The sequence below is a fragment of the Pleurodeles waltl genome, chromosome 12 (genome assembly GCF_031143425.1).
Source record: "Pleurodeles waltl isolate 20211129_DDA chromosome 12, aPleWal1.hap1.20221129, whole genome shotgun sequence".
NCBI lineage: Eukaryota > Metazoa > Chordata > Amphibia > Caudata > Salamandridae > Pleurodeles > Pleurodeles waltl.
The window spans coordinates 675,708,873-675,780,961 of NC_090451.1; the positions used below are offsets into that span (position 1 = coordinate 675,708,873).

A 72,089-nucleotide genomic window follows, 5' to 3' on the forward strand; every position below is an offset into this window, starting at 1 on the left:
CCACTCAGTGTTTTCATCGTTGCTCATATTGCCTGAATTCACAGACCTTGGCATACAAAGGCTTTTCTGGTGCTGGAGTAGGAGCTGACTGCTGCACTCAGTCACCTGGCCCTTGAAGCAGCAGGTGTACATAACATGACTGAAATGTAGAAATCTCATCTTATAGAGCCCATTAATCTATTGCCTGGGTGCAGCAAAATGCCTCTTTTCGCATGATCACCTCCATGTCAATTTGGACTGATGCTGTTGGATTTTTTACTCTGTGCACCAGGATTCTTCTAACCAGGGCCAGTGCATGAACTCTGACCCCTGAAGACATGTTACATTACCTACACTTCTAATCGAATTAGGCCTTACATGCCCTAAGGCGTGGTGTATGCTATTTAAATGTAGGACTTTTTCATTTTAATTGTAATTTAATTTTATTGTTAAACATGTCCTTACAGTGACAATGCACTAAAAGCTATTAACACTGTGGCAGGCTTAGCTGTACCACAGGAAAGCAGTGAAGTACTTTTTTTTAAAGTTAATAAGTTATCTCCACTTGGGAGCCAGATAAAAAGTTCATTTTAGGACTTTTTAAAATATTTATTGAACATCCAAATCATTGTAAGGGAGAGTGAAGAACTCCGCTCCGCCGGCGGAGTTCACAGAGTTTTGCCACTCCACCTGGAGCGTAGGGTTCGGCAAAAACTCTGGCAACCCCAGACGTAGCAGAGTTTGCTGGTGCGCTCTGAATCAGGAATCCCCCGGCCTGTAGAATGAGCACCTAACTTGACTTATTTGACCATTTGTATACTTCTTTGTTTGCTCCAGCCCCCAAGGCAAAGTGTCTCCTAAACTATAGTCTTTTGCCAACTGAAACTCCTTAAAAGAAAAGTCCTCACTGAATACCCGATTACTGAGGGCAAAGGGGAAAGGGTTTGCCAAGAGTTGCAAGAAGATCGGGCCCCACTGGAGTCATTGATGAAGCCACATAAGTTTGACGTTCTGGCCTTGGTGATCCTTTGCGATGATCCAGAACTCATTGATGGCGCTGTCAAGGGTGCTGTGGGATGAAGATGAAGCGGTCTCATCATCAATGGAACTTAGAGTTGTGCGCAGAACATAGAGGGAGCTACAGCGAACTCTGGCCCACTGGAAAGGGCACCCTTGGCGGATCAGCTGGCAGATTGGGCCTGGTTCCACAATACTCTATGTGAAATTTAAGCAAAACGTTTTTAAGTCCCAGTGTTTAGAGCTAGGCAGGAGGATACTCTGACACTAGCCAAGGGTCTTAGGAGCAGTACTCGGGTGATCAGGACTTGCACTGCCACATGTGTACATTGTATTGTATTGTATTAGGCACTTACAGTGCGCATAGCTACCCTAGGGCATCCCATCGCTATAGTGTACTACACATTACACAGAGGTGACAATGTTAAACATCTGTGATCAGAGCCAGGTGATCAACAGGATTGTGCGAACGGCCAAGTCTTTAGCTGTTTGCGGAATGGCAATTCCAGTTCAGCAGTCCGCAAGGTAGTAGGCATAGAAGCCCATAGCTTGGATACATTGTAACAAAATTGTAACATCTAACAAGTTATGTTTAACATCTAACAAATTTGTAACATTTAACATGTTACAAATTTGTAAAATTGTAACATGTAACATTTGTAACAAATTCAACATAACCAATGAATTAGGCCTGGGTGGAGCTCGCTGAGTTTCATTCCGTGGAATTCAGCGAAGTTACCCAAAAACTCCGCCCAATTCCCTGGAGTACCACGAGCGGGTTGAGTATTGCTCAGTCACCCGCGGGTTTGCGCTAATGCCTGATTCCGAGTTCCATGGTAAACCATCTTTGCCTGTGTTTTGTTCTTGATCTTGCCCTGCATGGTAATGACCACAGAGGGGCAGCATTGACTTGTATATGGAGTGACTGCGCTTTCCACATCAAGCATCCTTTTCGACCAGCGTAACCCCTGCGTACATGGACGGAAACAATGTGACATTTGCAATTAGGAATGATTACGAGATTTTGATAAGGTTTTATACAAATTTGCAGTTAGAAAACCGGGAAGTGGTTAAAATGTCAGCCCTAATAAAACCTAGATGGAATGCCTGTGTTTAGCACCAGAAGCAACTCCAGTAAAAGCTTGGTGATTTGTATAGTTCAGAATATCAGCATTTATTCTGTAACAGACTTTCTCAGACTCTGTGCGCAATTGTCTCCACTGTTAACGCTCATCGGACTGTCTTGGGCTCTGTACCTCAGTACGGACTTCTTTCCCTGCCCCCTTGCTCTTCCAGAATGTGGATCAGTGATGCGCTCCTGAGGTCTGTTCTAGGGTCCCTTCTCTCTAGTGGAGGTTGATGCCTGGGCTTTGTACCAAGATTATGTACTTGTGCACTATCGTAGACAGTGCACCTGTGTTCTCTCTACCTCCTCCTACATCTTCCACATCTATGTACCTTGTGATCCACTTGGGCGCAGAATTTGGGCCCAGATGTATCAAGACATTTTGCATTCACAGACGGTGTGAATCGCAAGAATCCACCGTTTGCGAATGCAAAATCGCCTTTCACGATGTATGAAAGACATCGCAGTGCAATTTTAGGGAATCACAATTTTTGTGAGTCCGTAAAATTGCGACTCTGGATAGGGAATCGCAATTTGAGATTCCCTAAATAGGAAATTGTAAAGAGGGAATACCTATTTGCGATTGTCTATGCACATGTATCATGCATTTCTTAAATGTGAAGTGGACATTTAGGAAATGCAATTACCACCAACTCCAAATTGGTGGTCACCATGTGAAATTTTAAAAAATGCATTGAAAATGCATTTTTTAAAGTGCCATGTAGCGTACACATGCCCCTAGGGCATGTGTGAGCTTTAAATGTGCACATTTTTTTGGGGGGGGCGCATCAAAGGGGGCCTTAGGCCCCCAGCACCCTTGGATTTGCATTACTTAAGTTGCACTACCTAAAAGGAATTCTCAAATAAGGAAATGCAAAAACATTGTCACCTATGGGCCTGAAGGCCCATAGGAACGAATGGAGTTGCATTTCTTAATAGCGATTCCCTAATAGCGATTGCAACGCTGTGGGAATCCTTATTAGGGAATTGCTATTTTCTTACATACCATTTTGCATTTCTTAAATAGCGCTTTCTTGAAATTCGCTATTGAAGAAATGCAAAAACGTACATTGACACATCTGACCCTTAGACTCTAGACAGTGTATTCCAATATTGAGCTGAAAAAATATCAGAAAAGCATCACACCAATGGCCCTGTTTATGAGCAGCTCAGTAATGTTCCTGGTAATTTCAGCCCCTGGACATGCCAAGACTGGGATAGTGTATCTGGCAGTCAGAGAAACCAGCCTATCAGCAGCTGGAAGTTTGGAGGTCGTGCTAGAATGTGGACTAACCAGAGGGTCCACTTTACCACGTCCAGTGGCCCTGTGTTTTTTTCTAATTTGTGGTGGACTTTCGCCTGGAAACTCCAGCTTCTTCCGGAATCTCTTGTAATGGGGCTCTCTATGGTGTACAGAGGCTTTTCTGAAAACCATTTCCTGCATTTCGGAAGAAGACGGTGAAAGATGCATGTGCTCGTTGTAGAGTTGTCCTCTCTTTATTTTGTTGAATCATGGTCCCTGTGACCGTGGCCTTGGGTCACAGGTTCACAGTAGTTCTGACAGCACCGGTAATAGGAGATACGACCCCATTAGGGTGAATGAATGAATGATCCTGTTTCTAGAGCACAGGTCAATTCCTAGGAGCGTCTCACCTCTGAAAGTCACCAAATTCTCATGGTGAAACAGCATCATCAACATGTGAGAGTGGGCACTCAGACATGGATTCTGCATGATATGCCCCTAAATGTTATTGCGGGGAGCATTTCCAGCGCCCCTGAGTACTGGTACCCACAGTATGGGTAACTCTGCCTCGGAGGGAGACATAACAGGCTGAATTTCACGTGCCTCGGGTGGTGACTCTCTTGGGGTTCAGAAAGCTTTTCTGTTGGAAACTGTGAAAGGCCATAATTATGGAACAGATGCTGTACTCCCGCATGCCCTCCCCAATAAACCCCCCTAGGCAAGACTGGTGTTTATATAAGGGCAAAGCACCTTCATATGCTACGGAAACGCCAATGCCACTGGCAGGAAACTGGCATAGTGCCATGCCTCACGGTGTGTACACTCGCAAGCACAAACAAAGGGCACACCCAAGAAAGCCTTTGGCATCTGAAAGGCCTGATATTTTCTTTTACCCAATCCAGCCCCGACTTTGCCTTTAAAGGGCCATGATCAATTGATGAAGTGATGATGTCTGGATCAGTTTCTTGAGCAAACGAAAAAGGATACGGGTCCTGGCATTTCCATCTTGGTTTATACTAGCAACAAGGCCGCCTAAAAGACCCACAGGTCACACAGCCCTCGCTGATGTGCAAAGCCACAACAGCACGAGTCATTCAGAATAGAAAACGAATTTAATGTCGTCATAAGAACAGAGTAAAAGCCTTTTTCCCTTGGAAACCGACCCATCTGTGCAGGATGTGCAGTTTCCACCCGATCACCACGGATGACCTTTTCGCACGAAGCCACCGTGTGTGTTTTATTTCTCAGAAGATCTCGCTCTGCGTGCTCATCCACTGCCTGATGCCAGCATCCGTGGCCCAGGAGATGGGTCCTTTCTGCCAGATTCCCACCCCAGAGGTCAACGGGGTCACGAGAGAGGGGGACGTTCTGCTGGGCGGCATATTCCCACTCCATGATGATGCAGAGTTCCGCGCGGCCACGTTCGATGTTAAACCTGCTCCCGTGACCTGCCAGAGGTACAGATTATGTGACAGCAATCTCTGCTCTTCTAATTCAAACCGGAGAGCTTTCCCTGCTCTCATTAGACTATTTAATCCCTTTAGATAATTTTCAGATGTGTTTTTCATCATTTCAGAGGTTGTGGAAGAATTATCTTATTTCTAAGTTAGGGGTCAAAGGGGCGATTTGAACCTGTGCACTTAGATACTTGGGAAAAGGTGAAATGAAAGATATGAGGAGGATGTACAACCAGGCGGCGCCCTGTGCGACAATGATGGTTGGCACCCCCCCCCCCTCCCCCCATGACCACCTCCGTCACAGATTCCCTCACCATCACCCTTTAACAGTGCCCCTCAAGTCTCCGTAAACACTCTTTCTCAGATGGTTTTAATTTGCTTTGTAGCGCCACTCATTCCAGTGTAGGGTGTCAGAGCACTTTACATCACACACACTACACAGTCAGCCAATCATAATTGTGTAAATCAGTGTGTAAGAAATGATACATAAGACAGAGCACTACAAGATGTACAAGTCACGTGTCATCCATACTGGAAGGCTGTATGGTTTAGGAGTGCCTGGTCTGGAGAAGCACAAACTCAGAATGTAAAGTATAACACCATGGTTGGGGGTCTCATTAACACAAATAATTGATTTCTACCCAAATGAATCCTTTTTGCAACATTAGGATAATGAAAAATAGGAAAAAATGATAGTTCTAATGTATACCTTGAGGAAAGCACGCAGATTTTTGATGACACTTGATAGCTAACTGTTCTATATCAGGACTTTAACTTATAAACTGTAAGTAACAAAAGCTCCTCTCTGACAAAAGCAGTGACCCGCAGATCCATTTGTTATATGCTCTTTGTGATCTGCATGGTACATGTTCTTTGCAGGAGACATATTAAAACTTCCACTAGAGAAAAGTCCAAACTCTCTCCAGGCAGAACATTAATCACCAAAGTTATCTTGACATTTTAGTTGCTGCCCGAAAATTACTGAAAGCAAGGCACGAAGCAGGGACTTTTAAAACCATAATATACTTGCAAACAGGGCTCCGCCTCCCAGAGTCAGCATCCGGTGCAGTGTCACCGGTCGCCCCGCTGAAGAGCTGACCCGGTGAACAACATTATTTTACCGTTGTAAAGACCTGCAGTTAGATAAATCACAAGCTTTTTAACCACTAAACAATGCCTCCCAATGTCCACAGTGAACCGTGTGGTTCAGAAATGTCTGTTCAACTCCCAGAGTACAGTGCGCAATCCGTTCTGACTTCCAGTTATGGACTTTGCCTCTCCTTTGTACAAAGTATGATTGATTTGTGACTTCAAAAACCATTTCTGTATCACTGATACCCAAAATGGGGTGGCAGCATCTTTGAAACCTGCAATAAAGTGTTTAAATTGAGCCGGTGGTTGCTGGTGGGGGGCACCAGCGTTTATTTTTGAGGGCCGACACTTATTTTTCTGTATCAGTAATTTACTGCGAGCAAAAGATGCATATGGGAAATCGGATAAAGAGAAGGACAGAAAAGCATCTCAAAGGGAGAAGGCTGCAAGAGTGAGCTGAAGGGGCAGGGAGTGGCTGTAAAAGGATGAAAGAGGCCCAAGATGGTTTAAGGATTACGCTGCCTCGGTATTCCGTGTTCACACATTTAAATCTAGCAGCTGCATGTTTCAGAGGAGAGCCTTGGGCATCAGCACATTTTTATTTATAAATTAAGCACTGGTGTAAGTGGTCTGCCAGGTAGTTTCCATCTCGAGAATGGTGACTTCCGGCCGTGGGAGAGTAGACAGTGGTCCAGATCTCCCTAATGTCACTCACTGGAAGACATGGTTAAAAAAATAAAATAAAAATAACACTCGGGGTTTTATAAGCAGGCTCTGATTTAACCAGGAGGGCAGCATGCAGTGAATATGAATGCAATGACGTGTAAAAGCATGACACTCTTCAAGATAGGATTGGGGTACACTAGCAAAGCTTTTTGCGGGTTGAGGGTAGGAACCACAATAGCAAAGGGGGATGCAAGCCACGAATGAGTTGAAAGCAGTACTAGACAGGCAGGGGGAGTTGTTCCCGAAGATCAGTATCTCGGTTTTGTCCCTGTTGAGCTCCAGGCTATTGTTCCTCATCTAGTTGGTGACACTGGTCATGCACTTGTGGAAGCTGGTCCTAGTGGTGGTGAGTACTTGGAGAGAGAGAGGCAATCACAGAGTAAAGCATATCTCCACCAAGAAACGGTAGAAGCAAAGAATGTGTCCGTTCTTTGGTCACAGTATGTCACAGAATGTGCACTGATGTCTGGTGATATCCTGTTAATATAGTACCAAAAAAGGTGAGTTTGAAGTTTATTAACCATATGTCATGGTCTGATTGTAGTTCCACCATTGGTTTATGAACCAAACACACACTTCAACAACTTACCGTAACCAGGCCTAGGTGAAATGTTGTTTACCCCGTCACAATCTTGTGTAATCTGTGGCATTTTGCGTTATGGTTGTTACATAAAGTGCCTCAGATTATGTCATTATGCCACATAGTATAAGTGAGATTCAGGGTGGGAATAAACCTATAACAGGTGCAATCGAACACAGCCAATGGACTGAATATGAGCAACATCCTTTTGTGTCACGTAATTTCATTTTTTTTTTTTTTTTTTTTTTTTGCGAGGCTGCATTTTGCATTAAAAATAGCACAAAATGCACTTTATGTACTTTTTGCAAAGGAAATTATAAAAATGTCATCCAGTCTTAAATATAAAATTGACAGGCTGGTGAACCTAGAGAGCAGAATTAATAGCAGGAGAGCCCAGATGTGGCTATTTTGAAATCTGTCTAGTGCATTTGTATGTATTAGGGATTCATTTAATGGTAAAATATTGTGGGCAATGCAATGCTCATGGGATGTTCCAAGACGTGTGTCGTATTCATTGTGTTTAGTTAATTTGTAGAATGGCTGTTATTGAAGTTTTCTTAGTGAGGGGTTGTGCTGAAGTACTTGTATAATTTTATTTTCTAAGGAATTAAGGATACACAATTTGATGGTTGATAACCACCCTAAACATGGGGGTTTGCTGTCTCAAGTAAAACTGAATGTTTCTTACTAAAGTTGTAGGACACGTCATTTGCGACCCTTTTTGGACATGTTGACCTCTTGAGATCAAATAGTGCTCTACCTTTTCATGGAGATGGTCTTACAGCCCCCAATGATAGAATCTCATGTTCAGAGCAAAACACATTCTGGCTCTGGGCAATCCTGTACCTGGCGCTTTATCTTAGTAAAAATGACTGCAATTTGGTGGTCTACCTTCAGAGCAAAGACGGATGACATCTCCGGCAGTACAAGGTGAAACACTTAAAAGGACCTACGTATGGGAGAGTTATTAGAAAGATGGAAGAAATAGTGCCTTATGTTATACATATGGCAGAGACCGCAATATAGTATAGGGGTGATATATTGTATTGGTGTATATGCACTGTGTAGGGGGTATAAATGGGTGTAGTATAGAGTGTGTGTGTACTATATCGGGGCTATACTGTACACCACTAGCGCGTAACATGGGGCATTTATTTGTTAAATGTATTTAAAGTTTTTACATAGTACCTTGTCGCCAGACAAGTATTAAGGTGCTTTACATGAAGCCAAAAGTTTTACATGAGTAAGTCAGAGAACACCAAGAGACAAGAATAGGTGAGAGAGGCTGGCAGGGAAGGGGCAGTATAGTGGAACACGGTGAGGACAACAATATTAAACTTCCGGCTATGTCTTATAGTCTCTTCAGGTGTGAAAGTAGCAAAAATATGATGGCGATGTTGAAGGTGGTGTTCGATGGTGGCCGCCAAGAAGGTTGTTTAATCATTGCAAAGTTAGGCTTTACATCTGATGCCTTCTTGAAAGAAAGGGTAAGAGGGTTGCATCTTGGAGATAAAGAGGCAGAGACTTGCTTCAGTGCTAAAACACACTTGAATTTAGGTGTTTATAAGTGTAAGGAAGTCTTGCTTCTAGATAGCCTTAGCCCTCTAAACCAGGGTTCTGCAAAGTCGGTCCTGGAGAGCCAGGTCCATGGCAGATTTTTAGCATATCCACATTTAGAATAATGTAGATTTCTGAAACATCTTTTTTCTAAATGTGGATATGCTAAAAATCTGGCATGGACCCGGCTCTCCAGGACCGACTTTGCAGAACCCTGCTCCAGACAGAATGAGGAGGTTGGCTAAGTATGCAGGTATGTTGCAGTGCGAGATTTTGAAGGTGATGCAGTCTAACCTGAACTTGAGTCAGCCATTGGTGGTCTCTCAGAATCGGGAATATATGGATGAATCATTTTCTATCTGAGATGAGTCTGACAGTTGAATAAAAGATGGCTTTGAGGGCACCAATATTGATGTAGGAATTCCTGCTAGGATACAGTGGCCTGCTTGAGATTATGAAGGCAAGAGTTGCTAATTTTACCTGGTCACAGGAGACATGATGTTGCATTTTTTGAAGCTGGTGGTGGTGGAAGCTGGCTTATTGTGCTGTTTTGCTCACGTGTGCTGACAAAAGCAACATGGAAGCCAGCGTAAAGCTAAGATATTTGGCTGTATTGCTCTGAACTGGCTGAACTCCCATAAGTATATTTTAGTGAGTACAGCAAGATTGATTTTGGAGGAGGAGCTGCAGGAGATTGGGAGAAATTCCATTTTCACTGGTTCAGTTTCCCTTCTGGAGGAGTCACAAAACAGTGACTAAGTGTGATCAAATAAATCTTTACTATGCGAAGGCACCAAAAGTGTCTGGCCAGGAAGGGACTTTCTCTGACTGCGAAATATAAACGTCTCTCTCTTCGAATTTTCCCCTAAGAAACCAACAACTTCACTAGGACATTTATCTGATTGCTATCAGACTACCCCATTTCTAACAACTATTGTAACATAATGTTCAGAGAGCTGGAGATAAGAGGAACAAGAAACCGCGTGGAACCCTTTCACAAGCATACAAACAATGGCACACCTAGAGGCTGTGAACTAGGTACCAAGGAGGTGATTAAACCAAGGACCCACCAGCTCAGACAAATATTGCTCAGAAAACTGAATCTAGAGGTATTGGAAGACTAGCAGGAATAAGAGACTACTTTTTCAGCTATGGCAAAAAAATTGTTTTAGACATCCACAGGGAGCTTATAAGACACTATAATGGAAACCAGTCGCAGGTGGGATAGGAAAGTTCATCATTAATGTAAAACATTCTTTAGTCATTTTTAGAACATCAGGCATAATGTAGATGGTGGCCTATTTGCCCGGGGCTGCAACGTTTGGACACATGTCCCCAAAGATTACTGTGAGTTGTAAGGTGGAACAGGCCCCCTCATATTGCATTGTTGATGGTGGGGAATTGTGCCAAAAAGGTCATCAATATCTTTCTTTGCCTCTAAATGGTTCACTTGCAAGAATTAACTCTTGGTTTGCACTGGCATAATCCAGCACCAGGATGTCCTTGGGGAATAGGCATGATATAAAGATCTGTACTTCAATATAGCTTGGCTCACAATTTTCTTGACAAGTCAGTCCTGCTAAAAAGTACTACTTAAACAAATTAGCTTTTTTAATTGTGAGTTCTTTTTCTGTACTTTCGTAAAGGTGCCATCAGCTACAGATCATTAGTCTTGCAATGTGTGCTCTACAAAGGTTTTGAAACATGTTTGCTAAATATTGGGATATATTAACGGAACCGGTAGCTTCAGAGGTGGTTTGTCTCACTTTCAAATAATTGGGGACAGAGAGCAATTGACCTTTGGAGGCTGCATACTGGTTAATTAGTTTGAATAAATTCACAGGTAAAGCAATAGATGTTATGAACTTTATATATGTACGGCCTAAAGCTATCCAAGAAGTAGTGGATCACTAAACAGAATAGTGAAGGGGAAAGGGTACCTAGTGAGGATGAAGAAAGTGTTAAATGAAGAGATGTTTCTTCAATTTCTTTCTGAGTTGCAAAAAGAATGGGGTCATTTCTGCGGCTGGTGGTACCGGTACTTGGTGTGTAGAGCAAGAAGGCCTATCTCCTGTTATCTTTTCTCCCTGGGTTTCCTCGTTTCCAGTCTGGTGATGTCTTGGCTTCTAGTGATTTATTCTTCACCTGAGATTGTTTGCTTCTCAGCCAATTATGTCTGTTTTATGGGCAAGAATTCCTCATGAGGAAGTGAGCTGCAGCATGTAAATAATTTTCTCCTGTCCCAATGGAAGGATCGGGGCCTTTGCCAAGTTGGAGAGAAGACTAATGAGTGGATTGTTGCTCTGGTATTTAATTTGGGTAGGAAGAGTCTTAACTTCTACTGGAGGAAGAACTGATCCCATACTGCATTGGTTTTCTTTGTTGTGTGTTCCTTGAAAGTGAGCTATTTGTTGAGTTGGGTATAAGCTGGGAGGCGGTAACATCATAAAAGTTCATGTCTGCTCAGTTTTACTTTGCACTCTTGGAGAACAGGAGATATTTTGCCCTAGCTGGGTTGAGAGTTGGGTAATTGCTGAGTTCTGAATTATTTTCTGTGGGCCAGGTGCGTGTTAACCTTTTTGTTTTAGAGCAGTGGTGTGAAGCGAGGCCGGTTCTTGATCAGCTGAGCATTGAGGAATGCCACGTCTCTGCCCACGCTGCACTCTGAGTGCACCTGCAGGCTGGGGCATTGGCTGCCTCTGTTATCTCAGCAGAGTGCTATCAGGGGAGGCTGTTTCCTGGTTGGCTTGATGAGACAGGATTGTCACTGCTCAGGACTACTTGTCTATGGGGAGTTCTGAGAGACTGGTGTACATTGGTTGGCCCTTTTGTCTCCGTAGAGTGGTGGAAGGGAAGCCAGGACTGATTGGCTCAGGAGTGAAGAGCATTGGTGTTCTGACCATGCAGTGATCTATGGGGAACTTTTGTTTTCTTGCCCAAAGCAGTAATCAGTGCTTTGATCTCATCATGGACAGAATCGATTATCTAATATTTTACACTAAGTAGAAGATGCATGCTGCAATCACCTGCTACACAAGCCACTAAGAAACTGTAATGTCTGTAAACAAGTGATCTCTCTATTAATATTTCAGGTTTCGTCTCCAGAATTACAAATCACTACAAGCCATGGTTTTTGCTATTGAGGAGATCAACAAGAACCCACATTTCCTACCAAACACCACTCTGGGCTTCCGTATCTACGACTCCTGTCGGGTGATGCAGCGGTCTCTTGAAGGCACCCTTTGGATCCTCGCAGGGCGAGCCCAGCCTATTCCAAACTTTAGCTGCCAGTTTATGCTCCCACTAATGGGTATCATTGGTGACGCTGGATCCTCTTGCTCTATTGTCATGGCCCGAGTACTGGGCTTGTACAGGTTTCCTCAGGTAATTTTCAGAATAAAAATGTATATCGTAAATAAACAGTGCTGTTGGTAGTTGTTGCACCATGTGGTAAATATAGGACAGAGAAAATACTCTATTTAGAGTAGGGAAGTGAAGGGCATAAATTGAAAATTGGATTGATGAAAGTCCTATTCACCTTGTACAAATTGTGCAGCATGTGGGATATCATTATTGTCGAATATAGATTCCGTCTATGAGGGTATGTTACATGAATTAATAAAAAAGGTAAGAGATCCAGCACCTCTGCTACACCAGATATACGATAGATGGCACCCCAGAGTTTAAATGAGGTCCAACGTTAATGTTGAAATTCACTTCTGCTAACTTCAGGAGCTTTTCTTTTTCAGCTTCAGCATCTTCACAGTGTTGTACCATAAGATGTCAAAGAATTTTTTTTAAAATGGAAAGCTTATATTTTGAAGGGGATGCCACTTGCAAAATATATTTTTGCTCAGGGAAAACCTCTAAAAAGTTGACAGATTTTGCAGTTATGCAAAATCATGAGAAGATTTTAACCTTATACACATCTATATAGCATTTTAGTTCACATACCCCTTATTTAAGGCAACTGGAATACCTGAAATACATTTTGAATATGTTGTACTGTTTCAGGATTACAAGCTAATGCTGTGATGTCTTGCTTCCCTTTATAATGCCAATAGATTACATTTCAGAGTTATAATCCACTGTTGTCCGAAAAACACTAGCCATTAAAAATTGGTTTCCAATGGGAAATCCGTCTGGCAAAATTATCTTTAACTTGCTATCCTTGGGGCAGAGTTAATTTAATTCCACTGATGGATATTACTCATAACATAGGAGTTAGAACTTCCTACATAAGGATTTTCAATCGCTACCAAATGTCCAAATGAAAGAGATTAGTTCACACAATCAAAGTAGGGTCAAATTGGAACATATTTCAATCAGTAACGGGAATTCTAGGATGTAACCGCAACTACATGTATTCAATTTAAGTTGGATAAGATGTTTTTTTCTTGAATCTGTTGTTTAGGCATTTCAAGTATATTCATCTTGTTAACAGTAATCAATTGTTTGGTGCTCCATTATGCTCTTTTACAGATCAGTTTTGTTTCAACAAGTCCACTCCTGAGTGACCGGAAACAGTTTCCTTCATTTTTCCGCACCATCCCCAATGATGACTATCAGTCCAGAGGATTGGCCAAGTTGTTAATACACTTTGGCTGGACGTGGATCGGTCTGCTGGTAGAAGATAATGACTATGGCCAACAAGGTGCACATATTTTGAAAGAGGAACTGGACAAGGCAGGTGTTTGTATTGCCTTCTCTGAGAATATCATTCTGAGCCAAGCCAACAGGAATGCTTTCCATATTATACAGGTGATGAAAAGCTCAACAGCCAATGTCATTGTCATCTTCTCCAGTGATGCTGGTCTTGGTCCTTTAGTAGATGAGATGATGAGGCAGAAAGTGACTGGGAAGGTATGGATTGCCACAGAAGGCTGGTCTATATCTGCCCCATTAGCTATGGGGATCTACTCCGATGTTCTTGTAGGCACCATTGGGTTAGCAAGCCGCAATGGTGAGATGCCAGGGTTTGAGGAGCATCTCAACAGTGTCCATCAGTCAAGGTCAACAGAGAATGGGTTTCTCCCAATTTTCTGGGAAGAAGCTTTTGGATGCCAGTGGATAGATCAAAAACACATAAGTGCAGTGGATAATGCAGCAATTTGGTGCACAGGAGACGAGAGACTGGAGAGCGTTCAGAATGACTACAACGATGTGGCTAATTTACGAGTAGCTTATAATGTCTACAATGCAGTTTATGCCACCGCTTGGGCTTTACATGATTTAAATTCTGAACGGGCAGTACAGCTACAGATCCTTAATGGAACCTGGAAAGATATTGCTGGTTTCAAGCCATGGCAGGTAATATAAGATGTTTTAGTTGAAATAGTTTTAGACTTTAAATGTAATCAATAATGAAATATATCACTTGGTGATGTGAATGTAAAATGAATGCAAAGTGAAAGAATGGGCAATTTACATAAATTGTTAATGTGCACTTATGTGAGAATGTATACAGTATAACACTTCTCCCTGGAATGTTTTTGTGGAAGACCATTATCAGACAATTATTCACCTCCCTTAAGGACCGTGTGGAAATATGAATGTGTAGGAAAATAATGAATGATGCACAAATGGAAATATGACTTCCAAACACACATATACCACTATCATTATTGAATATCACTCACTGTGAGATAGGCAAGGAAACTTGGGTTTGAAATGGGTATATTTAAAAACGTTGACACCTATTAGTACATTTCTCTGCATGCCCATTTTAATTCACATGGGCCCTCCTGCTGTCTTCAGGTGGCCCGGACTTTTCAAGATTTGGTGATCCAGGACAGTCTGAAGTGCAAATCTTTCCAAGACTTCCAGCTCTTGCAAGATGTGCATGAGATTTGGTGGCACTATTCGATGAAGTTCTATTTAAATAACACCAAGGACCCTGTGCACGGCTTCTAACCTATGGAAAAGAGAGCCTTGTTGCTTCAAAGCCTGGTGCTCCTAAAAGACTCCTGTGCAGTCTCAATACCAAAGGCAGTTGTATGAAATTGTGTTATTGGTTGAGGGGATTAAAACCCTTCTCAAGTTACTGCCACAATCCTTGTCGAGGTGAACCACAAAAGTCACTAAATTAACTTGTGCTTAACTTTTAGGTAGCATGCCATAAAAACAGTCAGGCTTAACTTAGATTTACTGTGTTAAGTATTTATGCAGCACACAAACATTAATAAAGTGAAAACACAACACCACAAAAAGTCCAAACCAATTTAGAAAAATAGAGAAACTTTTAGTAAATAAAATGACACAGAATAACAAAATGTTTTTGATGATAGTGTTCCACTTTCATTGTTCTACCCTGATTCTCCTCTGTGTGGAAGTACACATTTGAGGTTTCTCCAGCCTAGTGCATGTACTGTGAGAGTGCACCGAGATCCAGTGGGAAGAAAACTTGAAAAAATGAAGGCACTTCAGAAGACACCACCATCTCCTGCCCCGTCACCATCAATGCCCACAATGAGCAGTGTGCAGTGGTGGCAGCAGGAAAAATGTATGGTGGAATACACTTCACTTCCGTAACATCTTACAAGCAGCTTTAGTGGGACTGGGCGTGACATTAAGGGGGTCATTATAAGTTTGGCGGACTGAAAAGGCCATCTGCCAAAGTCCCTCGATCAGGTTGCGCCTGAGCGCCCCCTTCCCGCTAGCTCTATTACAAGTTCCCTGCTGCGTCAGGGGGCGGAAATAGTGCATGGGCAGTGCAGGGCCCCCCTCCGAGTTCCCCCCGCACCCCGTCTCTGCCAGCCTATACATGGAGGTGCTACCACCATGTAAAAGCCTGCGGAGAGGGGGGTTGTAATCCCCAGGGCAACGCTGCTCGCAGCGCTGCCCTGGAGGATTAGGACCACCTGCACTGCCAGCCCGCTCCTGTAGAGGTAAATTGACGGTGCTGGCATTCTAGCTATGGCCCAACCACCCCAGTCATAAAGTGGTGAGACCACCCCTCTGGCAATAGTCAGACCACTACTGTGACCCTGGAGGTCTAAAGACCACCAGGGTCTTAATGAAGCCCTAAATGTCAAGAAATTGAAAAAATATGTTAACAGAATAAGGTAATCAGTTGACCATTATTTCTATATGTATACATTGCAGAATTAATTTTGGAAGCAACAGAACCTATAAGATGATAAATCACATAGCACATGTCAGCTCGCTATCAACCACTGGAGATATCTTTTGTGTCTTATTTGAAACTTTTTGGAATTAACAACTTCTGAAGTATTATGAAGAAAGAAAAAAAATGAAAGCAGCTGAGGGTCAGTAGAGCATAATCTATTGTTTATTTCTTCCACTAATGTAAAATAAACATAGCACATTCCACCAACAAAGCATTCTAATGCGACAATGTTGCATAAAGGCTGAATGAACCAACGCACACTAAGTGACAACTATTTAGTTTGAACAAAGTTTTCACCACCCATTTCAGTCTCATGCTTCCAATGATTTAAAAGATTCTTCACCTGATGGTAGAAATGCATGTTAATGTAAGTTCTAGAAAGGCAATGTGACCCAAGTCCCCGATAACCAAAAAAAACCACATTCTTAAATATATCTTTGACGCACAAAAACTTATATAGAATTCAGTGTCCCACATCTTTATTTTATAATATGTTTCAGTGATAGCTGGGGACTTTGATGCAAAAGCATACAACAAAACAAATCAAGCACTTTGCATTACCATCAAAAGCAAATAACAATATTAAAGACATTATAAACCAAAAAAACATATTCACAGAGTGAAATACACATTGGCCATGCCAATAGATGACTTGCATTTTTATGGGTATGTAACAATGATTGGTGCTACTTGAAACAAATAAAAAGAAAGTTCTGGTGTTATATATTTATTTAATTGTACAATATATTTTCATTTAATAGGTAGTTATCTGTATTTCATAAATGATAAAATTGAATTTTAATGCTTTCAAAGGGAATAGAACACAAATTAAGGGCCTCATAAGGAGTTTGGAGGTCCAACTTGGCCCCCAATCCACGTCTTGTATTAGTCCCATTCCTCATCGCAGTCGACCATATTTTTCGAATTTGACACGTTCTTGTGTGACTAGATGTCCACAGTTGGCGCTTTATTCTTTTCGGTGCTAGTTTTTAACTTAAACTATAAAAAATCATAATTGAAGTTGTGCAGATTGGAATTTTGTTGTTTAGATGTCAAATAATTTATTAAAATGTAATCCATCTTTCTAAATTGCTGTGGATTATCCTTATGTTGTATTTTCACATTATTTCTGTTTGTGTGCTGGACTGGAGGCCTTCAGTGCTGCTTATCTGGATGATATAGCTGTCTTCAGTAGTAGCTGGGAGGGCCACCTCTTTCACCTGCAGGAGGTTCTTCAGGCCCTGCAACAAGAAGGCCTGACTATCAAGGCCATTAAGTGACAGATATGTCATGGTTCCGTGGTGTACTTGGGATACCTTGTTGGCAGGGTCAGGTGCAGCCCCTCCCGGCAAAATAGCGACTACCCTGGCTTTGGAGCCCCACAAAACACAGATTAGAGTGAGGGCCTTTCTGGCCCCGTTTGTTATTATGGGAGGTTTGTCAAGGGATATGGCAACATTGTGCCCCCTTGACTGAGGTGACTTCCAAGAAGCAGCCCAAAAAGGTGATCTGGACAGAAGACTGACAGCAAGCTTTTGACACTCTCAGACAGGCAATATGCACAGCCCCTGTGCTCAAGGCCCCTGAATTTTCACAGGAATTCATTGTATAAGCAGATGCCCCAGAGGATGGCATAGGGGCATTCCTATCACAGCTCTATGAGGAGTACCTAGACCAATCTGAAGCTTTAATCTCTAGGAGGCTGCTTCCCAGGGAACGGAGGTGTAGTGTTATTGAAAGGGAAGTCTTTGCTGTAGTTTGGGCACTGAAGAAGCTAAGACCACACTTGTTTGTGACTCACTTCTGGGTTCAGACAGACCAAAGGCCACTCAGATGGCTCATGCAGATGAAGCATGAGAATCCAAACCTGTTGAGGTGGTCCATCTCCCTACAGGGAAAGGACTTCATGGTGGATCATTGTCCTGGGTCAGACCATGCTGATGGTCTGTCCAGCTTATTCTGCCTTTAACAATGAGAACTCCCATTAGGGTGGTAGTGCTCCATACTTTCAATGGGGGCTGGGGGAGGGGGCAGTAGCATATTAAACATGTCAACCTTAGAGGGGGTCTTCCCCTAAACATTTTTCCTTTGTCCTTCCATGTTATGGCACATGTGACCCTCAGTTCCCATTAATGTAGTTAGCCTTGACTCTGCTCTCCTGAGTTTTAACTCATGATTGCCTACACTCTCTATATATGTTTTTAATTACAAAGTAACTTAATTCTTTTTGGTTACTTCTATGCTTCTCCCAGAAATGCTTTGCTATACATGTGCCCAATGCTCCGGGATGCACCAGATTGTTAAATAGGGCTAATCGGCGCTGATGGTAACAGGCTCCCCCCTCCTTCAACTGCACAGGGTACACTTGGGCCTTGAAGTGCTGGCCCACACTGCTCACTCCACTCTGCAAGAGATACTCCCACACTGGGGGGAGCACCAGATGGTTAACTAGCGCTCCCTGGCACTGATGTTAACAGGTTCCCCCCCCACCTTGGACTGCACAGGGTACACTTGGGCACTGTACTCCTGGCCTGCACCGCTCACTCCACTTTGCAAAAGAGACTCCCGTGCTGTGGGGAGCACCAGGTAGTTAAATAAGTCACCCAAATAATCTACGTTCCTGTAGGTAATTTGAGGGTGGCAGTAAGAACTTCTTTGAGATGTTCATCCATTTGTTGAATTTTCCAATTCTTCCTTGTGATTTTGTTCAGTTTAGCGTGCTTGATATTGTTGTTCATGATGAACCGGACAATATTTTCCTCTTTCGAAACCTTATTTCCAGTTACAAATAATTCCTCCTGTGTCTTAGAACAAGCTCTTTGTAAATTATTCTGAAGAGCATCAAATGGATAACCTCTTTGTGCAAAGCGTGCTATTGTTTCCTTGGCCTGAATTTCAAAGTCTTTCATTTCTGAGCAGTAGTAGTTCGCCAAATGGCAGACTCCACTTCAAGCTTTAGGGTGCCTCTGTTGGCATGCAAGTAAGTTGCTGCTACAGGATGTGGCATTGTGATGATTTTTACTACAGATGTTGTTGTGTTTCATACACACTTCACTATCCATAAAGTAAATTTTGTCAGCACTGATAGTGTGGGTACATTTAAACTTGTATTCATTATCATTTGGGTAGGAAATAACCAACTCTAGGCTCTCTGTCCCAAATATTGAATAGGTCATCAATTAAAAGAGTCTACAGTTTCACATATTACAGAAAAGTTAGAGTTTTCTCTGTCCACATGTCTCCTGCTTCCCACCAACCCATCATTAAGTTTGAATGTGTTGGGGCAAAATAAATGCCCAACCCTGTACATGGCTACTGGGTACTGGGTGCCATTGAAGATAAAAAAACAATATGATTTTAAGCAACTTCAAGCATCTCTAACAGCATATTTGAGGGTACCATATGGCTCACAGATCTGGCTCTTAGAAAATACCTGCAGGAATTTAGGCCATCAGTGTTGGATGGAACTGATACCACATTGATGGTTGCCAATAGGTAATTATCCTTCCAGGGTATGTCATGGATTTTGTTTAAATAGTCAGTTGAACCTCTTGAATAAGAAAGGAGTACCGTCACATATTGAAAGAGAAAAATGTCAACAAATCTCAAAATATTTTCCAGTAAGGAACCTACAGGGTTGACGATTGGGCACCCTGGTGGATTTTTGATATTTCTATGCTCCATAGGAAGAAAATAAAAGGTCGGTGTCATTGGATAATCTATCTCAAATATCTATATTCTTCCTCATCAAACAAATCCAGTTCTGCCCATCTTATAGGTTTATGACAATATTCAGTAGCAACACCATTAGTTGAATTATTTTTCAGCTTGGTTTAATGCTGTTGAATCTTGAGTTGTTTTTCAGCTTCTAATATATACCTGATTCCATCTTGGATCACTATATTGCCCCCTTTATCAGAGGACTTAATAATTATTTGCTTACCTTCTTGAAGGTTCCTTATTGTGTGCAATACTTTAATACTCATTTCACTTTTCCTTCTAGTTGGCATTTTATTGGGCAGTCTATTAATTTATTCCACCGTGATTTCCTGAATTAGATCAATTTTATTGCCAGTAGGAATTTGAGGAGAGAGAAGCGAGCACGGTTTACATCCACTTTTGCCAGATTGTTAAGTGGTTAGACCCATCTCTTTGAAAAAGTGCATATTTGATGTCATGGAAAAGGGTTCCACAGCACAATTCTCATAGCATTCCGCATCCAAGGTTGTCAGGGCCTTTAGGTATGATATGTCCTTTGTTGTCAAAATGGATGCTGATGTTTCATCTTTCTCATTGACTTCTCTTGTGTGAATGGCAAAATATTTGTTTCTTTTTAAATTACTTGAAAATGTTTTCAGGTTTATTCAAATTTTTACAAGATCCAAATTTGCCTCTGGACAAAATCATAAACCTTTGTTCAGAACACTGTATTGATCTTCTGTGAGAATTTTAGATGAAAAAGTAATGACTAAATACCCATTATTGTTGTTGTTTATTAATTCATTTTTAATTTGTGCCATAGCTACCCAGGGTTGAGAGAACTGTGAACTGGTCTAAGCAGATTATTATTAATTTAGCAGGAGTTACTCTGCCCTAAATTAGTAATCCAATTTCTGACAAGCAGCATTTGGTGACACCTCTAAAGTAAACAATTATCACATAAGAACACAACACAAGGTATCACAAAGCAGAATAATAACATAACAAGGTGCAAAACAATAAAACAGTAAAACTAGAATGCAGCGTAGCAACTTCAGTACAAGAAAACAACACTGTGCAATAATGCAAAGCAAAACACATCAGCACCACAAACAATTGCAAGAGTATATGTGTAGATACATTCATGTCACACATTATCACCTCCTGAATTCTGCTTTAATAATATGATGGTAAAAGCAGGTTTGCTCCAAGCACAGCCTTACTTACCAAACGCATGTAAAAGCTGAAGTAAACATGTTTTGTGGCCCAACCTCCGATGGTGATAGACAACGTTGAAGCTATTGGCTTTCTGTGGCACTTTATCAGTCTGCGAGGTTAGCTACAGTGTGTGCTTGCTCATGCACAAAATGTATATGGCATTGCATAATAAGGATGTATTTTCCAAATCACTAGTGGAACAATATGAGCTGAAGTTCCAAATAAAGGTACATGGGCAAAGTTGTATAATATAGCATGCCTGATTATTGAGTAACTGATGCTAGAATAATTGTATGTTCATCTGTATGAGCTTGTATTACGCTTTGAAATGTCACCTCATACAAGTTACTTAGTCAATCCAAATATGTTTTTATTCTTGATGTAGCTCATTCATTATATTAAGAAAGTGCGATTTGAAAATAAAGGCGGTGAAGAAGTATTTTTTAATCTGAATGGTGAAGTTCCTGCTCAGTATGACATCATAAACTGGCAGAGCGGCCCTGCTGGCAGCATCAGCCAGGTAACAGTTGGAAGGTATGATCATAGTGCCCCTCGGGGTAGGAATCTCATCATCAACATCAGTGCCGTTATTTGGCCTTCACAGGACTCTCAGGTAAGTTTTAAAATTAATTGTGAATATTTTATGGTGTGGATTGCTTTTTCCAGTTAGACGAGATGTCACACGATCACAGGAAGATCAGCGGGAAATGTGTTCCTTTACCATTACTTATTGTCAATTATTACTCATTGAGTGACAGCTCAGTATTGTGGTTCAATCAGTGTGTCTCCTTTTTTTTTTTTTTTTTTACCAAGAAAAGGGGTGTTTGGTAATAGCCTTAATGTCATTTTCGTTGGGCAATAAAGGGTGCCAATTACAAGCCCCATATTATCAGCCTTGGCTAGCAGCAAAGATCTTTCCTTACACGTTAGCTTTCACCCTTTCTTCCTTTTATAATGTTTCCTTTTAATCTTCCCTTCTTATAAGTCTCTTTCTTTTTCTCTCCTCTTTGTGTTTTCTTTCTGATCTTTCGCTTCATCATACAGTATTTGACTCACTCTGTCTGACCTTTCTAGTTTTAGTCCCTTTGCATGAACAGGATAGGACATAGGACAAAAGAAAAAGAAGGGTACATGATGCCATGGCACCCTGTTTTTTTTTTTGCAACAGATGTGCTAGTGTATGGTTTAATTAAAATGGATGAAAGCAGTTGAAAATGGTCTTGGCTGAGTGGGAAGGAAAAACATTGACACTACTTCCAATTGAGAAAAAACTCATATGGATTTGGAAATGGTTTAATCATCCAGGAATGATAAGCATGCCGATCCTGAAGATGCAATTGAGAACTGATAATATTGTGCCCTTTGTGAGGGCATAGGATGTTGATATCAGGCCCCTCTGGTGGGACTCCAAACTGGCAATCCTGCAAATAGAATCTGTATAACGTCTGGAGTGAAAGATTTACTGTTTGTTTCTCTGAATGAGCCTTATTTTCTTCACCTGACCTTGACTGGTCCGGGACTCTAAGGGACTGAGGAAAGTGCTGATGAAAACCTCATGCTGTTTCTTTTCTTCGTACCACTTGTAGTTTCTTTAACAACCTGTTTAGACTTTTTTCCTCTGATTCTTTTCTCTTTTTCAAGTCACATGAATTAGATCTGTATCCTCAAGCTAGTGAGGAAAAATAATCCCAGCAATAGTGTTTTCTATAACTCCTCTGAAAACAACAATGTGGTCTACTGTCAATAATAGCTGGTATACACTTTTGGACAATGCTTTTAAATGTTTCTCATCTGTCAAGGTAAAATGTGTCCCCAGAGAACCTAAAATACTGCTACTGAATACAGAGCAGCCATGATTATTATTGGAGGCTCAAGCCCAGCTTGAGCTTCAGTATTCATCCTAGAGTCTTGAGCCCCACTTACGACATTGGTGTCGGACCATGGGACGACCAAAGCCGCTGGGGTGATGCCCCCGCCATGCCGGTGACACCTCCCGCCCTATTACAAAATTGCCACCAGGTTGACCGGCAAGAACGTTGTAATAGAGCATTCCCGCCGGTCTGGCCGGCAGGAACAGTGCTACGGTACGGGTCTCTGCTCCCTTAAGGGAACCTGGTCCTAAAATGTAGCACAGAGGGGGCTTACGAGCACCCTCGGAATGCACGCTGTCTGCAAGGTAGACAGTGCACATGTTGAGGGTGCTGGGCAGGGGGCGCACTACACACCCTTACTGCCAGACTGGGTCAGACCGCCATGGAAAGTCTGGTGGTAAGGGGAGTTGTAATCAGCCAGGTGGTGCCAAGTTCAACGCCGCTCTGCCTGGTTACAAGCCCGACTGCCGTCATGCTGTGGGGAACCATGTTCCCGGCTGGACAGCGATCCCGTGGCAGGTCCACCAACCAGGGTTTTAATTGGGTGGTCGGACCACCAAAGTTGCGGCAGTCTGACCATCAATGCAAGTGTGGGGGTCCTCAGACCGCCACACTTATAATGAGGCCCTTAGTCCAGAAATCTAGGTGTCTATGACATATAACTGAAGCCCGCAACCAATGCAATTAAATGCTTGCACATTAAAAACCAAGGCTGGTAGTCTTAAATACACCTCATGCTTCTCTAATCCACTACCAGACAATCACTGCCCATTTATCTCACTCTTATAGGCTTCTGCTTTCTACCTTTGTAATGGTTTTGCTATATTTCTCTTTCCCTTTGTTTCCAATCTGTGTTTTTTTCTCCATATTTTGAGCTCGGTAAATATCTCATTAAAAAATGTTGACAGTCCCCAAACATCGGGTCAAATTAAGTACTTGTTGTAGTACACATGGACAGAGTAATGCTGTAGTCACTGTTGTTTGAGTTACCTGACTCTTAAAGTTGCATTTTTCTTTAAATCCATTGTAGAAAGCCCTGCATTATCACCTGCATTTCTGCTACAAATATTAATACAAGGCAGGGGATATTTTTTCCAAAATATTAATATATAATTTTTGGTGCTAAAGTTCACTTTCTAATCCCATGAGCACTGGAAACATCTATTAAGGGCTGGTGTGCTCTCCCTGATAGGAGCCTCCTGCAGGTTAGGGCACGTTGGAGTGATGAAAAACACAATAACCAACCAAAGCTCAGAACAGAAGCACCACAGTCCTAATAGGGATTCCGCCCATTCAATGAGAATGTTATAGATTGAGTGAAACCAAACAGAAAAAGAAGCCCTACAATGTTTTAACAGAAGGACTGTCAGAACCACAACTGACTTTCTGTCACTTGTCTGTTTCAAGTGGAGCTTTCAATATTCCAATGATTTGTTTTAGTGCTCACATTTGTGGACAATAACAGTTGTTAATTAATCTTCCTTGCAATTATGTACCCATGCAGCAGGTGACTCTCCATAATTAGGGGGGGAAGGAGGGGGAATAACTAAATCCTGTAATTTCTCTACATGTAAGGGCAATGTCACCATTAGAACATCTGTTGAGAATTGAATTGAGCTCATAGTGGACAAAGGACAAATGAGTATTTCTCCCTGATGAGAGTGCAAGTGTCATTAACAAAGGATGAAGTGACTCCCTCTTCACGGTGAGCATTGAAACTGGGCAGATCGTACTTTGAAAACAAAACTACAGATTGCACAGTAAAAGTCTTCCCTTGTGTGTGCGTGCTGATCACGACTCCTGTTTCCGCCAGCCTTTCCATGGCAGGGACCCCACCAGGGAAACGCTCGTGGAAACACGGTGCATGGGCCACAGGGCAGCTCCTGCACTGCTCATGCCCTTGGAATAGACACAGCTAAACTCAAGACACTCGCACCTTTCACCAACTTTCACACTTCAAAAATCTTTCAGGCATTTCATTGACCAGGACCTACTCAATGCACAAGACCTCTCCTCAAGCACAATTATCAAAATCTGGAATTCCATCTCCATCTGCTCTTCAGACATTCCTCTGAAAGACAACTATCTTCTACCATTAGTGTAAAGAAATGGCTCCCTGTTGCAGTTACCCTCCACTTTTTGCCTGATACTGATGCTGACTTGACTGAGAAGTGTGCTGGGACCCTGCTAACTAGGCCCCAGCACCAGTGTTCTTTCACCTAAAAATGTACCATTGTTTCCACAATTGGCACACCCTGGCATCCAGGTAAGTCCCTTGTAACTGGTACCCCTGGTACCAAGGGCCCTGATGCCAGGGAAGGTCTCTAAGGGCTGCAGCATATCTTATGCCACCCTGGGGACCCCTCACTCAGCACAGACACACTGCTTGCCAGCTTGTGTGTGCTAGTGGGGATAAAATGACTAAGTCGACATGGCACTCCCCTCAGGGTGCCATGCCAACCTCACACTGCCTGTGGCATAGGTAAGTCACCCCTCTAGTAGGCCTTACAGCCCTAAGGCAGGGTGCACTATGCCACAGGTGAGGGCATAGGTGCATGAGCACTATACCCCTACAGTGTCTAAGCAAAACCTTAGACATTGTAAGTGCAGGGTAGCCATAAGAGTATATGGTCTGGGAGTCTGTCAAAAACGAACTCCACAGCTCCATAATGGCTACACTGAATACTGGGACGTTTAGTATCAAACTTCTCAGAATAATAAACCCACACTGATGCCAGTGTTGGATTTATTAAAAAAATGCACACAGAGTACATCTTAGAGATGCCTCCCTGTATTTTACCCAATTGTTCAGTGCAGGACTGACTGGTCTGTGCCAGCCTGCTGCTGAGAGACGAGTTTCTGACCCCATGTGGTGAGGGTCTTTGTGCTCTCTGAGGACAGAAACAAAAGCCTGCTCCGGGTGGAGATGCTTCACACATCCCCCCTGCAGGAACTGTAACACCTAGCAGTGAGCTTCAAAGGCTCAGGCTTCGTGTTACAATGCCCCAGGGCACTCCAGCTAGTGGAGATGCCCACCCCCTGGACACAGCCCCCACTTTTGGCGGCAAGTCCAGGAGAGATAATGAGAAAAACAAGGAGGAGTCACTGGCCAGTCAGGACAGCCCCTAAGGTGTCCTGAGCTGAAGTGACTCTGACTTTTAGAAATCCTCCATCTTGCAGATGGAGGATTCCCCCAATAGGATTAGGGATGTGCCCCCCTCCCCTCAGGGAGGAGGCACAAAGAGGGTGTAGCCACCCTCAAGGACAATAGCCATTGGCTACTGCCCTCCCAGACCTAAACACACCCCTAAATTCAGTATTTAGGGGCTCCCCAGAACCTAGGAAATCAGATTCCTGCAACCTAAGAAGAAGAGGACTGCTAAGCTGAAAAACCCTGCAGAGAAGACGGAGACACCAACTGCTTTGGCCCCAGCTCTACCGGCCTGTCTCCCCACTTCTAAAGACACTGCTCCAGCAACGCTTTCCCCAGGGACCAGCGACCTCTGAATCCTCAGAGGACTGCCCTGCTCTAGAAGGACCAAGAACTCCAGAGGACAGCGGCCCTGTTCACCAAAGACTGCAACTTTGTTTCCAAAGAAGCAACTTAAAGACAACAGCATTTCCCGCCAGAAGCGTGAGACTTGCAACCCTGCACCCGACGACCCCGACTCGACTGGTGGAGAAACAACGCTTCAGGGAGGACTCCCCGGCGACTCCGAGACTGTGAGTAACCAAAGTTGTCCCCCCTGAGCCCCCACAGCGACGCCTGCTGAGGGAATCCCGAGGCTCCCCCTGACCGCAACTGCCTGACTCTAAGATCCAGACGCCTGGAATAGACCCTGCACCCGCAGCCCCCAGGACCTGAAGGATCGGAACTCCAGTGCAGGAGTGACCCCCAGGAGGCCCTCTCCCTTGCCCAGGTGGTGGCTACCCCGAGGAGCCCCCCCCTTGCCTGCCTGCATCGCTGAAGAGACCCCTTGGTCTCCCATTGATTCCTATTACAAACCCGACGCTTGTTTGCACACTGCACCCGGCCGCCCCCGCGCTGCTGAGGGTGTACTTTCTGTGTGGACTTGTGTACCCCCCGGTCCCCTTCAAAACCCCCCTGGTCTGCCCTCCGAAGACGCGGGTACTTACCTGCTGGCAGACTGGAACCGGGGCACCCCCTTCTCCATTGAAGCCTATGTGTTTTGGGCGCCACTTTGAACTCTGCACCTGACCGGCCCTGAGCTCCTGGTGTGGTAACTTTGGGGTTGCTCTGAACCCCCAATGGTGGGCTACCTTGGACCCCAATTTTAACCCCGTTGGTGGTTTACTTACCTGCAAGAACTAACAATAACTTACCTCCCCTAGGAACTGTGAAAATTGCACTGTCTAGTTTTAAAATAGCTATATGTGTTTTTTTTTTAAAGTATATATGCTATTGTGATTATTCAAAGTTCCTAAAGTACTTACCTGCAATACCTTTCATGCAAAGTATTGCATGTAGAATTTGAACCTGTGGTTCTTAAAATAAACTAAGAAAATATATTTTTCTATACAAAAACCTATTGGCCTGGAATTGTCTCTGAGTGTGTGTTCCTCATGTATTGCCTGTGTGTATGTACAACAAATGCTTAACACTACTCCTTTGATAAGCCTACTGCTCGACCACACTACCACAAAAATAGAGCATTAGTATTATCTCTTTTTGCCACTATCTTACCTCTAAGGGGAACCCTTGGACTCTGTGCATACTATTCCTTACTTTGAAATAGTACATACAGAGCCAACTTCCTACATTGGTTGCAGCGGTGGGATACAAGACTTTGCATTTGCTGGACTACTCAGCCAATACCTGATCACACGACAAATTCCAAAAATTGTCATTAGAAATTGATTTTTGCAATTTGAACTATTTTTCTAAATTCTTAAAAGTCCTGCTAGGGCCTTGTGTTAGTCCCTGTTAGCATTTCTTTTAGATTTTAAAAGTTTTGTGAACGTTTGAATTAGAACCTAGAACTAGTCTTAGATTCTTAAAAAGTATTCCAACTTTTAGAAACATAGGGGGTGATTCTGATTCTGGCGGGCGGCGGAGGCCGCCCGCCAGAATTCCGCCCCCATTATACCGCTCCGCGGTCAGAAGACCGCGGAGGGTATTATGAGTTTTTCCCTGGGCTGGCGGGCGGTCTCCAAAAGACCGCCCGCCAGCCCAGGGAAAAACTCCCTTCCCACGAGGATGCCGGCTCGTAATCGAGCCGGCGGAGTGGGAAGGTGCGACGGGTGCAGTGGCACCCGTCGCGTATTTCAGTGTCTGCAAGGCAGACACTGAAATACTTTGCGGGGCCCTCTTACGGGGGCCCCTGCCGTGCCCATGCCATTGGCATGGGCACGGCAGGGGCCCCCAGGGGCCCCGCGACCCCCCCTACCGCCATCCTGTTCATGGCGGCTTTCCCGCCATGAACAGGATGGCGGTAGGGGGGGTCAGATGAAGGATTCCCCCGAGCAGCGGTAAGTCGGCGGGAGCCCGCCGACTTGCCGCTTCTGACCGCGGCTGAACCGCCGCGGTCAGAATGCTCGTGGGAGCACCGCCAGCCTGTTGGCGGTGCTCCCGTGGTCGGTGGCCCTGGCGGCCACCGGCCGCCAGGGTCAGAATGACCCCCATAATGTCTTGTGCAGAGATGAATGTGGAGGAACTCGACCTCACACCTTACCTCCATCTTAAGATGAGGGAGCTAAGGTCACTCTGCAAAATAAAGAAAATCAAAATGGGCTCAAGACCTTCCAAACAACAGCTCCAGGAGCTTTTGGCAGAGTTTGAGAAAGCCAACCCCTCTGAAGATGGCAACACAGAGGATGAAGATAGTGACTTGGAGGATAATTCCCCCCCTCCAGTCCTACTTAGGGAGAACAGGGCTACTCAAGCCCTGACTCCAAATATACTAGTCAGAGATGCTGTTTCCTTCACAGGAGGGACCAGCACCTCTGAAATCACTGAGGATAACTCCAGTGAAGAGGACATCCAGTTAGCCAGGATGGCCAAAAGATTGGCTTTGGAAAGACAGATCCTAGCCAAAGAAAAGAAAAGACAAGAGATGGGCCTAGGACCCATCAATGGTGGCAGCAACATAACTAGGGTCAGAGATTCTCCTGACATGTTAAAAATCCCTAAAGGGATTGTGACTAAATATGAGGATGGTGATGACATCACCAAATGGTTCACAGCTTTTGAGAGGGCTTGTGTAACCAGAAAAGTAAGCAGATCTCACTGGGGTGCTCTCCTTTGGGAAATGTTCACTGGAAAGTATAGGGATAGACTCCTCACACTCTCTGGAAAAGATGCAGAATCTTATGACCTCATGAAGGGTACCCTGATTGAGGGCTTTGGATTCTCCACTGAGGAGTATAGAATTAGGTTCAGGGGGGCTCAAAAATTCTCGAGCCAGACCTGGGTTCATTTTGTTGACTACTCAGTGAAAACACTGGATGGTTGGGTAACTGGAAAGGAAGTGCATGACTATGTTGGGCTTTATAGTTTGTTTATGAAAGAACACATTGTAAGTAACTGCTTCAATGAAAAGTTGCATCAGTATCTGGTAGACCTAGGTCCAATTTCTCCCCAAGAATTGGGAAAGAAGGCAGACCACTGGGTCAAGACTAGGGTAACCAAAACTTCCACTGGGGGTGACCAAAAGAAAGGGGTTACAAAGCCTCCCCAGGAGAAGGTGGGTGACACTAGAAACAAAGATAAAGAGTCCTCTGTAGGCCCCAAAAAACCAGACCAGGTGGGTGGGCCCCGAGACACAACCCAAAACAACGGTGGGTACCAGGGTAAGAACTGGGATGCCACTAAGGCATGGTGCCATAACTGTAGACAGACAGGGCACCACACCAAGGACACTTCTTGTCCCAAAAACAAACCCCCTAGCAAAATCCCAGGGGTGACCAGTGTAGCCATTGGGAATGACGCCTCAGATGAGGAGGTCTTCATAGCCTTCAACTGGAAAAAGGGCCCAACAGGTGAGTTGGAGATTCCAGAGGGAAGTAGACACTTCCACCACCTACTGGTGAATGGAATCCCAGCCACTGCCCTGAGAGACACTTGTGCCAGTCACACTATTGTGCATGACAGGCTGGTGTTCTCAAACCAGTACATCCCAGGTGAGATGCCCAGAGTAAGAGTTAGCCCAGACAGGGTCACTGATAGGCCTGTGGCTTTTGTGCCCATAGAAGTGGGTGGGACTTTTAGCTGGAGAAGGGTGGTAGTCAGTACAGACCTCCCCCTTGATTGTCTCCTTGGAAATGACTACCCAGAGGTTAGTCAGAGCCCAAGAGAGGAACTGGTCCAGTGCCAGTCCTCTCCCAAGGATTCTGAAGGTGCTACCCCTGCAGTAACTGCAAGTAGGCCCCAGAAGAAAAAGAAAAGAAAACAGTGTAGGAAGGGTGGACAACCTTTAGCCAAGGTTTCAGCAAGCCAAGGAGATTCTGCTCCAGTAGGGGAGGACTCCAAAACTGGCACTGGTAGCGTCCAACCTGACCCACAAGAAGTCCTGGCTAGTCAGGCAACTGTTAAGGCTGAGTGGGTGGCTCCTCAGCTAACAGAAGAAAGAGTGGAAGAAGGGTGTTTACTACAAGATGTGGTAACCCCCCACTCTAATACAGCAGACAGGCACCCTGAACCTAAAGAAGCCTGTAACTTAGCCACTTCTCTTGTAGGTGAAGAGCTAAAGGTGTGGTTCTGGGCACTGACAGCTGTCAGTGGCCTCTGCTGGGTGTTAACCTTTATGGCTGCACTATCCTTGGCATGGTGGTCTGACCCCATGCCAAATAGCAAGTTAGGCCCCCTGACCCTGTTGGTCATGGTGGGGTTACTCCAGCTCTGGGTAACCTCTTTGGGAAAGCTAGGGGTGACCCTGGCTAAGATAAGACTAGCAGAGGTGGATACCTCTAACCCCAAAATAGAGAGAATGGGTGAAGACAATAAAAGCACAGACAAGAGGCAATTCAGACTAGGTCCTATCACTGTGGAAGTGGGTCAGTTCCCCAGAGGGAATGACCTGAACAGGAGGATGTAAGGCAGAGTAGGCCCTGCAACAAACCAGCCTATTTCCTCTACTCTTCCTCGCCTGACAGACTAGGAAGACTCTCCCAGCTTTGGCTGAGTCTCCTGGCCTTTGGGCTGGGGGGGGCTTGTGTAAAGAAATGGCTGCCTGTTGCAGTTACCCCCCACTTTTTGCCTGATACTGATGCTGACTTGACTGGGAAGTGTGCTGGGACCCTGCTAACCAGGCCCCAGCACCAGTGTTCTTTCACCTAATATGTACTATTGTTTCCACAATTGGCACACCCTGGCATCCAGGTAAGTCCCTTGTAACTGGTACCAAGGGCCCTGATGCCAGGGAAGGTCTCTAAGGGCTGCAGCATATCTTATGCCACCCTGGGGACCCCTCACTCAGCACAGACACACTGCTTGCCAGGTTGTGTGTGCTAGTGGGGATAAAATGACTAAGTCGACATGGCACTCCCCTCAGGGTGCCATGCCAACCTCACACTGCCTGTGGCATAGGTAAGTCATCCCTCTAGTAGGCCTTACAGCCCTAAGGCAGGGTGCACTATACCACAGGTGAGGGCATAGGTGCATGAGCACTATGCCCCTACAGTGTCTAAGCAAAACCTTAGACATTGTAAGTGCAGGGTAGCCATAAGAGTATATGGTCTGGGAGTCTGTCAAAAACGAACTCCCCAGCTCCATAATGGCTACAATGAATACTGGGAAGTTTAGTATCAAACTTCTCAGAATAATAAACCCACACTGATGCCAGTGTTGGATTTATTTAAAAAATGCACACAGAGTGCATCTTAGAGATGCCCCCTGTATTTTACCCAATTGTTCAGTGCAGGACTGATTGGTCTGTGCCAGCCTGCTGCTGAGAGACGGGTTTCTGACCCCATGTGGTGAGGGCCTTTGTGCTCTCTGAAGACAGAAACAAAAGCCTGCTCCGGGTGGAGATGCTTCACACCTCCCCCCTGCAGGAACTGTAACACCTAGCAGTGAGCTTCAAAGGCTCAGGCTTCATGTTACAATGCCCCAGGGCACTCCAGCTAGTGGAGATGCCCACCCCCTGGACACAGCCCCCACTTTTGGTGGCAAGTCCAGGAGAGATAATGAGAAAAACAAGGAGGAGTCACTGGCCAGTCAGGACAGCCCCTAAGGTGTCCTGAGCTGAAGTGACTCTGACTTTTTTAAATCCTCCATCTTGCAGATGGAGGATTACCCCAATAGGATTAGGGATGTGCCCCCCTCCCCTCAGGGAGGAGGCACAAAGAGGGTGTAGCCACCCTCAAGGACAGTAGCCATTGGCTACTGCCCTCCCAGACCTAAACACACCCCTAAATTCAGTATTTAGGGGCTCCCCAGAACCTAGGAAATCAGATTCCTGCAGCCTAAGAAGAAGAGGACTGCTAAGCTGAAAAACCCTGCAGAGAAGACGGAGACACCAACTGCTTTGGCCCCAGCTCTACCGGCCTGTCTCCCCACTTCTAAAGACACTGCTCCAGCGATGCTTTCCCCAGGGACCAGCGACCTCTGAATCCTCAGAGGACTGCCCTGCTCTAGAAGGACCAAGAACTCCTGAGGACAGCGGCCCTGTTCACCAAAGACTGCAACTTTGTTTCCAAAGAAGCAACTTAAAGACAACAGCATTTCCCGCCAGAAGCGTGAGACTTGCAACCCTGCACCCGACGACCCCGACTCGACTGGTGGAGAAACAACGCTTCAGGGAGGACTCCCCGGCGACTCCGAGACTGTGAGTAACCAAAGTTGTCCCCCCTGAGCCCCCACAGCGACGCCTGCAGAGGGAATCCCGAGGCTCCCCCTGACTGCGACTGCCTGACTCTAAGATCCCAACGCCTGGAAAAGACCCTGCACCCGCAGCCCCCAGGACCTGAAGGATCGGAACTCCAGTGCAGGAGTGACCCCCAGGAGGCCCTCTCCCTTGCCCAGGTGGTGGCTACCCCGAGGAGCCCCCCCTTGCCTGCCTGCATCGCTGAAGAGACCCCTTGGTCTCCCATTGATTCCTATTACAAACCCGACGCTTGTTTGCACACTGCACCCGGCTGCCCCCGCGCTGCTGAGGGTGTACTTTCTGTGTGGACTTGTCCCCCCCCCCGGTGCCCTACAAAACCCCCCTGGTCTGCACTCCGAAGACGCAGGTACTTACCTGCTGGCAGACTGGAACCGGGGCACCCCCTTCTCCATTGAAGCCTATGTGTTTTGGGCACCACTTTGAACTCTGCACCTGACCGGCCCTGCGCTGCTGGTGTGGTAACTTTGGGGTTGCTCTGAACCCCCAACGGTGGGCTACCTTGGACCCCAATTTGAACCCCGTAGGTGGTTTACTTACCTGCAAGAACTAACAATAACTTACCTCCCCTAGGAACTGTGAAAATTGCACTGTGTCTAGTTTTAAAATAGCTATATGTGTTTTATTTGAAAAGTATATATGCTATTGTGATTATTCAAAGTTCCTAAAGTACTTACCTGCAATACCTTTCATGCAAAGTATTACATGTAGAATTTGAACCTGTGGTACTTAAAATAAACTAAGAAAATATATTTTCCTATACAAAAACCTATTGGCCTGGAATTGTCTCTGAGTGTGTGTTCCTCATTTATTGCCTGTGTGTATGTACAACAAATGCTTAACACTACTCCTTTGATGAGCCTACTGCTCGACCACACTACCACAAAATAGAGCATTAGTATTATCTCTTTTTGCCACTATCTTACCTCTAGGGGGAACCCTTGGACTCTGTGCATAGTATTCCTTACTTTGAAATAGTGCATACAGAGCTAACTTCCTACAATTAGCATATAATATATGTTCCAACTTTAATCGGATATATGCGATCAGCTGAATATGATCACCAAATAAATTCAGCCTATTCCCTTTCATGCTGATATCATTTCAACTGCTACCATCATTAACAAATTTCATCTATCCATCAATCTATGGTGTTGCCTAATAAATGTTTCCTTTGACAAGAGCATCGTTCCTAACATCGTTCCAGACTTGAAAAATCACTACACTTCTAGACAAAAAGCACAGGATGATCCAACCTACCTTGTATCTACTGTTACGCAGCTAGTCTACAATGGATGTGCAAAGTTATTGAGAAATGTGTTGCTAACAAAGTTGCCACACCCATTGATCAACACAAGCTTCTAGCACCATTCCAATCCAGCTTCCACACTGGACAGAAACTGTTAGACTTAAAATCCTGAATGACAATCACTGCATGACGGAAAATGGCCATGACTGCCTTCTTATCGTCCTGGATTTATCAGTGGCATTCCACGTTAATGACCACAAATAGCTCATCACTATCAGTGAATCCTGCATGGGCTGCAGAGTTCAGGTCTGTGATTGGATTTCGTCTAGCAACGCGAAACGTCAAAGTAAGACTGCCGCATTCACACCTCTCATATAGTCCCAAAGAAAAAATCAGAGTAGGTGGAAACTATTTGTCTACATTGTTTCCTTGGTCGACACAGTTTGCAATTTTAAATTAAAAAAAAATAATGTCTACCTTATATTTACAAGTGATATATGAAGTACCTTAGGACTCTATTCTCCAACCCATCCTGTTCAACTTGTATATGGAACTAAGTAACTTTAAGGAGGAGGTGGGGGTTGGGATTCACCTGTATACAGGCAATAAATGAATACATGAATTAATGCAACCTATACAGAGCACACCTGCCTCAATAGAAGTGTCCTACCTCCATAGAAGTGTCCAAGCAATGCTTTAAGAAACCTTTCACAGCTCACACCTATCGGAAAAGAAACATTTTCAGCTATGTTTTAAAATTAGTCTCAGAAGTGGTCTTCCTGAACTGATTGGGTAGCTAATTTCCGAATTTAACTGCCAGGAGTGAAAAAGAGCAGCCACACTTTCTAGAAGTTTGGATCCTAGGGATTGTCAGAAAGTCCTGATTTGCTGAACAAAGAGATCTTTTTGGCATGTAGGCAGAACCCAGTCACTAAGATAACAGGGTCCTATTTGTGGACTGCTTTATGTGTGATCACCTGGGCCTTGAACTGAATTTGTTTTTCTGCTGAGAGTCAATGCAGTTGTTTCAAATTGGAAAAGATTGATTGTCGTCGTGGGACGTTAAGAATTAACCTGGCAGCCTCATTCTGGACCTTCTGCAGCCTACTTTACAAAACTGCTGACAACCCTAAATATAGCAAATTTGGGTAATCCAATCTGGAGGTGATCAATGAGTGCACTATTGCTCTACGTGTATAATCGGGGACCAAATTTAGACTTTTCTTTACTGATCTTAAAAAAGAGAACAGGTGGCCGCGATAGCTTGGCTTCATGGTCGAAACCAGAGCTGCTACCATATTTGACTCTCAAATTCCTGACTGTAGAAGAAAGGGTGATAGACTTGCCCAGTGCCTTTGCCCACCAGCTATACCCTCATTGCAGTAGGGTGTTGCTGAAGAACAGTATTTCGGATTTCTCTCATTTAAGATTTAGGCATCTTTGTTTCATCTATCTTGCTACTACTCTGAGACAACTCTGCAAGCATTTTAGGATCCCTTAATTGACCTGGTGGGATCTCTCATCCTGGTGGTGGCAGTGGTCTCCGGGCGGTCTGACCGACAGGATCGTAATCTGGCGTTTGGACCGCCAGGGATGCAGTGGTCGGACTGCCACAGCTCGTAATAAGGCCCTAAGAAAGGCATTTAGTAGAAAGACTTATAAAATCCAGCCTGTGACTTTGAATGGGATTTAAATGATCCCAATGCTAATTCAGCATTATAATAAAAATATCTTTTTAACTAGGAAATTAGGACAGAGATTTACCATTTCTGTGAACTTCAAATATCATATTTTACCCATTGTAATAGGGCCCAATAGATTGAGTTTGAAGGAATAATTTCCCATGTTGGATTCAGACATGTGACCTGCAGATCATACTAGGATGTCAACAGAGGGCCATTCTGCACAGACCCATTTTCTGATGAGGCAATTTCTAAAGCGTGACTGATCCTCCAAGGAATCTCTCAGCACTAACAGAACAAGGACTAATGTGGCGAAGTAAGGTGACTCCAGGTTTTGTCAGCCAGGAAGGAAAAGTAATGCCCTCCCATTCTGTAACTTCTGATCCTAAGAATCTGGAACAAATAAGCGCCGGATGAAGGCACATGATTGCAAGGGTCTAGTTGGAATGTAATGCTGAGATCTTTCTGACAGATATTTAGGAATTCAGAGCCAATGTATTAAAAAAATATGATATAACCCACTTAACATTGTAATATTTTTAGATCCCTGACTCTGTGTGTACTCAAAGCTGTATGCCTGGATTTAGGAAAGCTGTTATAGAAGATGAACCTATCTGCTGTTTTCTCTGCATTCCATGTCCTCTGGGAGAAATCTCTAACCAGACTGGTAAGTGATCATCAGCTCTGCATGTGTCATGGATATATGGGGCCAGATTTATCAAAGAATTGTGTTGCATTTGAGTCATGCAAGGTGACATAAGGGCAACAAAATCCTTAACTCAGATTTACCAAGCCACGGAAAGGCACCTTGTGTGGCCCTGCGTGGCTCAGTAAACCTGGAGTAGCGCAATGCGGCGCAAGTCACTGCCGTGCCTTAGTCTGCATTGGAACGAAGTTACATGTTCCCAAACATCCACCCATCCTTTTTGGTGTTTTCCTATGTTTACCAGAAACAAGTAAACCTTGGATTGTGCCTGCCTTCCCATTCTGTGTGAATGTTTATGTGCAGGAAGATGTCCTTTCCTGCTCAAAAACAATCTTGCCTGCAATGCAAGCACCCTTGCGTTATTCCTCAAAGGTGCCTGCTTTGTTGATAGGCAGCACATAGTGCACCTGCATAGTGACAGAACGGGGAAGCATCCCGTAAATATGGCACATTCCTGCCCTCTCCATTTGTCGCAGTGCAGCAAGTTACGTTGCTGCATTGTGCTGCATCAACTATTGATAAATCTGGCCCCTGATTTCTAAGAGTTGCTATCAGTGTATAGTGCAATACTGTATTTCAACAGCATTTGTAATGTCATGGTAAAGTAGACTGTTAATTATGTCTGGAAATGCATTCATATCTTCTCCACCAGACTCAGTGACTTGCTTGAAATGTCCATGGGATCAGTGGCCTGACGAGAGTCAAGAAAAGTGCATCAATAAGGTTGAGGAATATCTCGCCTACAAAGAACCTCTTGGAGCTACCCTGACTGGAATCTGCCTTGTAATGTCTTTGCTCCCACTTGCCATACTGGGGCTCTTCATACTGCACAAAAACACTCCAATCGTCAAAGCCAACAACCGCTCCCTCAGCTACCTCCTGCTGCTGACTCTCACCTCATGCTTTCTCTGCTCTTTGATTTTCATTGGTTATCCTACTCCAGAGAAGTGCCTCCTCCGACAAGCAGCCTTCGGGATCACATTTGCTCTTTGCGTCTCTTGCATTTTGGCCAAAACCATCATGGTGGTCATCGCCTTCAATGCGACCAAACCCAACAGTAACTTACGGAGGTGGGTGGGACCCAAATTTTCATACATCCTAACTAGTGTCTGTACACTTAACCAGTCCCTTCTTTGTATGTTATGGTTGATTATATCTCCTCCTTTCTCAGTATATAATATCTTTGCCCAACCTGGAAAAATCATTGTGGAATGTAATGAGGGTTCTCCCTTTGCATTTTGGTTGATGCTGGTTTATCTTGGACTCCTGGCTGCCACCAGTTTCATTGTGGCCTTCCTAGCTCGAAAACTGCCTGACAGCTTCAATGAGGCTAAGTTTATAACCTTCAGCATGCTCGCCTTCCTCAGTGTCTGGCTTTCATTCATCCCAGCTTATCTCAGCACCAAGGGCAAGTTCATGGTAGCTATGGAGGTTTTTGCCATCTTGGCTTCCAGTTTGGCTTTGGTATCCTGTATATTTTTACCAAAGTGTTATCTTATTCTGATGAAACCAGAACTGAACTCAAAGGACCATCTAATGGGAAGACAAAAAGGACATGTCAACTAGTTTAAAGATTCTGGGACTCCGGAAGAGTTGTACTTTGAAATTGGGCATGAATCTACCTTGAGCATCTGCTGTATGCACACCTGTGCCTGTCTTGATGATTTCAGGTGAAAAAATATACTGACATCATCAGACATTTCCACTCTTTAAATAAATATACAATATAAAAGCAATGTGGATAATGTGAAGATATAAATGCCTCAGTGATCAATAGCTTGAACTTCAGACAATAGTGTACAATTTGTCTTGTTTAACAATGTACAAACATTTGAAGTTATATACACTTCTTACAATGGTAGCATATCCTGAGATCGCAGGATAAACTAAACCCTTAGGGTAGTGTGGCACTGATTTTCAACTTTCTTATCAGAAAAAAGAAACTAATGATGGACAGAATGCTGTTTTCATAAACACTCTTATCTAAAATCAGGTTTGAAGGGTAATATGCATATTCAATTCTAGAGCTGGTGTGCTGTGTCAGTGTCAATTTTCAACTTTGTCATCAGAGAAATGAAACTAAGGATGGACAGAATGCTATTTTTGTAAACTTTCTTTTCTAAAATTGTTTTTGAAGGCTAATAAGTATATTGAATTGTAGAGGTAGCAGGATGTGTTACATAAAGTGAGCATGTCAAGCGATAATTTATAGACTGGTTAATACCATAGGTTTGGTCTGATCTGTTTAAGAAAAAGCTGAAAAACTAGACAGATGGTTATTTATTTATGTTATTTATTTGCATGGTGCACACTACAAAATCAATTGTCTCTCGGCAACTGGAAAAGGAAATATAATTAGTCTGATACTAAGATGAGGAAGCCAGAGCAGGACTACTGTTATTTAAGAAAAAGAGAAAGTATTTAGGCTTTTCTGGAAGATGAGTAATGTAGGCTTCTTCCTCCTAGCCAAAGGCAAGTGATTCCAAAGTAGAGGGCCCAAAATAGAGAACTTCTGTTTACTTTTCATTCCCAGGTGTGTGTGGTACAACTAGATGACCATAACTATTACATGACAGCATCAGAGTGGAGCCATATTGGATCATTTTTTCCTGAAGGTAATCTTTAACCGTTTTGAAAAGTAATTTGAAGCCAATTTATACAATTCGGCAGTATCTTCAGAGTAAGAGAGAAACCATAAGACATTTTTTAGTTTCAGGGTCACACAAGAAGCAGCCTTTTGCACTAAATGTAGCCAGTCAGTCTTAGATTTAGGTATCCCAACAGTATGATGCTTATGGCTAGAAACATAGTAACACTTCTTGGAGCATGTAAAGAAGATACAACACAGAGCAAAATATCACAATAAAGAGTGCTAAATAAAAAAGTCCACAAAACATCAATAGGACTCCACAACAAAAGAGCCTCACCAGCAGACATCTCAACAATATATCAATCACAGTGCAATGCAATTACAACTCAACATCCCACCACAAAAAGTCTTTGCAGTCACACTAACAGTTTGTTTCACGACTCATCCAAACTTTACAACAGCAATACATGATTATATTTTTCTTACAACTCAGAATACAAGACAAAAACAGAACACATCTCAAGCGAATAAAGACATAACTAAAATATTATGTTTGCAAAATGAATTACAATGTTTTGAACTTTACAATTGATAATACCAATAGACACTGAGGCAAAAAACTTGGCAAACTTGCTTAGTACCACCTCAGGTTTGAATTCCAGTGAAAAGAAGATTTTTCCTATAGGTCCTAGTGTTAGTCTCAATGAACAAATGCCATAACCAGCCCATGGTTCCCCATGAAGTGCAGGGCGTACCTTGATTAGATGATTTTCTAGCCAATAGGTCCGGCACAGTGGTTGCCACAAAGGCGGCGACCACCCTGTTGGGAGTTTGATGGACAGGTTTTCCTAATCAGGCCCAAAGTGACTTGTGCCTGTTTTCGGATTCAAATTCAGTACTTCCTAAAAATAAAGTAGATAATCTTTTTCCTCTCACTCAGAGATAGAGACCAGTCAAGTAATAAGTGCATTACGTAGTATTTCTTTTTAATTCACTAAACAGTAACCATTATTCTCAGAGACTCAGCTCCTAAACCCTAGGATTCTCCAGCCAAGATCCCGACCTGTGCAACGGATTGTATGTCCTATTGTTTTATAAGGAATCCTAATTAAATAAGGAAACCCCCAGATTTATATTGACATTTAAATAAAGGCTCTACTGGTTGCCTCTTCTCGAAGTAGAGTCCAGCCCAAAGCACCGTAGATTTGCTGATACTATCTTCAAGTGCAGTCTTCAATTGATTTTGGGGCATTGACTCATCAATCTCAAGATCTCCATTCCTATTCTTAATTTGGTAATAAATTTACTAATAAGCCGGAAAAACTCTTAGGCACAGGACTGTAGGGGGGTCATTATGACCCCGGCGGTCGGTGGAAATGTGGCGGTAATACTGCAAACAGGCTAGTGGTACATACCGCCACATTATGACATTGGCGGGTTGGCTGAAGCCAACCAGCCACTGTACCACACCGACCGCCATGGCGGTAGCAGCTGCCGGGCTGAAGATAACGATCTCCAGTCCGGCGGCCGCTACTGTTCCACCGGCGACATTATGACCCTGTCTACCGCCATGGTTTTCGTGGCATTCGTAATGCCACAAAAACCTTGGCGGTAGGCCCTACCAGTGACAGGGAATTCCTTCCCTGTCACTGGTAGGAGGCCCCATCCAACACTCCCCAGACAATCCCCACCCCCACTTCACCATGCTCCCCTCCTTCCAATCCTCCCCCCCATACAAGCACAGTCGCAGGCACACACCAAGCATACACACACTCACTCACACAGGCATACACACATGCATCCATTCATTCTCCCACACATCTGTACACATATCCAAACCTACACGCATTCACATTTGATTTCATGCACGCATTCTCACACACACATGCAAGCAACACTACACACTCATTTGCATGCACACACACACTCACACATTCATGCACACACCCCCACACACAACACCCCCCACCCCCTCCCCTGTCTGAAACCCGACTTATTTGAATCCAGGGGTCTTCCGCCAGCGGACGGGACGGGGCGCTGCTACCGGCAGCAGCGCCCGCCAGCAGAACACCACCAGGCCGTATTATTTTTCATAATATGGCTGGTGGCGGACTACTGGCGTGGCGCTGATGGTGGTAGCAGCGCCACCTTAACGCCATCCACCAGCATGGCCACAGCTGGACTTCTGCCCTTCTTGTGGTGGAAATCCAGCTGTGGTCAAAATATGGCGGACGGATGTTAGCCACAGTGACGGACTTTTGGCGGCCGTCGCCCAGGCAGTAGGCGGTACTTACTGCCACAGTTATAATTAGGGCCTATGTCTTGAACCATGTAAGGAGAATGTGGCTTCATTACAATGTTGTTTTAAGGCCTATATTTGGTGACCTTCTCTAACAGAATGATGTTTCAATTTGAAGAAAATATCTTCAAGCATGTCCCGAATATAAAGGTCTAAGTTTATTCAGCATTAACAGTAAGTTTATCCCGTACACCAGTGGTTCCCAACCTGTGGTCCGCGGACCCCCAGGGGTCCGTGACACATTCCCAGGGGTCCGCAGGCCTAGGCTGGGACAAAGGCACTTCTCCAGTGGGGCGTTTGACAAACACGTGCGTCCTGTTTTTATATTTATTACTTCCTTTGTTCAGCAGTTTTAAAAACACTGCAAAGCTCGTGTACAACAAAAATAAAAGTGTCAAGAGAACTCTACTGATTAATGTACCTGCTGGAGAGGAATGAGAGTTTTGGGCAGTGGCAGTTTTGACTCAAAGGTAGCGTAGATGGTAATATGCCTGCTGCAAAGAACGTGCATCATGCAAAGAACAGTATTTTATGTGCATGGCACAGTGGGTTACTGCTTTTGTCACAGAGCTGCTTTTGTTACTGTGCAGTTCATCATAATATTCTAGCACTGTGAGCTATGAACTGCCGTTAAAGAGCTACATGCAAACCGCATGGCACAAATTAGAAAGTTGTTTTTCCCTAGTCTTTCTTTTTCCTTATGCTGCTAAAAAAGGTTTGCTAAAATACATTCTTATTACTAATGTCCTCACTAATCACTGTGCAGTGTTCTCAATCCTAAGCTTGTGCTTCTCCAGACCAAGCACTCTTAGAAAATGCCTATCAGTGTGGATGACATGTGAACCCTACACCTTGTAGTCCCCTGGAAATTGCCCTGACACCCTGCAGTGGTATGAGAGGTGCTTTAAAACAAATGAAGTACATGTGACCGAGAGGCTAGGGAGAGATGAGGGAGGCCCTGTGGTTTACTTCCTTTCTCCATCACTCATTTATGTGAAAAAGCTTTCTCAGATCTTACATGCCTAAAAAATATCAAAACAGAAATCGCTTCGGAAATGTAGAATCTGACCTGAGGATTCACCTTTCCTAAATAAAACCAAACAATGAAAAGGTAGTTGCCAAGATGCAGCACTGACCTTCCCAATAAAATGTTTCGACTTTTGCATATTTTTTTCAATATAAAAGAATTATACCTTTAGTAATTTGAGTATTTGTTTGGTGTTTACTCGTTATATTTTTTGCAAATTATTATTTTAATGTTTGAAATTTAAAACGTACAAATTGCTGGGGGTCCCCGGCTTCCAGTAATGATTCATTGGGGGTCCTGAGGAGTCAAAAGGTTGGGAACCACTGCTGTACACAATAGACATGCAAGGTCTGACGTCTTGACTGTAACTAGTGTATAATCCATTACAGCTTAGTCGTCCACATACATTAGACAGATGACGTGGAAACTCCTTATTTTGAAGAAAATGGTATTAGTAGGGCAGTGAGCAAGTGTCTGGAATAAATGAACTAAAGAGGAGGGAGGCTAAATCACCCCCCGCCTTAGATCACTTTTTTTGAGGGATTTGTTTTCTGAGAGTATACTGAAAAATTTAAATCAATCTGAATACAATTATTATAGCTCACTCTCTATATCATAAAGAACAGATCCAGTAGAACATCCCAGCTGTGTAAATTATCACAGAGAATGGGTTGGTCACCTCGGTTTAAAGCACCCCAGACGTTGACAAAACATCAACAAAGTTTGTGAACTGTTAATGTTGACCTTCCTGCTTTTCACCAAGTTCAATGGAATGGTCTCTTGTAGGGGAATATTGGCCGAAACTTCCTTGCTCCCATTGGATAATCCGTGAGCCACGAGCCCACGATTTAAGGTATTTAAATAAGTCTTGAAAATAGATGTTAAAGTTATAATTTGTTTTATTGTTTTCAAAGGTAAAAGAAGGATACCGACATGCAGCTCTGTATACAGCGGTCGAGACCCTGTTAGGAGGCCTGGCCAGGCAAAACAATGCTTCTGCTGAGGAACAAAGAAAAAACACAGTATATAAGTCCTCAATGTGCCCCCTTCGCCTCTGCCCCTGTCTTAGTACTCCGTTGTTCTCGCTCTTCATGTGCACGCTCTGACCAATCCTTTCCCCTCTAGTCCACCAGCCGAGAGCCCCAAAGCATTAAGCAAGAGTGTTGCCTCCTACACCTTGGGGGATCCTGCCTGTTGTGGATGCACCCCTGTTTGATACCAGCAGCATCACTCGTACATATTTGGGCATGTCAGTTCATGACATTATGTGGAACTTAGGGCAATGAAGGGGTCCATAGATCCCAGATGCCCAAGGGTTTTGGGTCACAGTAAGGAAACGTTTCTCCATACCCAAGATATGCCACATTCTCTGCAAACAAGCCATATGGGCATGGACCCTGTCTGTGCCCCTAAGGCAGAGAATCACCTGGATAGCCACAGTACTAAGTCAATTTTCTAGCATCTCCTAGATTTCAGAGGATATGTCTGGGGTTTGGGGAGGCCACGTAAAAGGTAGGCCAGAAAGTGTGGGAGCTGTGTTTCTACGTGGCTATCTATATCCATAAGGACTTCCTCTTACTAATGGACGAGCTTCAGGCACATCCACAGGAGGTGCAGAAGTGAGTCCATTGCTCCGCAGCCCGAACAAAAGCTCTTGCTGCTGGTCAGACGTTCCCTATGTAACCTAGCTGGAGAAGTTACCAATATGTTGCTATCTTACTGTCCATTTTTACACTCACTGAGTTGAGCCTTCTATGACCTGCCCAGTAACAAACCTCCACCCATTCTTTATATGTGAGAGGTTTCCTTATTTCTTGTTCCGATTGTGCCTGTGTTGAGTTTTTCTTTTCTCCAGTATAATTCTGTGATGTTAAACTAGAATCTGTCCTTCATTAGGAGCCATCTTTCAAAGGAAGTGAGCGGTCTCTGCGCCCCCTGTTTGATTTTGGGGTGCACGACCCAATGCCTGATCTGTAATTAAAGGAGGTGGTTTGTTTCAGGGAGCCCTTAATTGTTCATCAATTGCCGAAAGGAATGATCTCATTGGAATCGAAGAATTGCCCTACTGACATACAGGCTGTGTGCTGCATTAAGGTAAAGACTGTGGGATGAAGTCCTGGCGTGAAATCCGGGTTGCCCAGTTTGATCATCATTGGCAACAGGAAAAATATCAGGCCCTTACGAATGGCCACACGGTCCGAAGCTATGAGGGTGGTTTTGGAAATAGGGGATGAGTACCAGCCCCAACCCCTATGTTTGCAGTGTATCCAAGGACTTTTCCACAGGTGTTCCCTGGCAATTGTATGGTTCATAAAGCACTGGTGCTCCTCTGAATCTCAGTGGTTCCACTCCACTAAGAAGCTGTCCTGCCTAATAATATTGGGTGAAGTTTGGGACCTAAAGGCCCCGCTCCGCTGCTTGGCAGTGGATCAGGTTGCGGTGCATACGTGGGTACTTCCCTTCCCAAGCAAAGGGCCTAAGTTAGAGTTTGACGGATGGGGTTACTCTATCACAAACATGATGGATATCCCATCTGCAGTATTATGATTCCATTATGGCCTATGGACATCGTAATACGGCAGAATGGATATCTGTCACATTTATGATGGAGTAACCCATCCGCCAAACTCTAAATCATGCCGAAAGTGATTAGGTTCATATTGGAGCATCTTAACCTTAAGTGTACCCGGAGGGGGGTGTAAGTGGGAGAGCTTAGAAAAGAAATAAGGATCTACAGAGAATAGTCATATTCAGGGCCCCTGTTTGCCAGGAGAGGCGCTAGACCTTCCAGTTGGTAAGGTCTGTTTTAAGCTGATGTAGTAAGGCCCCACCCAAAAAATGGGCACAGTCTTTCTGCCCCTCCAGGCAGCCCACTAGATGCCAGGGAATTAGAAAAGCAAATAGATGGAGTGGGGGCTGCCCACCACCATGGGTATGTTATGACCCCACCCCCAACTGAAAAGGGCAACAGTCTTTCTGCTTCCAAATAGCAAGCAAGAGGACGTTTGACTCTTTTGGGTGTTGATTTCATATATTGGCCAGGAGAGCTTGGCTAACTCACAGTATTGTCCCACTTACAATGGTGAACGGTCACAATTCTTGGGCTTGGCAAGACTTCCACCTGGAAACACCTACCAGACCCAGACACTTCTGAAAACTAGACATCTGGGGGAGTCCAGGGTGGTGTGCTTCACATGCACTCTACACCATTTTTTTTTACCCACAATGCCCTGCAAACCTCAAACTTTACCTGAAATCACGCAGTTTCCTTACATTTGTGTGACAGAAACTTCCGGACTCTGCGGGAATCCACAAAATTCCTACTACCTACCAATGTCCACCTATAGCAATCAAACTGCGGTCCCACTTGTGTGCCTGGGTAAAAAAACAACTAATGGGATCTACGCAAGTAATGTCATCCTGGATTCCCCAAGATGTCTGTTTTTCAAAAATATAAAGGTTGGCTAGGTTTCCTTAGTTGCCGGCTGAACTAGGCTCAAAAATTTAGAGCTACCCGCATCGGAAAAAGAGGGTGAGCTTTTGGTGGAAAAACGTGCTGCTTCCTTGTTGCCTTTTGGGCCATTTCTTGCCGCGGGCACTAGGTCTACTCACAAGTGAGGTACCATTTTTATCAGGAGACTTTTGGGAATGCCAAGTGAAAGGAAGTTTGTGACTTGCCAAAGATTCCAGAACTTTCCATCACAGAAATGTGAGGAAAATTTTAGTCAAAGTTTGAGGTTTGCAAGGGATTCTGGGTAAATAAAGGTGGTCAGAGCCACACAAGTCAGCCCACTCTGGATTCCCCTAGCTGTTTCACTATTAAAAATGCCAATTTTTTTAAAATGTACAGGTTGGGCTAAATTTCCAAGGTGCCAGCTGAGAAGAGGGTCAGTTTTCATTAAAAACAAGATGCATCCATGTTGTGTTTTGGGCCATTTCCTGTCGCAGGCATTAGGTCTACACACACACAAGTGAGGTACCATTTTTATCGAGAGGCTTGGGGGAATGCTGGGTGGAAGGAGGTTTGTGGCTCCCCACAGATTATAGAACTTTCCATCACAGAAATGTGAGGAAAACTTGTTTTTTTAGTCAAAGTTTGAGGTTTGCAAGGGATTCTGCATAAAACATGTGGTGAGAGCCACGAAAGTTAGCCCACCCTGGATACCCATAGGTGTCATATTTTTAAATGTACATATTTGCTATGTACCTTACTTTCCAGCTGAGCTAGGGCCCAAAATCTAGAGCAACCCACATTGGAAAAAGAGGGTCAGTTTTGGGTAGAAAAATGCTTTGCGTCCATATTGTGTTTTGGCCCATTTCCCATCACGGGTACTAGGCCTACCCACTCAAATGAGATACCATTTTTATTGGGAGACTTTTGGGAGTATAGAATAGTAGAACATTTGTCATTACTAGCTGGAGTTTGCAGCTTTTTGCCTTTCAAATGTAAGCCAGTGCATAAGGTGACATGTTGAAAAATACCCTCCATATCATACGCTAGTAAGTGTACCCGCCAATTCGGAAATGTAGAAATAACCATTGCTCCTAAACTCTGTATCTTCTGCCCATTTTAGAAATTCATAAGTTTCTCTGATACCCATTTTTCTTTCTGCCTATTTCGCTATAAGAATTGGTCTTTACTTGGTACTCAATGAAAAACCATTGTATAGTGCAGTTCAATTGTTTTCTCTGGGTACCTTAGGTTCTTGGACAACCTACGAACCCTATATAACCCTGCAACCAGAAGGGTCTAGCAACCGTAATGGTATATTGCTTTTCTCAATCTGCCATAATGACAAAAAGTTACAGATTAAAATGTCGTCACAAATGCCCATTTTTTCCTACTCATTTTCAATATTTCTTTTTTTCAACAGGTCTTTTTATTGTCAAAACTTTGAGGGAGGGATCCATACATATGACCCTTTGCTAAATTTTGAATTTTGTCTACTTTTCGGAAATCAGAGTCATTCTTGTGGTGTGTACACCCTGGAGGTATCTGTGGCAGTCAAAGTCTTGGAGGTCTTATGCATCATGTAGGGATATGTAGAAGTCCCAGAAGATGAACGCTACCTGGGCATCTCCCAGGACATCAGTGCTGTCTCGGCTCAGAAGAGAACTGACCCTGTCAGCCTTAGCTTATAGCTTATGGGCAAGCAGCCTGTCACATTTATATCCCCTCATGTAACATTTGTGTTGTAGGTGCAACAGTTTAGACTTTGCCCTGTCTAGATCTAGGTGTCATACTTGGGACTAAACTGACTCCAACTGTTACCATATACATGGGGCTCCTGTGCGTTTAGGAATGGCTAACCTACGTATCTAACTCTGCCCTCTTTTCTTTTTGCAGTCTGTTTCAACTGCAAAAGTGGCCCCTAACTGTCCAAAACATTCTCCTGACCTGTCAAGGTCATTAAGCATCACCACCTTAAGGTCTCCTCTTCTCAGGATTTCTGGGTCGGGGGATTTCAAAGCCTCCAGCACCGCCTGTTGCAGAAATTGATCCTGGCTCTTGTTAGGAAACATTGGAAGCAGTGGCCTATGAACACATAAAAACACTTATAAAAATGTTGCAAAACATAGGGTGAAAATTAAAAGAAAGGAGCCACTCGATTAGTGTCAAGGAGAGCCACCTCCTCAATATCTCAGGCCTAAGTTGTACTTCTGTGTTCCACATTATACCGTCTAGAGTCCAAATCAGAGATTGGTGGTTTAGTTTTCCAAAGCATATTCAGATTTAATCTTAATGGGTGGGTCTACGCATAAGAATCATAGTTGTTATCGCAATCAGAGAATTCATGTTGAAATGATAGTTATTATCCTGCTCTTGCCACCCCCCAATTGCACCCCATTCATTTCAACTCTTCTGAATATTCTATGACCAAAAGCATCCTTACTGGAACAATTCAACTTATGTAGAAATCAGTCCCTCGTGACTCCGAATGAAGCCAGGATTAGTCACACAATTATTTGTATTATTTGAAAAAGCTGGTAGAGAAGCCGCCTTATTTAGGGCAACCCAGGACTCCACGTCTGCCAGCTTTGCTACCGTGGACTGCTGTGCACAGCTTGTTGATCATGGACAGGAACGGGGCTCAAAATGTCCTCAAGTACTACAAAAACCTGCCAGGAACTCTCAGTGTATCCACCTGGATACTCTCACAGGAGACAAGCAGCGCTCCACAAATCCACCTTACTTTACATATCCGGATTATTTGTTCTTCTTAAAGAGAAAACTGTGCTTTTTCTCTGCCAAGCTGCCTTGGCAGGAAGAATCTGCCATCACAGATTTTTTTTGTCATCTGATGGACTTTACATTTGGTGGGCCAGAGGTGGCTGGACTGGCAGAGACAGTTCCTCTACCCCCACAACCTTACTTGGGCCCCCATTAAAATAAGGGCCCTTGACTCGTCTCTCATAAGGAGTGCAGCCACAGTGCCTACATGCATTAAATTCTTTGAGGAGTTCATCAGAGGCGGCTAGCGGTGCGCAGAAGGGGTGGGGCACCACACGAGGGTGGGAAATAGAGAAATAAAACATAAATTAATTATGAAAAGAAAAACCACTCACCTTCTTGCCTCTGCGCCGCTCCTCTCCTCCTCTGCTGGCTGAATGCAGGCACAGGTTCCCAGTCTGCCCTGCGGCCAATCCTGACGCTGCTCAGAGAAGCGCCAGGATTGGCTGGGAGTGCCCAGGATGCTCCCAGGCAGACTGGGAGCCTACGCCTGCTCTCTCCAGCCCAGCAACTGTGTTGCTGGGCAGTTGATGGGGTGGAGAGAGCCCTGTGCGCATGTGTGTTTGGCCGGCCGGAGACGGCTGGCCTAACACACATGTGCTCTGAGCGGGTAAAAGGTTTGCAGCTGCCGCTGCTGGCAGGGAGGCGACACTCCTCCGCCCAAATGGAGGAGCCGACCCTGGAGTTCATGCACATAACATGTTCATTGCATCCACTTTGGGTTTACACTTGCATAGCAGCATTATTGCCAAGCACTTGCATAGTACCTATTATTGATTTTTGCAAAATGCTACGTCTGATTCACACCTCCATGAAAAGCTAGGTTTGGGTTTGTAGCAGACCACTATTTTTGCATTATTTTCCAGTACAATGCCAATAATTTTTGCTGGTTTGTGCATTGAAAGGCCAGTTTTCATTCTGAAAAGTCGCTTTGCACTGTTGCAGTAAGCGTTCTGATCTATTGCAAATTCTCAAGGACGTGACACATGGTTGCAAATGTAGATAGAAAAAATACACTTGTCCCATGCAGGCTGTATTATTCCCTGATGAATTCAAATCTTCAATACTTTCTACATGCAATTAGCACTTAGATAAGTGATTCACTAAATGAAGCCAGCTGTTCCCTTGCCCTCGCTCCCTCACTATGGGCACTGAAGATATATTAAGGCGGACTCGTCTACTCGCTTGCTAGTGGCCACAATGACACCTTAAGCCAACAGAAAGGCAAACATTGCACCAGTCCTCTTAGTTGTTAGTTGTATTTTTGGATGTTGTTTTACAGACATTGTTGTTGATTTATTTTCAGAATATAAGGTGATTTCATTTCTTAACTACCAGGTCTATATTGCATAATTCAGCTTTTAGGACATTTTCGGTGATTTAGGAATGACTAAGGTACCATCACCTGGTAAGCATCTGGCATTATAGAGAAGATGTCAGTGTGAAACATTTTACTAATGAGCTGGATAAACAAAATACATATTAATGAGTTTATTTCCTCCTGCTACTTCATCAGGTGTGCTGCTTAAGTCTATCTGGCTCTAGGGCCATGTGGCCTTTGGTCTTGATTGTCAGTTGTGAAAACGTGATGCTCAAACTCTATTTCAGTTTTTCGCTAGGTGATTAAATTGAGAAATTGTGAATGAATTACTCTTTTTATGCGGCACAGACATAATATCCGAAGTAACAGAGAGCAACTGTAATTAGTCTAATTGTAGTTCTGTAGCACCCCATAGTAATTTGGGATTTTTCCTGCATTGTTTCTTTCTGAACTTTGCGAGAGAGTGAAATGGACAATGTCTATAACTCTTGTTGCTAGTTTCATCTCGGACTAGGGGTCCAAATAACTGTGTGCTTCAATGAGTGTCTATCCTCAGACCATGGAGAGGGGATCATTCACAAGACATCCCAACCTCTCCATCCCTCTGAAAGTCCTGCTCTATCTGTTAATGCGTTGCATGATTGCCACATGCGACGTCCAGATGATGATGAATCCCGGGTGCCACTTTCCAACCTATAGTGTGACCGGTCTCTTCAGTGACGGCGATGTCATTCTGGGAGGTATCTTCCCATTCCATGATGATGCAGAATTTGAGAAGATCACTTTCACCATAGAACCTGCTCCAATCAACTGCCGGAGGTATGTAAAATAGTGTTACAATTTGCTTTATTGGAGTCCTTGGAAATCGATATATTTGCCTCCTGAGCAAATAGATCTATTGAAGTAATTGGCAGCAAAGTTGTATTTCAAATATATTGTTCAACGGTGTGTCCATTATGTTTTATTACTTACATCTGTATTTTTAAAACTTTCACAAAAATGGATATTCTATTATTTATTTTTTTGTTTCCCTTTTTACCATTCACACATCTACCTCCAATATCCTCAATGACTATGTGACTGCTCCCCTTCAAAAAAATAAATAAAAGGTATTCTAAAGGCACAGCTCTGTTTCTTCAGATCGTGTATTCTTGTGCTGATGGGTCTTAAATTAATTTACCACACTGCTGGAGTTAGCACATTGAGGCAGAGCCTGGAGTGGAGCTAAAAATGTCAGATAAACAGGTACTCAGAAAACACTCCTCTAGAGATGCAGTAATGACTGGTGGCAACCTCGTTACCACATGCTTTTCTCTATTTCTAATGCTCAACATTATGTGTGTGGTGATGGCTCTTGGAAACAGTCTTTTTGCCGCAGTCTACTCTAATCAAATGTAATTTTCTAAAATAAGGGGCACAAGAACAGCCTTTGGGGATGTATCAGTGCATGCCTCTGGACACGGGGCTGGATGCACATTTTTTGCTTATTTCAATGTCGGGGCTGAGAATGTTCCATCCGTGATTGGCAGACCCGGGCTCCAAGGACAGCGATAGCCTGAGGAGCATTTCTGAGTGCAAATACGAAATACTGCTGATCGCAGAGAGAGGTCGTCGGGCCATCATCGAGCCGGAAATCAGGCCTAAAAAACGCCTAATGCTGCGTGTTCTCAGTAAAATTGTCAAATGCTTTTTACAGGAATGTCGTAAAGAAATGCCATTCTGGTTAGCAGTCTGCATAACCGGGAAATCAATACCCAGCAAGTATAGAGTTTTACATTTACATTGTATCCATTTCTTGGAACCTTGCCTACAATTTACCTCGTTTGTTATACATTTTGAGTGAGTGCTCGCCCATTGCTACTGTAGCCGGGAGGAAAAACATGCTGCAAGAATACGATGACCCCCCCCCCATTGGAAACAGTTGCACATGTTTGCTTTTCTTTATAGAACATGGAAATAGTTGCATATGTTTGCTTTAGTTTAGACAATATGCAGTGCTTTAAATGGAAAAATAGAAGTGCAGGTACTCTGTACCAGAGTATCTGCTTGTTTCTGAGAAGTGCCGGTACTCTCCAATTAAAAGTATTACGTTTTTCTTGAGATATGCCGGTACTCTCCCTCTCAAAATAAAAAAGTGCCGGTACTCAGTACCGGAGAGTACCGGCCCATTTTAAAGCACTGACAATATGGAAACAGTTGCACGTTTGCTTTTCTTGTGACAACTTGCTCTCCCCTGTACAAGTGGATGGGGCCGCATCGTTTGAAGGGAGCGTTAACCCTTCAGGATTAACGTGCTCCGTCACATTCATCCTCAGAAATATAAATATCTGCGACATATGGCAATCGCAGGGCCCCCCGATGTCTTCTGCAGCAGCCCCACCATTTTCTTGCCGCGGCCTCTATTTCAAACCATGTTGCACCAATTCAGGACAGGGGGCACGTCACGGGTGCGCGGGTTGGGCACGTGCAAGGAGGCAGGTTTTGTCTCAGGAAGGGTCATGGCAGGTTTGTTTTCACCTCTCTGTTGTCCGCACAGGTGCTTGTAGCTGCTGCTCGCGATGCTGCAGGTTGTGCTCTGTGAGGACTCGGGACACGTGCGGGCCCACGCTGCTCTGGTCGAGCAGGGGTCCAGGCTGCACACTCTAGTGAGCTAGAAAGTGAAAGGGGACCCAGATGTTGACCAGTCATTATTATCATGAGCCATTTTCTTTTACAATAATCCAATGCAAAACATTTCTACACCCAAATAAAGCGTACAAATTGTATTTTTCTATACTGGGCCTAGGTGGTGAGTTATGTAAAAACTCTGCAAGATTCTGCGGAGTTCAGAGGTTAGGGTGACCACCCGCCCGTAAATTTCACGGACTGTCCGTAATTTCGCCCTGCTGTCCGTTGTCCGTGATGAAAGCTTTAACGGATGGCATTTGTCCGTAATTTTAGCCTTTCACCTAAAGGGCAAAGGAGGCAGGGCAAAATTATGGGCAGAGGAGTTTCCCCAGCTGGGCTGGAAGGCAGGGGGTCTCCTGTGCTCTGAGCGAGGGAGGGGCAGACAGATAAGAAAAGGCCTTCTTGCCAGGGGGTCTCCTTCCCTAAACACATGCAAATGTGGGCTACTTTGTGGGGAACGTCCAGTATTTTAGTCCATATCTTGCATAGGTTTGGTACATCAATCACCCAGGCAGTATGACAAGAAGACCTGGAGTGGTTTCCATGTTGCAGGATAGGTCTGTACACCCATTCCATCAGTTTGCCACCATTTCCTATGGTACAGAGCTTCTGGCACACCTCTTGTAGGGTTAGTGCTAGGTAGCAGACATGGAATAGGGCATTTAATGATTATTTAAGGTGGTTGTAAGTAAGGAGTTGACCGGGGTGAAGATGGTAGTCTGCCACAAGGGTTTGGAAATTTAGTAGCTCACTGTTCAGAAAAAAAGTCCCAAGTTTTAAGACACCTGCAACATGCCACTGATGGAGTTGCTCTGAGCACAGCCATCCTGTGCGAGTGGGAAGGCTTAGCAAAGGTAGTGCAGGAGCATAGGGTTTCTTCATGTCAGTGAGTTTACAGGTTCTGGCAAGACAAGAGAAAGCCATGCATGATAACCCCGGATGGTGATCCATAGAATGGTCAGTAGGAAACGATGAGCAGTGCATTAAGCCTTCCTTAAAAGTCTTTACTGGTAAACCCCATCTCATGCAGGGAGGTGGGCAGAAAGCCATTGAGCCACCCATTGGACATCTGCAGCTGAATAAAAGCATTCTAAGTCCAGAAGATCTAATCCATCCGCAGTCACAGTTAGCTTTAGAGTGGAAAGAGCTCCCGATGGCGCCGCAGCAACCAAATCAGATGTGTGGCCTGTCTGAAGAAGGAATGAAGGATGAGCAGGGGAAGGTTTGCAAAATAATACTATCATTGGGGTAGCACACCGTCTTCGCTAGTGCCACATGGCCTCTACAGAAAGCAGAAGAGAAGACCAAAAAGCAAACTGGGCTTGGAGGGACCGTTCGCTCTGCCGAGATTTTCATCCTGGAAATCAGTGTAAGAATGGTAGATATTAATCATTAGGTATCGAAAGGTAACTGGTTCCCAGTTCAATCTGAGATCTAATTGTGTATGAAGGCAAAAACAGTGCCATATGTTAAAGAAACACGAATTAAATTTTAAAATTTGTAAATTTTGTTTGTGCAATTTACATCCCAAATATTTTGAAGATTCTATGTGTACTTGACACTTAGGGATAACCCAGATCTCTAGTTTGGCTTTTGCTCAATTTCAAAACCATATAAAGACATGGACTAAGCGGGCAATTGCCTTGCACAACCTTGCAAGGGGTCTGGCCCCTGCTCACCCTTCACAAGCACTAACATGCGAACCATTGCACCAGAAGAGTTTGCCAAGGTGGATGGGTGTTGATTGTTCAACCACTTGACAGTGCCCCTTCTGTTTCGCTCCTGTGTGCAGACAACTCCCCAGGTACCCAATACCTTCAAATAGTCTTGGTGGACCCATCTTGTCTGATTTTAGGAATTGTCCCACCTTGTTCGTCTCTTCTTTATTTTTTCAGTTGTTAGCAACAATCCTTTGAATTACTTGCCGTGGATCTCCCATTTGATCTCAATTTCATCCTACTCTTTTATTATCTTTGATTGGTAGTCCGGGCTCCCATTTCTGAGATAAATGTAGAGTCCCAAACATACACTCTAGTGCAGTGAGACTACAGACAAGTTATGGGTACATCACATCCTGTCATTAGGTGTGAGACTGTCACCAAGACCATCTGCCCTGCCTCTTAAAAAAAATTAGGTTGAAAGTCCATGGTGGTTGGGGTAAGCCAGATGTTTTTGTTCAATTTGTTTAAACTAGCATAAGGTTAATTACCTTAATGTTTCCCAAACTGTTTGCCAGGGGTTTTGAAATGTTCAGAAACATAATAAAAATTTTGCTGTTACTTTCTCTTCAGGAAAGATCGGGTAGATTTGGGTAGGGGTGATGGCCTTGCCGTGAAGGGCATTCATTTACTACTGAACAAGGACGTAATGTGACACCTGAATGTAGCACACTAGGAGGCAATCACAAAAGGTCCACAGTGAATAAATAGTGCTATGTTCAAAAAGAGTAAATAAATGCACTGACAACATAGTGAGGCATGGCCTCTCTTGCGTGTGTCTGTAAAACTGACGTTTGTTCTTGAAAGTTTGTCCTGAATTTTGACCCTTTGTCCTGAAATATGACCCTTTGTCCTGAATTTTTTACAGTCCTGTCCAGAATTTGCCTCAGTGCCAGGTGGTCACCCTAGCAGCTGGATTTCCGTATGTCATAATGATTTTTTGTGGAGGGAACTTGTCTCGCACTGTTAAATCAGTGCGAACAGCACCACGCGATGCGCCAGAGGGCGCTGCCTCCTCAGCTGCTCGAGTAGCTTTCCTACTTGAGCAACATCTTTCTCAAAACATAAGCGGTAGCGACCTGCCGCAACCGCCGTGTTGAGAAATCACGCCAGACTCATCGTAGCACTCAATTTAATTGCCCGTGGGTGCCAACTGGACATTGGCGAGCTGCGCGTGAGAAATACTTTGCCACACAGCGGTTGGTGAAGTTTTTCCAGATCTCCATGCTCAAGGAGGAGCACGGAGTGGGCAAAAAACTGCAAACTTTGCCAGTTGAGTGGAGTTTACGGCCCACACCTGAGAGCACATTCAGGACATGTGTGACACCATCGACCGGTTCTGTCTTTCCAGTCAGAAGCATGTTACTCTCTGCTGCTTGTAGTTGTGTTTCCAACACTACCAATATGGGGTTAGAAGTCCCAACGAGCAAAGGGGTGTTGAGAAAACCAGGACTGTCCGAAAATGTTGCACATGGTTTGGAGCTACTTGGTAACCAATGCACTAAAATCTAGTTTGCTGTGTAATCCCTGTCGAAAAAAAAGACAGCTAGTTTTTTATAACACAAAAAACACAAATGAACTGTTCTCTTGTGAGTGTTCAGACTCTCTTTTGACTTGGGCATTATATCAAGATTTTCCATAGGCAGTTGTTGTGGCTTTTCTATACTGAAAAGATTAATTCAAAGATTTACCTACACACAACTATGGGATTGTATTGGGGGCAATGGTGCAACTTTTCGTAGCACAGAGACAAGGCACCAGATAGGTGGTAGCAGCAAGAGGAACTTTGCAAACTTCTGCGACTTTCAAAGTGCGTGGAAAAAACTGTGATTTCCAGCAGAATTTTTTCTCCCTCACAACACAGCTCCAACTTATTTCCCATCAGCTAATCCTTTCCTCCTCATGGAACAGGTGCACGTCGGAAGGCAGCAGTGTCAGCTTCCTTCCCACAGAACAGGCACTCTATGGCAAGAGTAGTGCAAGCTTCTTTCTGTCACAGAGCACATACAGCTCAGTCATCAGAAGCCACGTTTTTATTCCTCATGAAATAGGCACATGTCAGTCACCAGAAGTCTCTCTCAGAACAGGTATAGTATAGCAGGAGTAGTGCAAGCTTCTCTCTCTCACAGAGCAGGTACATTATAGCAGGAGTAGTGCAAGCTTCTCTCTCTCACAGAGCAGGTACAGTATAGCAGGAGTAGTGCAAGCTTCTCTCTCTCACAGAGCAGGTACAGTATAGCAGGAGTAGTGCAAGCTTCCCTCATCGGAACAGGTACAGTATAGCTTGAGTAGTGCAAGCTTCCTTCTTGCGCAGAACAGGTACAGTATAGCAGGAGTAGTGCAAGCTTCTCTCTTGCTGAGCAGGTACAGTATAGCAGGGTAGTGCAAGCTTCTCTCTTGCTGAGCAGGTACAGTATAGCAGGGTAGTGCAAGCTTCTCTCTTGCAGAGCAGGTACAGTGTAGCAGGAGTAGTGCAAGCTTCTCTCTCTAACAGAGCAGGTACAGTATAGCAGGAGTAGTGCAAGCTTCCCTCATGCGGAACAGGTACAGTATAGCTTGAGTAGTGCAAGCTTCCTTCTTGCGCAGAACAGGTACAGTATAGCAGGAGTAGTGCAAGCTTCTCTCTTGCAGAGCAGGTACAGTATAGCAGGAGTAGTGCAAGCTTCTCTCTTGCAGAGCAGGTACAGTATAGCAGGAGTAGTGCAAGCGTCTCTCTCTAACAGAGCAGGTACTGTATAGCAGGAGTAGGTCAAGCTTCTCTCATTCAGAACAGGTACAGTATAGCAGGAGTAGTGCAAGCTTCCTTCTTGCGCAGAACAGGTACTGTATAGCAGGAGTAGTGCAAGCTTCCCTCTTTCACAGAACAGGTACAGCCCAGTCATCAGCAGCCAAGCTTTTCCTCCTCATGGAACAGACACACATCTGTCAGCAGCAGTGCAAGCTTCTACCCCAGAGAACAGTTACACTATTGCAGCAGCAGTGCAAGCTTCGACCCCAGATTGCAGCAGCAGTGCAAGCTCACTTCCCAGAGAACAGTTACACTACTGCAGTAGTACTGCAAGCTTCCACCTCAGAGAACAGTTACACTAGTGCAGCAGCAGCGCAAGCTCCCATCCCGAAGAACAATTACACTATTGCAGCAGCAGTGCAAGCTCACTTCCCAGAGAACAGTTACACTACTGCAGTAGCACTGCAAGCTTCATTCTTTCACTGAAGAGGTTAACTTTCCTCAGCAGCAGTACTAGTTTTCCCCCATCACAGTACAGGTACAGCATGACAGTAGGAAAGCAGGAGTCACCCTGTCACAAGAGACAGCTGCAGGGCACGGTTCCCTTCACTGCAGAAGAGATACAGCATAGCGGCAGTAGTTCAAGCTTCCTTCATTTAGAGAAAACGACCAGCCTGGGTGTCAGTGGACTATAGATTACATACTTATCCCTTCAAGGGGCGCTACAGCATTAGGATACGTCTAAGGGTAGATAAATGAGAATTAAATAATAAGCACTGAAGCTACGTCCACCCAGGTGTCATTCCCTATCAGTGCAGCAAATGTCATTTTCTTTCTCTTCTGGTTCTGGGCAGTGATGCTCTGTTCATTCATTCACTATTTTATTTCGGTCAATTCCAACCAAAAAAGTGCATGTTAAACATTGATAAAATTCACTACATGTATACACAAGAGATGCAAAGTGCATTGAGCAGAGAGAATGTTATGATGTAAAGGACGATTTACACAACTAAATTAGGGATGACAAAGATAACTGCTATCAGGTGGACTCGCACAACGCATGCTTGTCAACAAAAAACTCAAGCATGATGCTCTGTAAATATCCAGAGTTCTGGTGTCATCATTCTGATACCTGCTTTTGCTTCTTTTAAATGCTGTGATTTTCCTTTTTGAAATTAAGCTGCTGCCCTCTTCCTATTCCCACTGCCCATGACCGTAACCGCAACTGGCATAGGACAGCTTCACTTGATTTGTAATTTTCCTGTGAATTGTTGTGCTTTTTAAATTTTTTGCTTATTGCTTATGTTGTAGGATAATGGCATTACTTTATAATAATTTGATTATTTTTTGTTCAGTAAGACTTTAACTTTGCTATGCAAATGACTGTAGATTCGACCAAGCTCTTAGTTACATAAATCACATTCCTTGTAAAAGGTTTTTAGGTATTTTTCTTAGAATGTGCTCCTGCAGGAACCTCCACATTTCCCATTTCCATTCAAAGCAACAAATGGTTCATGGTTTGTTTTATGTGTTTCCACTGTAACTTTCCTTAAGCATTAACATATTGCCATGTACAACATTTATGTTCAGAAGGTCTCCAAATCTCAATAAATAAAAATTGGTAACTCACCCACCATCATGCACTTTTCCATACCGCTTAAGGACACTTTACGTACCGCTCCAGGATAATGAAATCCACCCTTGGGCCGCCTCCTCTCCTTCCCTGATTAATTTTAACTTCCTTTAAATGGCTTCTGTGGGTATTTGCTCCAAGTTCCACCACTCTTCCCAGCCCCTGATGCTTAATCTTGGGGTCCTTCTCTATAGGTAGAATAAATACTGCAATAATTATATACATTTTACTTTTTACCTACTAGAACTGACTGTAATTAGAAATGGGATAGCTTCTGTTGCCTGGGGTGGCTATAGGGGCTTCATTGTATGGAAGGTTTAGGATAAGGGAATCACTATGACAGCACTTCAGTGTATTGAAGTAAAGTGTATGCAGCAGTCATTGATATATGCAAGCTCGAAATACACATATATTTACAAAGGAAACTTAAATTGTTCTTTGATGAACATGAAATGTGATATTGTATTGTATTGTATTGTAATCGTATTTATATAGCGCTTACTACCCCTGACGAGGCGTTTAAGCGCTATGTGATGTGGGTGTGTAGAATTTTCACATTTTTATCAACATGTTACATTTCTTGCGAATTCATACATGATTTGAAATACATTTCATTGGCATTTCAAGTAGCTATTATCTGCCATGGTATACATCACACAAAACACTGATGTGACATACCAGCCAGGGGCTGGCTTGGGGAACAGAGTGTCTCTCAGCAAGACATCTTCTACTCAAACTGGTGCCCCACAGACAAGCATTTTAGGAAAGTTTATGCTATGCGAAATGGCAAATTCTGAAGGATTGTGTAAAAATCCTGATGCCTTGTTCTGATGTTGCATCTACAACACAACAGACTTGCTTTGACTTTAGCGTGTAGACTAGAGCTCAAGTAGAGAGGCTAGACAGAGGTCTTCTGCAACCTGTTCTTCCTGAAATTTTTTTTTGCATTTATGTTTAAATGAGGGTAAATGACATTACAATACTCTAGCTGCCCTATGACTAATGGGCAGACAGGCCTATCCTATTAATTAGTGTATGCAGTGTCTCTATAGTGTTGTATTTTACCTGTCAGACACTTTAATGTGCTGGTGAAATCACAGGAGAGTGAGTTCTACAGAGTGTAAGAGGGGCAAGTTATCAGATTGCGAATAGAAAATGCAAACAATCGTTTGGGGGCGGCAGCAAGGCGACCATCTTGGGATGACTTCAAAGTTCAAGATTTGTATCAGATCCGCGAGTGTGGAATTCTACAGGTGAAACCCTGAACACCTAGAGGTCTGCCTTCTCTATTCTTGGGGCAGTAAGTTAGCCCCATTTCCTTTAATGCAGAGGACTTGCTGATTGATAATGATGGATCTTTAAACGTATTCTTTGGGGGAAGTGAAACCAGTGGTGGCGTTCATGGGTGAGTCGCACGAGGCTTCTGATTGGTCATTGCACGCTGTGTGCTTTCGATGCTTGCTAGAGTACTATATAGGCTTTCCAGTTGTCAGTGAAATAGGCAATATAAAGGCAAACAGCCATAAGGAGATCTCTCCTCGCTGAAGCCAGAGGACTGAGGCAACACGTACTGCTACCTCAGTTGGGATCAAATTCCAGGTCAAATACAGCTTATTCAGGCTCATAGATCCATAAACCATATCAGAATAATACGAAATAAAGTATACAAATGGAATACGTGGGAGATTCAGAAAATGCACAGCAATGGGGATAAAATGCATTGTGATAGTGAAAAACGTAAACTCGCTACCACTCTAGTGGCAGCAACACCCAGGGGTGTAGTTTCGGGGGGGGGAGTAGGGGGGGTTGTTTCGAATGCTACACCCCTCCCCAAATAAATGTATTTTCTGGTAAATAGTTGGGTGCAGGTGCTTCAGTCGGGTGTGGTGGGGTGTCTGTCGGATTTCATCAGGAATTTTTACATAAGCACAGCCAAACCCCCCCTCCCCCCCCCCCCCACACTCTCCTTCTCGGTTTTAAAAGTGTATACAATGTTGGTTATTTTACAAACTATTCTGTTTTCTCTCGCTTAATACCATTATCAATCCATATTCATCTTCCTTTCCACTGCCCTTTAGCCTCTCTCGTGTGCCCTGCTTGTCCTATTATGTACTTAACATTGTATACCAGCCTGATTGTCGGAAAATCTGAAGATCACACTCCCAAATGATACTGATCAAGCAACGCCCCTGGCAACCCCTCATCATAAAAAGGATGTGAAATAGACTACTCGGCAAGACTGACAGTGAAGCCAAAACAAGAACCCACTCAATGAGACGCTGTGAAGTTTTTTATTTTCAGTAGACGAGTATACAAGATACATTGATATTGTAAAAGTGAGTGGTGCGTATGTGACTTATTTACAGTCCAACAATGGCACTTTAGACATCTCAAAGCTCATTTAATTCATATGGGAGATAATCTATGTTCGCTGTTGAACAGATTGAAAAAAAAAGAGTTAATAGTCAGCATCTTTTTCCACTGTGGGTGTGCAACAAGGACATAAAAACTAACAGTGGGTGATCTTTATCTGTGTAGATATAGCCCACTCCATGGCCAGAATCTCAGAAGAGCATTTGATTTACAGCATCTTAGCTTGAGGGGATTTAGGTTATGGAAGTTTACCTGAATACAAGTACCACATTTGTTTTCATGGTGGGCACATACATCTTAGGGCCAGATTTACTAAAAAGTCACAGAACAGAGCAAGATGACTTGCTGTGGTGCATGACAGGGACAGAGAGGGAATGTGCTATATATTCTATATGATGCACCTCTACGCTATCCCTGCGCCGGGCCAATATGTGCTGCCTACTGCCGACGCAGGCACCTTTGCACCATTACCTGTTTTACAGGCTGGATTGCTCTTGTGCAGGATGGAATATGTTCCTGCTCAAACACATCCTCAGAGGCATTATCCTCTTTCTATGTGTGCTGCAAAAAAAGTAACGTTGAGAAATAAACATATCTCACCTCGTTTCGCCTCTTTTGAGAAGGCGTACCATCTTACTGCAGTCCCAAGTTCACTAGAATTGGTACATTTCAGAATGTGCCAAAAACCATGGGTGGATGCATGGGAACACCGAGCTCCAGCAATGGATTCGCTTCCGAATGCAGAGTATCGCAAGGAAGTGACTTGGCAGTGATGGGTAAAGCCCAGATTAGTCAGTACGCCATAAATGTGCTTCCTTCCCGAGAGTGGTCTCCTGTCTGCCCCGAGGCCAAGATGGAAGCTGTATCAAGGTCTGCCTAGGACTTTGAAGCTATGCAGCGGAGCAGCCATCCGGTGAGGGGCTGGAACAACTTACTAGTATAAGTAGGCAGCCACCCTCTGGTTCCAGGGCCATGTGCTAGGGGTAGGGTTATCCCCTTTCCCGTACCATTGTTTCAGTACAGGGTTCCATCAACAGGAACACAGGGCCTGAGAGAAGCTGGACCACAGGTGGATGAAGGCAAAGGATGAGTTGACACAGATTGGACTAACTGGCCTGGGTCTATCTTTGTCTGAAAAGTACCCTAAGTTGCTACAATAATTGAAAGAGGACAGGACTTCCATCCTGGCCAGTCTGACAGAGACAAATAAATAGTATTGTGCCTTTTCTGTGCCTTGGAAACAGAAACATAGACACAGAAGTAGGAGTACTCTAGCTCTGAAACCAGGAAACAGAAAGTAAAATAGAAACTGAAGAGGACTAACATGGTCTTCAATCAGGGCCCACTCACCGCAGACAGAAGTCTAATTGGTCTCATAACAAGAAAGATCATCTATTAAGTTCATCCATCATCGCTTCATCCTCCACTACTGGCTTAGATGGCTGCCATCACGGTTGCTCCTCTATGTGCACTGATGGCCCAGGATCACGAATCAGGTGCACAACACACAAGATCGCCAATCAGGTGCACAGCACGAAATGGCCACTTTGATGGTCGCTCATAGGCTGGGGAATCACAATTCTGTGCTAATTATGCGAAAATAAATCCCTTGCTTGGAAAGAAAACTTGGGTATTCTTGAGAATAGATGCCAACCGACCGGTCTTTCTGTCCTCTGCCTGGCAACACAAACCATCAACTCCTTACTTCTCCTGAAACGAGGATGGTTTGCAGTTATTGGTGAGGATGTCCATAATGCAGTGGATTATCCTATGGGCTTGTCCTTGGGTAATTTTGCAACTCATGTGCAGACTGATCATAGCCTTCTGGGGTGACTTTTGGGGCAGCCTTTATTCAGATCCACTTCCGTTCTCCCATTCCCATAATTAGGACTGAGTTGGAGCTATGGTTGTAGTGTCTTTGGCTCTCATGATTTTGTTCATCCTCAGAGTGGTGGGAATTTTGAGCTTGACACTCGGTTTCATTTTCTGTGCAAGTGTGTGTAGGAAGTTGGCTCTGTATGCACTATTTCAAAGTAAGGAATAGTATGCACAGAGTCCAAGGGTTCCCCTTAGAGGTAAGATAGTGGCAAAAAGAGATAATACTAATGCTCTATTTTGTGGTAGTGTGGTCGAGCAGTAGGCTTATCAAAGGAGTAGTGTTAAGCATTTGTTGTACATACACAAGCAATAAATGAGGAACACACACTCAAAGACAATTCCAGGCCAATAGGTTTTTGTATAGAAAAATATATTTTTTTAGTTAATTTTAAGAACCATAGGTTCAAGATTTGCAGGTAGGTACTTTAGGAACTTTGAATTAGCAAAATAGCATATACAGTTTTCACATAAATCACATATAGCTATTTTAAAACTAGACACTGCAATTTTCAACAGTTCCTGGGGGGAGTAAGAGTTTGTTAGTTTTTGCAGGTAAGTAAACCACCTATGGGGTTCAAGTTTGGGTCGAAGGTAGCTCACCGTTGGGAGTTCAGAGCATGCCCAAAGTTACCACACCAGCAGCTCAGGGCCGGTCAGGTGCAGAAGTCAAAGTGGTGCCCAAAACGCATAGGCTTCAATGGAGAAGGGGGTGCCCCAGTTCCAGTCTGCCAGCAGGTAAGTACCCGTGTCTTCGGAGGGCAGACCAGGGGGGTTTTGTAGGGCACCGGGGGGGATGCAAGTCCACACAGAAAGTACACCCTCAGCAGCGCGGGGGCGGCCGGGTGCAGTGTGCAAACATGCATCGGGTTTTCAATAGGTTTCAATGGGAGACCAAGGGGTCTCTTCAGCGATGCAGGCAGGCAAGGGGGGGGCTCCTCGGGGTAGCCACCACCTGGGCAAGGGAGAGGGCCTCCTGGGGGTCATTCCTGCACTGGAGTTCGGATCCTTCAGGCCCTGGGGGCTGCGGGTGCAGAGTCTTTACCAGGCGTCGGATCCTAGAAGCAGGCAGTCGCGGTCAGGGGGAGCCTCGGGATTCCCTCTGCAGGCGTCGCTGTGGGGGCTCAGGGGGGGAAACTCTGGCTACTCACGGTCTCGCAGTCGCCGGGGAGTCCTCCCTGAAGTGATTGTTCTCCACAAGTCGAGCCGGGGGCGTCGGGTGCAGAGTGTCAAGTCTCACGCTTCCGGCGGGAAACACAAGTTGTTTCAAAGTTGCTTCTTTGTTTCAAAGTTGCAGTCTTTGGTGAACAGGGCTGCTGTCCTCTGGAGTTCTTGGTCCTTCTAGAGCAGGGCAGTCCTCTGAGGATTCAGAGGTCGCTGGTCCCTGGGGAAAGCGTCGCTGGAGCAGGTTCTTTAGAAGTGGGGAGACAGGCCGGTAGAGCTGGGGCCAAAGCAGTTGGTGTCTCCGTCTTCTCTGCAGGGTTTTTCAGCTTAGCAGTCCTCTTCTTCTTAGGTTGCAGGAATCTGAGTTCCTAGGTTCTGGGGAGCCCTTAAATACTAAATTTAAGGGCGTGTTTAGGTCTGGGGGGTTAGTAGCCAATGGCTACTAGCCCTGAGCTCTTTGTGCCTCCTCCCTGAGGGGAGGGGGGCACATCCCTAATCCTATTGGGGGAATCCTCCATTTGCAAGACGGAGGATTTCTAAAAGTTAGTCACCTCAGCTCAGGACACCTTAGGGGCTGTCCTGACTGGCCAGTGACTCCTCCTTGTTTTTCTCATTATCTCCTCCGGCCTTGCCGCCACAAGTGGGGCCGTGGCCGGAGGGGGCGGGCAACTCCACTAGCTGGAGTGCCCTGTGGTGCTGTAACAAAGGGGGTGAGCCTTTGAGGCTCACCGCCAGGTGTTACCGTTCCTGCATGGGGAGGTGTGAAGCATCTCCACCCAGTACAGGCTTTGTTACTAGCCACAGAGTGACAAAGGCACTCTCCCCATGTGGCCAGCAACATGTCTCGAGTGTGGCAGGCTGCTAAAACCAGTCAGCCTACACAGGTAGTTGGTTAAGGTTTCAGGGGGCACCTCTAAGGTGCCCTCTGGGGTGTATGTGACAATAAAATGTACACTGGCATCAGTGTGCATTTATTGTGCTGAGAAGTTTGATACCAAACTTCACAGTTTTCAGTGTAGCCATTATGGTGCTGTGGAGTTCGTGCATGACAGACTCCCAGACTATATACTCTTATGGCTACGCTGCACTTACAATGTCTAAGGTTTTGCTTAGACACTGTAGGGGCATAGTGCTCATGCACTGATGCCCTCACCTATGGTATAGTGCACCCTGCCTTAGGGCTGTAAGGCCTGCTAGAGGGGTGACTTATCTATACTGCATAGGCAGTGTGAGGTTGACATGGAACCCTGAGGGGAGTGCCATGTCGACTTACTCGTTTTGTCCTCACTAGCACACACAAGCTGGCAAGCAGTGTGTCTGTGCTGAGTAAGGGGTCCCCAGGGTGGCATAAGACATGCTGCATCCCTTAGAGACCTTCCCTGGCATCAGGGCCCTTGGTACCAGGGGTACCAGTTACAAGGGACTTACCTGGATGCCAGGGTGTGCCAATTGTGGAAACAAAAGTACAGGTTAGGGAAAGAACACTGGTGCTGGTGCCTGGTTAGCAGGCCTCAGCACACTTTCAAATCAAAACTTAGCATCAGCAAAGGCAAAAAGTCTGGTGGTAACCATGCCAAGGAGGCATTTCCTTACAGTGTGCCTTTTGACGTAGTCAATTTCAATCACTCTTTGAACATCAACAGACATTTATTTATGATTCACACAGACAACCTCCTGCTTTTGCAATATGTTTCTATGAAACGATAAATAATTCCCTGCAGTCCACGACAATATGGTGGCCTGCTTTCAGGCAATTTTGCCAAAATATGTTCAGTAAAGGGATTGGTACACTTTAGTACAACACAATCTTCTACCTACTTAGAATGTATGTCAATATTAGGCAGTCTTTTGCTGGACAGGCGGAGGGAGGCAAGAGCCTCCTCTGCACAAGCTGTCTGGTGGACCACAATGTCACTATAAATTATACCTTTAATGGAATGTTGTTTTTTTCTGATTAGGCAACTGTACATTGCATGTAGGTTTATAAACAGTGCAATGATTCTCTAGAACATAATGCATTTGTTTATGTTTCAGAACGCCTTCCCAAACTTATCAGGGGCTGCAAGCCATGATGTTCGCTGTTGAAGAGATCAATCATAACAATTATCTACTACCAAATACTACACTTGGCTTCCAAATCTATGATTCCTGCAGGGTAAATCAGCGATCCCTCCAGGCGACGTTATGGATGCTGACAGGGCAGGAAAAACCAGTTCTTAACTTTTGTTGCCAGAGGGAACTGCCTCTGATGGGTATCATTGGTGATGCAGGGTCATCAAGCTCCATTGTCATGGCCCGGATTTTAGGGCTTTACAAATTCCCTCAGGTAAGGAACAGTATAGTAAACCTCAATTAATCATCAGTACTGAAGCACAGAAACAGATAAGCATAGACATTCCAGGATTACTTAGCCCAACACTAAATAAATTGTTAAATCAATATCTTCTCTGTCTGAAACTAGATACATCTTAACAAGACCTCAGACCACTAGGTTTGTAGATGCACATTCTTTAAAAAGGATTCCAAATATCTATAGATGATGGGGAGGAATGTAAAGGGGCAATAATTTAACTGGGAGAGATTGGAATGCTTTTATGGAAGTTTCAGTGATGGAAGTAGACGAAGCTTACAGTATTGCTCATAGATTCAAAGTTATGATATTTTTGCAAAAATGGCAATTCATTTTGATTCCCATGAAACAAATTGTCGATGGGGCAATGCAAAAATGATTTAAATATCTAAATTATTTCGACAAGTTGTGATACCTCCAAATATCTCTATAGCTTTCACTGAAAGACATAGGTGGGCATCTCAACATTTATCTATTTCATGATAAAAAAATAATTGTTTTCAGGTTTTATTTTTTTGGTTTTATTTTTATATCATCCTTTTCTTTAATTGTGATTTTTTTCAGATCAGTTATGTTTCAACAAGTCCACTCCTGAGCAACAGAAACCAGTTCCCGTCTTTTTTCAGGACCATCACCAATGATGATTTACAGGCCCAGGGACTTGCCCAGTTACTGGTTCACTTTGGCTGGACCTGGGTTGGTATTCTGGTTGAGGACAATGATTATGGACAACAAGGGTACCACTTAATAAAACAGGAGTTGGCTAAAGCCGGGGCTTGCATTGCCTTTTCCGAGAACATCATTCTCAGTAGAGCAGACAGGAATGCCCTCCACATCATTCAGGTGATCAAAAACTCAACAGCCAAAGCAATTGTCATCTTCTCAAGTGATGCAGGGCTCGTTCCATTAATAGACCAGATGATAGTACGGAATGTAAGTGGCAAGGTATTTATTGCTAGTGAAGGTTGGTCTACATCTGCTACCTTAGCCATAGAAAAGTACAATGAGTTCCTCAGTGGCACCATTGGGATTGGAACGCACAGCGGGGAGATACCGGGGTTCAAAGAGTATCTCGATGCCATTAATCCTGTCACATCACCAGACAATGTATTTTTGCCAGAGTTCTGGGAAGATGTTTTCAACTGCAAATGGCCACCTCAGAAAAATGCCACTACCTTCTGGGATAACGAATCAAAGCTTTGCACTGGACATGAGAGGATAGGGAGCCTTCAAGTTGACTTCAATGATGGGACCAACTTAAGAAGCAGCTATAATGTCTATAATGCAGTTTATGCCAGTGCATGGAGTTTACACGATCTGATTTTTTGCAAGAGTCACAAAGACTTAAACTCCAAGACGGCATGTGCAGATATCAATAACTTCAAACCTTGGCAGGTATATTAAACAAAGAACCCCTTTACATCAATGAATTTCCCGAGGTGGGAGGATGGTAAAGAAGTTGCTGGTCACTTAAGTTAGTTTGCTTAGTCTTTTTAAGAATTTTAGATATTTGGTAGCCAGCATTGCCACCTAAATAAAATATGACCTGGCTTGGGAGTTCGGGCTGGACTGTTCCCATAGGGAGAAAGGTCAAGACTGATTTGCGTATGGCTGGGTCCAAACTGGGGTGACGTGGTAAGCAGAATAATAATGGATTAAACCCAGATCTGCTTTACAGATAGGATAATCTAAAGGATGATGTCGCCATGGAGATATGTTTAGCAACTCCTGATTAACTGAGAATTTGCAAATGTTTGTATTTCTTCTCCCTTGCCTTTGTAGCTTCTCCATTATGTAAAAAATGTGCATTTTCAAAGTAAGTCTGGAGAAGAAATATTCTTCAATCAAAATGGCGAAGTCCCTGTTCGTTATGATATTGTGAGTTGGCAGCAAGGTCAGGAGAGAGGCCTGAGGCAAATGACGGTGGGCAGCTACGATTCCAATGCCCCTCATGGTCAGACCATCAAGGTCAACACCAGTGGCATCCTGTGGGTATCAAGGGCCAGTCAGGTATGTGCCTGTGATAGGATTTCTTTGTTCATCAAGAGGGACCTCAGTAGTAAAATTAAGATTTATGTGTGTATCCCATATTCTCTGTGCTCACATATACATTTGTACAAATTCTACTGCTACTTTGTGGCAATTATCTCCCAATAGAGTTAGCTGAGTGTGTGAATACACAGAAGATATTGCATCTCTGACTCTCTCTGTCACTGTGCACACCCTTGAAAGGGAACTCTCAACTCTATAAAGAGACATAGGGCCCGATTTGGAACTTGGCGGAAGGGTTACATCGTCACAACTGTGCCGGATATCCTATCCACCAAAATCTAAATTCCATTGCATAGAATGGGATTTAGATTTCCGCGGGCGGGATACTCATCACCGTTGTGCCGGAGTAGTCCACCCACCAAGATCCAAATCAGGCCCTCATTTGGGGTAGTAGTTTCTGGTAGAGCACACAGTGACTGCAGGTTAACTCACCTGATTGATGGGTGTGCCCTACAAGGAAACAGGTCTTATGAATTGTTATTTTTGATTTATTTGTGTTCTTTATCTAACAAAACCAGAATTGAATAGCTAGGTTTACACACTCAGAACAAATGTAGAAGAATTCAAATTCATAATTGCCTGAGAATAAAAACTGTAATATCAGTATACGTATTCAGATTTTTAGTGTTATAGCAATGATGAGGAAATGAGACTCTGATTTTAGCCAAATAAGTTCTGTATTTAGGACAAAGAAACAAAACTGTGGATTTCTTTTCTGTAGTAACCACAAGGTTCAACAACTTTGCACTTCTGATATGTGTGGTACATGTTTTCAGCCAATTTTTAAGTGGACTGTTTATTTAAATGTACTATCGGTATAGAAAAAAACTAATGTTTAAACTTGTAATCAGTGTAGGGCACAAGACACATTCTGGCACCCTAATCACTAGATAATAGCAAAATATGTTATATATTGGTTCAGGTAGGACACCAGGGCTAAACAAGTGTGCAGTGTACAGGGGTCACAGTAATTATTATGAGCCAGGCAAACGTCCGAACAAATGGTCAAACTGTGCATAGGGGACACATTTGCCATCCATATCCACAATCATTGTGGGGCACAACACAACATTAGCAAGGTGAGCTGTTCTGTGGACTGTCACACAATATGCAGTGTTACCAATTGTTACTTATCTGTCGACATTCATACTGACATCTGAACAACAAGGCAGTAACCATGCCGACAACCCTGAAGCCAATGATCAGTATATGTTCAGCGTAAAGCAGCAGTAAGTACGGCAAGCATCAAGTTGATAATATCCAATCAATGAAGCTGTCCATTCTTATACTAGAAACAGTGCCCACCAAGGAAGGGCAATGGCTAGGACCCATATCTTATGCGCGGTGTATGCTTTAATCACAATGTTAATATTATCTACAGCTTTTGCACAATTCTACTCTGTCACATGATAGCAATCACTATTCCTAACCAAATTTTATTTGAATATTTTTAAAAAATATATTTAAAATATATAACAATTGTGAAGAAAATATTTTAAATTCTTTAAAAAAATTAACATATGTGTAGTGGGGAAACATAATTGTCACTTAAACAGAAAAATAGAAAAAGTATATCTGGAAATAGAAATAAATCTATCTGAAGCATGGACTGCAGTGCCGCCCTCCTTTGATGGAACGAATGGTGAAGGAGTGACCCAACATATATGTATGTATTTATGTAAGTATCTCTCTCTCTATATATATATATATATATATATATATATATATATATATATATATATATATATATATATATACACACAGCAAAAGTGCCCGAGTCACAGACACTTGAAAAACTCACACTCCAAGGCTTGTTGTATGCAGAGAACAATTTAATGGCGACGTGTTTCGTTGTGGATGGCATCTCTGAGCCTAACTACCAATCAGTAAAACAGTGCAACGCCTATCCCTGTGCCCTAAAAGAAAATCATTAGGCCAGTGCAAAAACCATCCCTGCTCCCTAAAAACTAATAAGTAACCCAATGAACAACCACCTCCATGCAATAAAAAAAAATCAGCAAACCAGTGCAACATCTATCCCTGGACCTTAAAAATTAATCCCTAACTCAGTGAAACACCAATCCCAGTTTCCTAAAAACTAGTCAGTAACCCGGAGAACAACCCATCACTGCAGTATAAAAACTAATCAGTATCCTGGTGCCCTAAAAACAGATGAGTTACCTGAAGTAGTACTCATCCAAGCACCCCGAAAAAATCATCAGTAAGCAGATGCATTATTCATCTCTGTGCCCTAAAAATGATCCTTGGACCTTAAAAATGAATCAGTAACCCGGTGCAACACTCATCCTTGCTACCTAAAAATGTATTAAAACAATGCAACATCGATCAATAAAAACATAAACATAAAAGTTAAAACTAAATCCAAAAATTAAAACTAAATCCAAATTATAATCTTCTAGTAATGCACTTTATTACACTATCCCAAAAAATCTAAAACCCAATGTAAAAATAGCGTAAATTACATGTAATAAAATAATTAAAACATATCACAATTACAAAAACAAAATGTAAACATGTTATTACTTTTTAAAATTTAATACACTACCCACTCAAACACATATAAAACCCCAAAAACAGAGCTATCAATAATAATGTATAAATTATAAAATTCCCAAAAATATTTACGTTTTTTAAAATATATATCTATATTGATAAATTACACGCCCAAAATCACAAAATAATCAACAGCCCCAAATCAATAACAGTAATTATTTTAAAATGATAAATGAACCTTTAAGCTACCATGTCACATTTTACATTCAAAGAAACAATATTCTACATATATAATGCAACAAAACACTTACAAACAATACTAATATGGAACCATTTTTGTTTTGTCTATCAAAACCTCATAATTATTGTATAAAATAGAAAACAGTATCTTTACAAACAATATTACTTACATTGATGTAATGAGACTCTCTATTTTCTGTTTTTGATATTTACTAACATTGATATGCTGACTTCAATATTAAGGGTAAACCCATAGAAAGAGATAGTACAACCTTTCTTTGCAAAGCATATTACCTGAAGCAATGCTGTAGCTGAGATTATGCTTATTTATTTGTGTGGAATTTATGGTGTTATTTTACCTACTTCAGCTCTTTGCGATGACTGAGTGAGTTTGCTCATTGTGTTCTTTTGGGTACCCTGTTATATTTCCTTTCTTCATTGGTGATGGTTTAGTTGTACACTGTCATAAATCACACCTTCAAGGAGAAGCCAGTGTCACCAGAGTAAGTGGCAAACTATGGAGGTGGTGTGGTGTTCATGTGTGAATGTAAAGAACACCATTAGTAGAACACTATTGTCCTATCTGGATTGTTTCATTAGTGCTTAGATGGTACACTCATCTCTGGCATGCCAAGAACCTAGAAAATATTAGGAATGTATATTATTCAAGGTTGAGGAGACCACCAGCACTGTGGTGGTCTCCTCATCAGGGGTTTGGCGGTCAGGTTTTTCCGACGGCCAAACTCATAATCAGCCCCTTAGAGGAGACTTACTAAATGTATAAATAATGGTTTTAGGGAGATGACATAGAAAAAGGTGATGTGATGCCTAGGCTCACATTGGTGATTGCTGGCATTAGAGGAGGTCAACGATCAAGAGTGTTTGTGGAGTTGTGGTTGACTGCAAGAAAATAAAGGTTTTGATGCCTTTTAATATTGTTTCTTTAAAAGCGTCATATGTGTTTTCTATATATCCTGTCAATCGTTTGTCAGTTGATTCCTTGAAAGTGTGCAGTGACTCCCATCTGTAAGTTTCCGATTGCCAGATCCTGACCTTAGCTATTGTCTGCAATAGGGTATTCAGTTATCTCAAATGCATATTAAATAAGAAATACCTTCCTTCTGGCACCTCAG

General features: G+C 43.7%; 2 protein-coding genes across 2 annotated transcripts in view; both read left to right on the forward strand.

Moving 5' to 3' along the window:
* The first annotated feature begins 4,541 nt into the window (after positions 1–4,541).
* LOC138267208 (extracellular calcium-sensing receptor-like) lies at positions 4,542–37,739 on the forward strand. The gene is made up of 6 exons (XM_069216062.1): positions 4,542–4,822; positions 11,870–12,161; positions 13,260–14,087; positions 21,209–21,436; positions 36,011–36,134; positions 36,826–37,739. Exons 1-6 carry the CDS (start codon positions 4,542–4,544, stop codon positions 37,737–37,739), a joined length of 2,667 nt encoding a protein of 888 aa, XP_069072163.1.
* A 12,540-nt stretch (positions 37,740–50,279) lies between these two features.
* The window catches only part of LOC138267209 (extracellular calcium-sensing receptor-like), a 32,135-nt gene continuing 10,325 nt past the window's right edge, over positions 50,280–72,089 (forward strand). Inside the window, exons 1-4 of the mRNA XM_069216063.1 lie at positions 50,280–50,461; positions 65,835–66,126; positions 66,715–67,545; positions 67,933–68,160. Of these exons, the coding sequence (XP_069072164.1) occupies positions 50,280–50,461; positions 65,835–66,126; positions 66,715–67,545; positions 67,933–68,160 (1,533 nt within the window). The remainder of the gene's footprint in view (positions 50,462–65,834; positions 66,127–66,714; positions 67,546–67,932; positions 68,161–72,089) is intronic.

Coding starts and splice junctions, on each gene's coding strand:
- LOC138267208 (XM_069216062.1), top strand. CDS start 4,542: ATGTGCAGTTTCCACCCGATCACCACGGATGACCTTTTCGCACGAAGC. Junction 4,823..11,869: donor GCTCCCGTGACCTGCCAGAG/GTACAGATTATG, acceptor TTAATATTTCAG/GTTTCGTCTCCAGAATTACA. Junction 21,437..36,010: donor GGCCTTCACAGGACTCTCAG/GTAAGTTTTAAA, acceptor TAATATTTTTAG/ATCCCTGACTCTGTGTGTAC.